Genomic DNA, 72,089 nt, shown 5'->3' with positions numbered 1-72,089 from the left:
ACAAAAAAAGAGTTACATTAATTATGAATAGAAAAAAAAACTTTACATTTGTCATTGACAATTAATTTTGCCTTTTAACGCCATCTACCGGGTTTATAATTATTTATAAGGATAAAAAACGCTAAAACGCTCTCTCTCTCAAATAGGTGAAAACAATACACGTTCACAAAATCCCATTAACATCCTTGAGCGACACCATGAACGAACATCGTGACATGGAATTTTTGAATATTAAGACATTTTTGGTGTACTAAAATTTATTGTACCAGCTACATACCACACGCCTCCACGGGCCGGTCGCACACGCTTCCATTCTACATTCTTGGTGAAATGAACACAACTGAACCGAGTGAATCTTCGATGGCTTCAACCATTCCAACTTTACTCACTTTAACTGTATCACTTTCACAAACTGATTAGAGAGGACTGTAATTGGTACTTTTTTTTTATTCATAAAAAAATACTTTTTTTTTATACAACTTAGAATGGCAAACAAGCTGACGGCCCACCTGATTGAAAGTGGTAACCGTCGCCTATAGACATGAGCAGTACCATGGACATAACAGAGTATACTGTTTCGCCCATGATACCCCGCATGCGTTGCCATTCCTGAGGACTCAGGTGTTATTCCTCTGTACCCTGTAAATTCACGCCATATCCCACCCTTCAAACCGTAACACAGCCATGCAAACACAACTGCTTCACGGTAGAAACACGAATGGGACAGAGATACTCAAGCAATCGACTTTTGTACAAAGTCTCCCTCTGGTAAAAGACTTATTGTTGAAAGGGCTGTACCTTCATATAGCCAATCAAAATAATTGATGCTCCAAAAGAGACTGAAGTAATAATTTGTCAAAGATACTCTTCTATTTGAAGTAAGAGAAGGTACACCATGTGGAATACCAAGGCGGAATACAACCAAAAATTTACTTTAACTTTTGAACTATTCTGTCCCTTTCTTTTAAACTAAATTCCTATTTTGAATGGCAGATTTGTAGATATAAAGAACACAACTGTGAAAACCGCATCTAATTTAGTGGAGTAATTTTTGCATGATGCCGAAACAAACATACAGACAGAAAGACAGATATTTCTATATAAAAATTATTTTTGCATCTATTTACATTTGTCATTTATTTAACCTTATTGAGACACCTCGTATTTTTTTTAATATCTCCCATGTGTGGGGAAAGAGATTGTTAGTCAAGGAGACTGAAAATCCCATTGCTAGCCATATACCCAACCAGGTCGACCTCCTAGCGATTCCCCCTGGAAACTATCATGGTAAATTAAAGGAATATTCAAAAAATCACAATCACATTTCGATAATGCAAAGCCGTCGGCGCTAACCAAGTTTACCTTTAATATTTGGACTTCAACGTCGGAAAGCTTATTTTATGCGGCTTAATAATCAGCATTGTTTTTTTATAATCCAAGCTTCGAGTCCAAGGAATAAGCGGATTAATGCCATAATAAATACCTTGACACTTACATACATATAAATTATACAATGTAGATGAAATGTTTTTTTTATACAAATTTTGTGATAGTAGATAGATTTTTTTTTTGATGGCTGTAAATGGTATGGTAACCGCCTGCGCTAACGGGATACGCTGGCGGAGCACCAGTGAAGGGTGATAGATGAGAATGAAAACAGGTCAGTTAGCCCACCATGATGAACTCATCAGGAATTAACCATGATAGTTTCCAGGAAGAACCGCGAGGAGGTCGACTTGGTTGGGTATATTGCTAGCAATGGGATTCTCAGTCTCCATTACTAACAATCCCTTTCCCCCTACCCAATAGATAGATATCAGATTATATGGACTATCCCTGGTTTTATTTGTTTCGGATAATCGAGATTCAACTATAATAAGATGCGCCTCACTCCCATAACTTATGGCAGAGCGTAAGACAAAAGAAGTCAGAGATCAAGCGTCACCCGGAGGCGTCCGACTCCACAACACATACGATTATAATTGGCAAACCTTACACCTCATAAAACAAACGAAAGTCAACTTTATTACAACAACGTAAATATTATAAAAAAAGCACACGCAACGGGTCAATTGTACGCCGACAAAAGATTTATAAGCGAAAATTACTTGCAAAAATATGTATGCTTCAAGTATTAGTCCTAAGGCGTTTATTAATATAATTGAATTATTATAAAAAGGTGTAGTGCAAACGGAATGCGTTTACGCATCTCCTGACTTTTAGGTAACTTTCTGTAAGTCGTTCGCTTGGACACCTCTGTCCCATTCGTGTTTCAACCGTGCAGCAGTTGTGTTTGCATGGCTGTGTTTCGGTTTAAAGGATCGGATATGGCAGTGAATTTACAGGGTACAGAGGAATAACACCTGAGTCCTCAGGAATAGCAACGCATGGGGGGTATCATGGGCGAAACAGTATACTCTGTTACGTTCATGGCACTGCTCATGTCTATAGGTGACGGTTACCACTTTCCATTGGGGTGGGCCGTTAGCTTCTTTGCCATTGTAAGTTACATAATAAAAAAAATTCTATGTATTTATAAATGAAAGTAACAATATGTGGCGAAGGAGTCGAATGTAGGGAAAGTGCGATTTTTTTTAATTCCATTATTCGCGTAGTAGTAACATAGCAAAACATAGTAAAAACAGTCACCGATTTGAGATTTTGGTTGAGCTTTCTTTATATTTGGCAAAAAAATAAATATCTCACCTGGCAACCCTGCATAATAGTTAAATGGCTTGTTGGCTTTCCAATCCAAATTTAATCTGTATACATATTTTAGGAAACTTAATTTAAAAATAATGTTAATGGTTAACCATTATCAAGTTGCTATGTAGCAACAAACATCAACGTAAATTGAAGTCGCCCATTCATTGTATATTCCCATTCAATACCTACTACTGGCCATCTCGAATTCAAATCACTTGTAATCTGATAGCTTGATAATGTTAGAATTTAAATGGTATCAAATTGTTGACACTGTGAATTCTATTATTGAATGGTATAAAGCTTAGACTACATAGATAGAGCATCGTGTGTCGTGTACAATAAAAGCACTTTATTCGCGGTGTATACGTTCCGTAAATATACCGCGAATACAGAAACTTTGAATATAGAAAGCTGAACCACTTATACAGCGGCAATAGCATTTGACAACATACTTTAGGCATAGTTGTAATAAGGTCTGTTTTACTTTTTTATTAGTCCATTTGCCGACACGTTTACAAAGGATACCTAATCCTTTTTAATAATATGTAATTTTTATATTATTATATGTATTACATCTCCCATATCTAGAACTAACAAAATTTTTTATCGTACTTCCTACCAAATTGTTTATAATTACTCCTCTCCATCCAAAGGTTGCCTGGAAGAGATCGCTCTTAGCAATAAGGTCGCCCATTGTTTTCTCAGTGTGATTATTTCTTGTAATTATTTATATTTATAATAAGTTTACTATTGTAATCTTTTGGAGGAAACAATAAAGAGTATCTATCTATCTATCTATCTACCGATTAGATCTGCGAATACAGAAATCTTTACTCGCGAATACAGGAATTGGATCGCAATTTTTTAATCTGCGATTAGTGCGTAAGGTGTAAAGGAAACGTGAATAAAGAGCTTTAACTGTGTTTTGATGAATGTCTTTTTTGTCATCCAAAATTGAACAAAAATAAACAAAATATATATTATTGTTTTTTTTTTTATTTTATTACATATAAACTTAAGTTTGTCTAGTTCTTCATGTCTGAAAATTGTCACAATATTGTACACCGCTCTATTTGCTGACATTGATGCTCCTTTCCACTTTGCGTGTTGCTGGAAAAGAACTCTTTTGAAGTTAACCACGCCTTTGTACATTTATTTACCTCTGTCATATTTTTTATGTATTATTAGTGTTTACAATAAAGTATAAATAAAAATAATATAAAATAATTTTAATTACTTCCTTGTCAATCAGTAATATTGTCAATAATAATATATTAATTACATATAAAATATTTCAATAATTTTATATTTTAAATTACTCTTCTCCATCCAATGGTTGCATGGAAGAGATCGCTCTTAGGCATAAAGTCGCCCATTGTTTTATCAGTGTAATATTTTCTTGTAATTGTTTGTATTTATAATAAATTTGCTCTTGTAACCTTATGAAGGAAATAGTATAGGGTATCTATCTACTATACGACCAGAATCCAAATTTCAGAAAAACGCATCTCTCACTTTGTTTACATAACTAATGTTCGGGTATTACATATTTACATGCTAAGATAAATATTTACATCGTTTGACAAACCCATAAATCACCACTTCGAATTATTCAAATCGGTATTCACCTTATTTCTATGCTTTCACTAAAACATTTAACACTTTAAAAACGATTGGGTAAAACGGCCGCTCACAGCATATATACGATCTGTTTTATCTACTGATCACCAGACAAGGTCATAGAAAATCATTCGACTTCCAATTACCGACGAAACGAATGGCCCAGTGATGGGAAAGTTTGTCAGTGTAACGCTTTAGAAGCAACTCAAATAGGTGTTTAGTACTTGTAGTATTAAATTTCCGTTTGAAATTTACAAACAATTGTATAGAAAAGAAATCTTTAATGATAAATATTAGACATTCAATAAAATTTGTCTAATTGGCTTATTATTATGCATATTCTTTATTGCACTTAAACAATACATGCGACGATTAGTTCAACAACTTGTTAGCAAGGGAGGGCTTATCTCTGGAAGAGATCTCTTCCAGCCAACCCAGTGTAGTTAGTGAGAAAATAATTTAATTTGGGTAATCCAGTGCAGGAAAGGTACCGGTGAAAATAATGTAAATACAACAAACACAAATTGTGAATAAATAAATACATAGATAAATAAATAAATATGTAAATAAGTAAATAGATAAATATATATACATATGTATAGGTGCATAGAATATTATTATTGGTATTATATTTTTATTATTACAAATTATTATTAAACAATAATTTGACATTAATTTTATATTGTATATACCTTGTATATAGTCCGTGTATATTATGTCCATGGTACTGCTCATGTCTATAGGCGACGGTTACCACTTTATATCAGGTGGGCTGTCAGCTTGTTTGCCATTCTAAATTGTATAAAAAAATATAGTAGATATACACGGTATACCATATAGTAGAATGTGGAATAAAGAATTTGTAAAAAGTATTTTTGCCAAATATACATTATGTACCGATATTCGTTCAATAAATGATTTGAATTTTAATAATGAAATTGACTTGTCTACAAGCTCTTTTAAATCGCCACTTTTCAAGGACCAAGCATTTGAAAGTAGAACATACTGTATTTTCGGTTGATTGCATTCATTAACAATATTGTCCCTGTGGTCGCGTAGTTTCGGCAGAGAATTGGCCACCCCCTTTCTTTCTCGTGAGTGTCGCAAAAGAAAACTAAGTGAGGGCGGGGGATGGGCAACAGCATCCCTCTTAAAACATCTCCAAAGCCTAACTGCAGTTGCCAATCCGCCTGCCAAGCCTGGCAACTACTGGCAAAATTCAAGGGGGAGGGATGCTGATGGTGTTCCCTATATTCGCTCATGGTAGGTTAATTACATGCCGTATGCATTTTATAAAAAAAAAGGGAAGAGAAGGGTAGAGTTATCTCGAAATGGGATCAGAGAGTCAACTGTATAGTACCGCTATTGGGTTCCGTACCAAAAAAAGTGGATAGGAAACCTTATGGTAGACTTTGTCCATCCGTCCGTGTGGCACAACGCTATATCTCAGTAACTAGTGCATTACTGGTAACTAGTGCTTAGTACGCGCGCACACAATGCATAATTTATGATTGTCTACGCACCATTATCTGTATTGATACTACTTAAGGACCCCATCAGTTAGCTTTCTATAGGGGAAAGACGCTAAAAACCGGCCTATTGATGTTGGCTTGTTAGTAAACACGCACGGCCGTAATTGTTCGCTGTTTGTTCCTTTGCCTTATTTTGTTTGTAATGTTGATGGCGACTGTTAGAGATTTTTTTTTCAAAAATCGAATTTGTTATCACAGTGACACAGTAGTGAGTTGATATTTTTTTAGAAATGGTTTTTTTTATACAATTTAGAATGGCAAACAAGCTGACGGCCCACCTGATGAAAAGTGGTAACCGTCGCCTATAGACATGAGCGGTACCATGGACATAACAGAGTATACTGTTTCGCCCATGATACCCCCCATGCGTTGCCATTCCTGAGGACTCAGGTGTTATTCCTCTATACCCTGTAAATTCGCGTATACGCGCATAATACTTCTGGTATTGCAGGCGTTCATAGACTCTGATTATCGCTTACCATCAGATTGGTCGTATCCTTGTTTGCCACCGCAGTGGTATAAAAAAATATTGTATTATATTACCAAAAGGTGATCTGAGTCGAATACATCTCCTGTCTGAATATATCACAAAATAACAAATTAAATGTTTACAGGTTTTTGTATTTTATTCACGAAAAATTATTAATTCACTCTTGCGCCACCTACCCACTTCTATCTGTTCTCCTTTAACCAAAGGTTGTCTGTAAGAGATTGCCCTAGCGATAAGACCGCCTTTTGTACCTTTATGTGTATATTTCAATCTGTATTTATGTTAATGTATTTCACTTGTATTTATTCACTTGTCATTGTATATTTTTATTTATGGTGCAATAAAGAGTTAAATAAATAAATAAATGAAAAATCTATTAAATATAAAATTCTAGCAAATATTAACTTTAGTACCTACCTACTGGTCCTCCACGAATAGGAACACGTTTGTTCTTACAAACGTATTTCTATTCATGGTAAATGTTGCTATGGAAGGTCGACCTATGTATAACACGCGACGCCATGGCGTACCGCGCGTTCTTTTATTGTTATTTACATCGTTTTGCATATTTCAAATATGACAGAACGCCATTTGAAATTTCACTAATCGTAAAGTATTTGAAGATGTTTGGATATTTCTTACTCAAGTCGTTTTTTTTTATTCAATGATAATGGAATGGTAACCCCGCCTGCGCTAATAGTATACGTTGGCGGAGCACCAGTGAGGAATGTGTGGGTGATGAATGAAAAGGGAGGTCCGTTTCTTTTAGTAAATGAAAATGTAAAACTGTAGCCCCACCTGCGGAAAGGGAAGAAATTGTTAGTAATGCGAACTACCAGTCTCTAGGCTAGCAATATAAAAGAAAACCACAGAATGTTCTTATTTATCATCCCTCACTGGTGCCCCGCCATCGTATACCGTTAGCACGGGCGGGGTTATCATTCCATTATCATCATATCATTCCACAAGAATTAACCATGATGGTTTCCAGGGGAACCGTGTGAAGGTCGATCAATGCAAAAAAGTATTCATAGCTGTAAACTATGACCATAAATCCGAAATGTTCAATGGCCCTTATTTTCCTGAAATGCAACAAGCCCAATTCTGTGTAACAAACCATAATAAATCTCGGACCACAAATAATAAGGCGAGGGTCACCTTTTATAATATCTAATAATGATTAATGATAGACTGTCATATCTGTCTGTTTACTTTATAGATAATCTGGTAGTATTGTTTTATTGTTACCCTATTCCCTTTGGCCGCAACAGAATATCAGTGCTTTGCTCTTTTGAGGGCGAAGCAATAAACTGAGTTGTGGCCATTTTGTATTGTTATGGTATACGCTCAAAAAGAAAAATTGTACTTCGCTTTCTATCTATCTATCCTATTTAAAAGCTGCGCTTTTTTCGATGGAGCTCTTGTCACTCACTACGATTTTCAGCGAGTCTTTGTACCTTGTTGTTGTTTATAGATTTGTATGAAAGATAAAGGGAACATTTGGTTTTATTTTCTTCGTTAGTATGCGATAATAGGGTGGGCAGCTAGTTTTTAAGAAATTTTGGTCATTTTCATGAAGCGTTCCTACGGAAACTACCAGTAGCTACCAGAGGGAGACTTTGTACAAAAGTCGATTGCTTGGGTACCTCTGTCCCATTAGTGTTTCAACCGTGAAGCAGCTGTTTCGGTTTGAAGGGTGGGATATGTCGGATACAGAGGAATAACACCTGAATCTTCAGGAATGGCAACGCATGGGGGGTATCATGACCGAAACAGTATACTCTGTTATGTCCATGGTACTGCTCATGTGTATAGGCGACGGTTATCACTTTCCATCAGGTGGGCCGTCAGCTTGTTGGACATTCTAAGTTGTATAAAAAAAAATCTCGCTTTTTTTATGCATGCATTTTTATGCAAATAAATTCTCTATCTATCTATCTATTTAATAGGTGCGGTGTTATAGTTTATGAATGGCCAGCGATAAGCCAATTAAGCACCGCTCATTGCACATAAGCTGTATTGTATTCGCTTCGTAAACGGTAAGAGAACGCACAATCACGCGTAATCGGCCGGTCACAGTGGAATCACTAAGTGTACACCTGCTTGCTTCCTACCGCATTATGGTACCCTGGTAACTGGACTAAAATATTGTACCGGTATTTCTAATTTTATGGCAACTGCATTAGATACACTAGGCCGCCCCGCCCTGCTGTACATCGTTCTTTTTTTATCTTTTAAATAATCTATGGTCCCCTTTATGGCATTTCTTATCTATTGCTATTCCTGAGTCCAGTAATCAGGAATGTTATGTTTCGATATACTGTAATTATTAATGATAGGATCTCAAAAACATCACCGAAAACCTAACTGCGATTGCCAGGGGGGAAAGGGATTGTTAGTAATGGAGCCAGATAGCCCCATTACTAGTAATATACCCTGTCAGGTCAACCTCCACGGGGTTCCATCTGGAAACCATCGTGGTTAATTCTAGTTGAATTGATCAGGATGGGCTAACTGATCTTCTTTCATCCTCATCGGTCATCTATCACTGGTGCCCCGCCAGTGTATACCGATAGCGCAGACGGGGTTACCATACCATTATCAGCCATTAAAAAAAATCTACGATTGCCAACCCGCCTACCAAGTGTGACAATTAAGGGGAAGATAGGACTTCCGCAGTTCAGCAGTGGCAGTTAATGGCTGACATAATGAACATATATCTAGATAGAACATTGAATGCATTAGACTAAGCGAAATACAAGGTAATTAACGTTTTTTTTTTTTTATGGGTGATAATGGTATGGTAACCCCGCCTGCGCTAACGGGATACGCTGGCGGAGCACCAGTGAAGGGTGATCGATGAGAATGAAAACAGGCCAGTTAGCACATCATGATGAATTCATCAGGAATTAACCATGATAGTTTCCAGGGAGAACCGCGAGGAGATCGACCTGGTTGGGTATATTGCTAGCAATAGGATTCTCAGTCTCCATTACTAACAATCCCTTTCCCCCCCCAGGTAATTAACGTTACAAACAACAGCGACGCCACCTATGTAGGTAGGTATCAATGGAGACAGTTCTAAATCGCCAGTGGCACACCGTCTAGACGCCCCGTACGTGATAACAATCCCATAGCGTGTTGTGTGTGGTCAGTGACATATTGTTTCATAATTTACATGTTTACAACATATTTTACATTGTTTCGAGGTGAATACTTAATTTTTTTTTTATTAATAACTAGCAATCCGCCCAGGCTTCGCACGGTTTTTTTTTTAAATATAATTAAATGAAGTTTCACAAAAAAAAATCAATTCTGGCAAAATCACTTTTTTTCATTTAAAACCTAAACTACAAAATGGATTTCGATAAATTTCCTACGGGGCCAATCTGTAAATATGTGCTTTTAAATAAAAAAAGAATTTCTCAAATCGGTTGACAACAGAAGGAGTTCTGAGATTACAAACATTAAAAAAAATACAATCAAATGAAGACTTCCCTCTTTGAGAAGACAAATAGAAATACAACCCATATTACTAGCTGATAATGTAACTTTCTATATGTGAAAGGATTTATAAAATCGGTTATGTATTTTTTGTGTTCATTCATTACAAATGTGCATAATACAAATATTTCCTCTTTTTTTTTATACAACTTAGAATGGCAAACAAGCTGACGGCCCATCTGATGGAAAGCGGTAACCGCCGCCTATAGACATGTGCGGTACCATGGACATAACAGAGTATACAGTTTCGCCCATGATACCCCCCATGCGTTGCCATTCCTGAGGACTCAGGTGTTATTCTCTGTACCCTGTAAATTCACGCCATATCCCACCATTCAAACCGAAACACAGCCATGCAAACACAAGTGCCCAAACAGTCGACTTTTGTACAAAGACTCCCTCTTTTTAGTAACACCATCAGGTGAACCGCATGTTCGTTTTCTACTTGTGTTATAAAAAGAAATTTGTATGTGGCAACCCTGTCTTTTTGACAGGTGCGATAGCCGCGAAAAAGTTGTTGTCATACACAAGGATTTTTTTTTTCATGGGTGAAAATGGTATGGTAACCCCGCCTGCGCTAACGGGATACGCTGGCGGAGCACCAGTGAAGGGTGATAGATGAGAATGAAAACAGGCCAGTTAGCCCATCATGATGAACTCATCAGGAATTAACCATGATAGTTTCCAGGGAGAACCGCGAGCAGGTCGACCTGGTTGGGTATACTCGTATTACTAACAATGGGATTCTCAGTCTCCGTTACTAACAATCCCTTTACCCCCATACGCAAGGACTGGTAACGACCAGTTTTTATTATCTGCTTTTTTTTTTACTATTGAAAGGGTCCCGCGATTGATCACTTTCTCACCTATCGGAAATGGAAATCCTATGGAAATCGATGATGTGGTCTAAGATGGAGCTCACGGGCCCAAGAATTGGATTGGTATCTGGTACCTTTTTGTAAACCCTGCATGTATAACTTAGGAGCCTGTACAAGTATAATACAAAGGTATATTATAATAACACCATTTTTTTTTCTTTTATTAGGTGATAAATGGTAACCCCGCCTGCGCCATCGGTGCACCAGTCAAAGATGAAAGGTGAGAATGAAAGCAAGCCAGTTTTTTTTTTTTTTTTAATGGATGATAATGGAATGGTGACCCCACCCGCGCTATCGGTATACACAGGCGGATCACCAGTGAAGGATGATAGGTGAGGAGATGAAGTAGGTCAGTTAGCCCATCGTGACGAATTCAACAAGAATTGTTCACGATGGTTTCCAGGGGGAACCACGTGGAGGTCGACCTAATAAGGCATATTGCTAGCAACGGGGCTGTCAAACTCCATTACTAACAATCCCTTTCCCCCCAAGCAAGCCAGTTAGCCCATCATGACGAATTCTACTATGCAGACGGAGTTACCATTCCATTGTCATTCATTAAAAAAAAGTTCGGAAGCTAGCAGACCCGAGTAGAAACGAGGCAACGGACATTTTGGAGCACAACCTAGAACACCCAGATCTGAGACAAATCAAAAAAGACTTTCTCCTAAATTGACCCGAACGTGAATCAATCTCCGGACCTCATTACCGCTACGCAATTGCGGTTGTTTTGTCCCTTATACGTCACGAATTGAAATAAAAATTATCTCTCAAGATAAATATGCAAACGACACATATTTAATAAGATTTCAACAAAAACGGTCGGATGACTTCGGAAATTACCGTGAACGAAAATCGTGACACGGGATTTTGGAAGATTACTTGTGATCCGGCACGGGGGGGGGGGGGGGGGGGGGGGGTTGCTAGTAGTTGCCATTCTTGACAGGCGGGTTGGCAACTGCAGTTCGGCTTTTAGAGATATTTTAAGAGAGACGCTGCTGCTCATCCCTCAACGAGGAAGGAGGAAAGAGTGCCAAAACTAGACAAATTAAGACTAATATAAAATACTAATTTGTCTTTTTAATAAATCGAGGCGGATATCTAATTAACAATGTGCTTGGTTACAACTATAACGATTACTAATATGATACCTAAAATTCTTTGCAACCATTAGCCCATTTTCAATAACCTACTAGAAAACTGATAACTGTGCCGGTAGATGTCACATCGCTGTAGACATGTATTATATCAACGGACGCATTATGGTAAACAGTGTCGTTGAAATATCAATAGCATTGTCTAAAGATAGTTTGTCATTCTGTCGATTCATTCAATAGCCGTGATGAAACGCGATGCACAGTGGTCAAACAAACATTGACGATTATGAGAATTGATTTTTCATTTGAATCGATTGAGTTAGTCGTTATTTCCGTTTGATAATTTAAATCGATTTCATTATGCCTACCCCTATTGAAGAGTTTTGCCAATAGTTGCCATACTTGGTAGGCAGGTAAACAACCGCAGTTAGTCTTTGGTGATGTTTTAAGATGGATGCTACTACCCATCTCTCGACCAGTGAGTTATCTTAGTCGTCTAGGAGCCTAGCCTAAAGAAGGTAGCCTATTTTATGCCGAAACCACATGGTTAATATTTTATGTCAAGAAGTTCCTAAGGACACATTATAGATTGGCGTGTATATTTGTATTTTTCTAGTTCGGAAACTATTCAAGACTCATCGAAACTGGTCTAGTAATTTCAATATAAATAAATATAAATATATCCAGTTTTTTGTCTTTTACAATGTTACCTTATAATTTATATCAATATTTCAACAGAAACATTGTAAATATGGTAATTATAACACTGTGAATGAATATTCATTTAATTTGTGTTGATACTTTTAGATGGTTACATAGAATCATTTTTAATTTTCTTCAAAATAAATGCCGACTCTTAAATAACATAATAATATACTCGGTTTGTACACTGAGTACTCTCTGTGAAGCTAATAACGGTAAAATTAAAAGAAATTCATCACTGTCAATGACATCAGTGAATCATTGCCTAACCCAAAAACACTTTTTAAAATTAAGAAAAAAAAGATACCCAATATAAGAACTTTTTTGCATTACAATGCCAGTCGCGCCATTTTCCCCGTGTCACCTCGTATGTCAACAATGACATGCAGACGTGTATTTTTTTAAATGCACACGGCGTGACGCGCCCCGGGTGGAAAAAATCGCACGTCCAGACATTTGCATACAGCGCCGTGAGAATCATGAACGGACAGGCCTAAATGTGTGATTTCTGAACGCTAACGTGCATTCGAAATGGACATGAAAATATTTTTAAAATAGATACATACATACCTTCCATAAAAGACTTGAGCAATTGAGGAAGAATCCTTGAAGTCCATTTTTGTCTATTACAATAAAAAAACAGGATTATATTGCGTGATGCGTGATGCGGACTCTATGGCAATACTATAGATAACTATTATAGATACCAGAGTAAGACTTTGTACAAAAGTCGATTGCTTGGATACCTTTATCCTATTCGTGTTTCAACCGTGAAGCAGCTGTGTTTGCATGGCTGTATTTCGGTTTGAAGGGTGGGATATGACGTGAATTTACTGGGTACAGAGGAATAACACCTGAGTCCTCAGGAATGGCAATACATGGGGGGTATCATGGGCGAAACAGTATACTCTGTACTGCTCATGTCTACAGGCGACGGTTACCACTTTCCATCAGGTGGACCGTCAGCTTGTTTGCCATTCTAAGTTGTATAAAAAAAACACTCTTAACTTTTTATCACGCAAAATTGTATGAAAAAGTTGGCATGCTTTTCTCAAAGCATTCCTATGGAGACTATCTATCTATATAATCTAAGCTACATCCATTCTCTTTTGCTCTAAATTCCCTAACAGAATGACTCATCACTTAAAATAAAGACATACAAAAAACCGTCTAACATGTATAGGTATCATTAAATTACTAAGTTATTGTCTTATAAATAGTAATTCTAAAATTTTTTAATCAATTCGGTACGATATACATTCAAAGTACGTAACCGCAAAGAGGTACTCCACGCCTAATGAGCACGGACAAGTACATAATAAGGCCATGTTTAGTCTAATCACGGATTTAGTTGCGCCAAAGGAGACCACCGTGATACAAATATTAGCATTTTAATTTTCGTAATAGATTAGTACTGTAAGTAATTTAAAAGGATTTTTTTTGTTTGTTCTCTTGTACGTTTCCACTCGTAGGTGCGGCATTTAAAAATATTTAAATATAATTTTAAAAAATTTAATTCGGAACCATAGCTTATGTTTCGATTGACACCAGGCCCGAGTGACTTTGAATGTAAAAAAAATATTTAATCTATGCTGGTTGCATAGATTTCATACTCGTACTATTTCATTTCATTTCATTGAATTAATTTAAAAATTTACGCTATAAACTAGTTGTGTTACTTATCGATGTAGATTTTTTTTTTTTTTGATAATGGAATGGTAACTCCAACTACATTATCGGGGTACACTAGATGTTAAGGCACCAGTGAAAATTTATAGATAAATAGCAGTTCAATTACCGGATTAGCCCATCGTGATGAAGTCCACAAGTATCCAGTATGGTTTCCAGGGGGAATAGCGTGAAGATCAACCTGGTATATACATATATTGCTAGTAATGAAACTGTTTGATCCCCATCTTTATTAACGACCCTTTCCCCCCATGTCGGTATGTTATGATTATTATTGTTATTACACGTCAAATAAATATGTTATTACAAGTCAACTAAATGGATTATTAACGATGGAGAAGAGAAATAAAAAACAACCTTTTTCAGTTCTGTCATTGACACACAAGAAGTTTTTTTTTTTTTTTTTTTTATAATACCATAAACAAAGTTAGGGTTGCTATATAAAGTTCACAATAAACTATACTTCAACACTACCCCTCAAACCAAACTTTGTTTCAAACATAAAAAAAAATACCATAAGCACAAACAGCACAATACAAAAAATAAACTTATAATTTCTGATACAGTGAAATATCTTTCATAAAATTACTTATTTTTACAGAACTCAGAGGCTTGGTGAACATATCAGCCACCATACACTGAGTAGACAAATACTTAATCTCTATTTTGTTACTCTCAACTGCTTCTCTAATAAAATGAAATTTAATGTCTATGTGCTTAGTCCTATTACTATTTACCTTGTTAGCAGCTATCTTATGACATGACTGGTTGTCATTATACAAAATAATAGGTTTATCTATCATCTCTACATATAGTTCTTTAATAATATTCTTTAAGAAAATAGCCTCCTTGGCACCCTGAGCCAGGGCAACATATTCCGCTTCAGTTGATGATAATGAAACACAAGTTTGCTTTTTACTTTCAAAGGCAATAAGATTATCACCAAGTTTAAACACTAATCCGGAATATGATCTCCTGTCTTCTGAATTTGCCCAATCGGCATCAACATATCCATATAAACTGAAGTTCTTTGACTTCTTATATACTAAACAATAATTAATTGTACCTTTCAGATACCTTACAATCCTTTTTACCTGTACAAAATGTTCTTTTGTATAACAATTATTATATTGAGATAATACACAAACTGCATGTAATATGTCTGGTCTGGTATTTAGAGCAATATACATCAAGCTTCCAATTAAATTTTGATATGGAATTTTTGGATCAACGGTGTCACTTTTACTCATCCTCAAACCTGGTAGAATTGGTGAATTTACAGGTTTGCAATCTTGCATTCCATACACACTTAATATATTTTCTATATACCTTTTCTGATCAACAATTAATTCTGAACCTACTCTTCTTATTCTCAAACTTAGGGCATGTTCTATGGGACCTAAATTCTTTAATTTAAATTTACTATCTAGTAGAGAAAATATATCATGCTTTTTCTTTTGATTATTACCAAATGCAAAAATGTCATCCACATAAATTGCTAAAATTAAATAAAGGTTATCTTGTTTGAGAATATAAATACATGGTTCATGAACAGACTGCTTAAAACCAATATTAATCAAAGCATTATGCAACTCTTTATTCCAACTTGAGGCGCTTCAGTCCATACATAGCTTTGTTTAGTTTGCATACCTTAGGCACATTATCATTTTTACCTTTATCAATTAACAAGCCCTTTGGCATATACATAAAAACATCTTCATTTAATGTTCCATGAAGAAAAGCAGTAACAACATCCCAATGGTCTATAAACCAATCAAACTGAATTGCCAAAGAAAAAAAGAATTCTAAGTGCACTAGAACGAACAACTGGTGAATATGTATCATGATAATCAATACCAAATCTTTGATTATACCCACGTGCAACTAACCTAGCCTTATATTTGACAATATTGTTGTCACTGTCTTTCTTTATTTTAAATACCCATTTGCTATCTATAGGGGTTACACCCTTTGGTAAATCTACAATAGACCAAGTATTATTAATATCCAATGATGAAAGTTCAGCATTAATAGCATCTTTCCAACAAGCTGGTAAATTATCAAAATCATCAAAATGTAAACATTCATCATCAGATTCCATGCACATATACACATGATAGTCTGGAAACTCCTTTATCTTTCTATTACGCAATGGATATCGTTGATTTTCACTTTCGACATTTCCATTACTGTTACCACTACACAATGGATCCACATTTATCACTGACTCACTTTCACTTTCTGATAAATTATCACAGTCTAAGAACACAGGATCACTATCACATGAATTATGTATAAAATCTTTACCTGAACTTGGAACCTGGTCACATGCTTGAGCTGGATCAGCGGTGACAGCCCTTGGGGCCATAGACGATGATGCATGTCCTCTTGTCACTTTCTGAACTTTGCTGCTGTTGACTTCATCAGCATCAGGAATTAAGGATATCACAAAATCATGATTTTTCGAAGATTCCTTCTGATGTTTAGACTGCTGCTCTGTTAAATCCTGTTTAAAAATATCAACACATACTTGTTCTGGTAGGAATTTAACATCTCTAGATAAAACTATCTTTCTGTCCTCTTTAGTTATCACGGTACTATGTGCAACAAAAGCATGTCCATTTGTAGAATCAGATTTTTGTTTATTTTTACATTTAAAACAATGTTTTTTGATATGTCCTTTTCTTTTACAATAATTACAAACTGGACCTTTATTATATATACGCTTTTCAGTCTTTGCAACTAGAGCGACTTCACTTTCAGGTTTGCTTTCATTCAATCTTTGCTCATGTAAGCGAAGACGTTCCATTAATGTGGTTACATTTCTATCCGATGCAGGGACAGATTCCCAGCATTTTTGAACTCAAGATAGTTAACAGGCAATGTATTCAGTATTCTGTTTAAAAGTAAGGACTGAGGCAAAGTACTGCCTTCATTTTTCAATTCTAAGTTTAATTGAGTATACAGTCTTTGTAACTTAGAGACATGCGTAGCTATACTGTCCTCTGGTAACTTTTTATACGTAAATAGCTCGCAGTACAAAAGATCCAGTCTTCTTTCATTTTTCTGTTCATACACAGCATGAAGAGTATCCCAACTTTTGCAGGTTAAAATGTGCTGTTTCGGCTCTCTGCCTACTGTTGAACCTATTAAATACCTTGCAATTGATTCCTTTTCATGGTATAATTTGAAAGACTTTGGTTCTTCTCCATCTTTTGGTTGTTGCGCTACACCGGTCACATGGTCCTCAACTCCATGTAGGGTTATTTGTAAGTTGATATCGAATTTCCATGAAATCCAATTACCTTCACCCTCCAACTTGTCCACTGTGATTTTATCTAATCGCACAGACATTATTGACAAGTACCTCAAGAAGTTCTGAACAAAAAACTTTCAACCGGAAAAAAAAATGGCGGCTGTGACTTGTGGAAATTGTTCTAGTTTTGTACGAATAATTACAATACCATATAAATGGAAAATCAGGCTGGGCCATAACCTGTTATGATTATTATTGTTATTACACGTCAAATAAATATGTTATTACAAGTCAACTAAATGGATTATTAACGATGGAGAAGAGAAATAAAAAACAACCTTTTTCAGTTCTGTCATTGACACACAAGAAGTTTTTTTTTTTTTTATTTTATAATACCATAAACAAAGTTAGGGTTGCTATATAAAGTTCACAATAAACTATACTTCAACACGGTATATGTTGAATAGACACAAAAAGTTAATATATTTTATTGTGCTAATACTCCTAAGCGATGAGGTGGGGGAAATGGATTATTAGTAATCCAAACTACCAATCCCGTTACTAGCAATATACCCAGTCAGGTCGACCTCCTCGTGGTACGCCCTGGAAACCATCGTGTTGCATCCCAGGTGTATTGATCACGATGAGCTAACAGACCCGACTTTTCATTTTCACCTGTCATCCCTCACTGGTGTCCTGCCAGTGTATATCATTAACGCAGGCAAGATTACTATTTCGGGATCACCCATTAAAAAAATACTCCTACGTAGTTGCATAGAATCATTTTTCAGTTAAGTTAATATAATCACAGTGCCGACTCTTAAATAACGTAATGATTACTGGATACTTAATTTGTGCCACAGAAATATACACCTAGATTGATGATTAAGTCCTGCTCTCTCATACATATAGACACACATGCAGACATGTGTATAGATTAAGGAATAACTGGACAGATCCAACAGCGCAGGTACTATCCCTAATCTATGTCTAAAATTAATAGAATCCTTAGATTATAAAGTATATAGATTGATAATGTAAAAGAAAAGAAATATTATAACATATATGTTAGAGAGATTAGTAAATATTTATATGTTTAAAAAATATTCTAGAATAATTAGAAATATTTTATAGAAGAATTGTTAGAAAGAATGTCTATTCAATCTAAATAAAGTTCTAAACATCCCCGAATCGTAATTAAAATTTATGTGAATAGTAATTATGTGATTACTTAAATTTTCGCTATTATTCCAACTTCAATTCCATACAAATTTATATCTGTCACGTGTAAGCATTTACAAAACACGTATACTAGCGTAATCACTTGCTTGTCTCGTTTTTGTGATTGCACAGAGATTTCTTGTTTTTAGTGATTGTGTTGCCAGTCTGTCAGTACATAGTACGTTATACTCCGAAATCTTTAATTATACTACGTCTATGGTTAAAACACGCTAAAGCACGTTCTTAGGGCTAAAGTCTGTACAGAAGTCATTAAAGAGAAATTTAATCAAGTAGATAATATAAAATAATAATACTACATTTTAATTGCAATTTTGTTATAAATATTACTCTCAGTGCCATCTAGTGCTGAGTAGCATTCAATTAGAAAACCAAGAGTTTAAATGGATCAATAGATGTCGCTAACACTGAACTAAATTATTTAACGTAAAGAAACTTATTAAATCTCTTATAAAATATTTTTGAAATAAATTAATTTATTATTTATTAGATCTTTATATATAAAACGGTACTTATTAAATTATTTATTATATATCATTTATAAAGTTTTGAATTTATGGTATCATTACACAATTTTTTAATAAATGATAACACCGAAGCGAGCAGTTTTAGGGTTTCCAACGAAAAAATCTTACTCTTAACTTAGGAAAAATAAAAAATTACGACATTTAAATGAATCACATACTTTAAAAATAATTTAAAATCCATGATCGATAATCATGTTTATATATTTTGTGTTCTAAATTTATTTACCTCCTCATCTCATCTCAGTAAGAAATGACGACTTTGTTTTTAGCATCGTTATGAAGAGCGCCATCAACAAAATGAAATAAGCACCATGAATGAAAGTATTAAAATATAAAAAACATATATAATAATTTTTACAACTTTTTTGACATAAAAACATATACCCAGGATAAATGATATTTAATAGTAGGCAACACCGGCTACCATAATTCCTTTTCCGAAGACTTTTTTGGCGGGAAGTTGAACTGAGCGGGCGATTTAAATTTTCTCATTTTTTATTTTCAATTTTATTTTTAAATATTTTGTATATTTGTATATTAAGTACTTTTGTAGACAGTTTGTAATATATAGCAAAGAAAATGAGTGTAAGTAGCGACGGGGGAGACCCCGTCGACATTGGAAGGAAAAGAAAAGGTCAGGCAAAGAAACGTAAATTAGCATTTAATGATTCAGGACTTTCTGATAATTATAAAATGTACACCAAACCAAATTACAAGAGACAGTTCCCAGAAAATCACAGTGTTGATTGTGTAGTATATGTAGAATCAACGGAAGACGAAAAATTAGGGAATAAAAATCCTAAGACTTTGACTAAACTATTCACAGAAAATGTAAAGGGTATCGTAGGAGTTCATCGAGTGAACGCCTATAAAATTGGCATCACGTTCAGGAAACCGGCACCAGCAAATAATTTTCTTAAAATGGACCATTTTTTGAATAAAAATAAATTTCGAGCTTTTGTACCCGCATATTTATCAGAAAAAACCGGCGTTATTCGATATGTACCGACAGATATGTCCAATGAAGATATATATAAAAATATTAGCTGTGACGCAGAAGTAATTTCTATTAAACGTTTTATGAGAAAAGTAGATGGGATCCTTACACCTTTAGGTACAGTTGCTGTCACATTTGCAGCAACAACATTGCCACAGTATGTCTACATTCAGTTGTTCAGATATCCTGTGCATACTTACATTCCACCATTAGTTCAATGTTTCAAATGTCTAAAATTTAACCATTCAGCCAAAGTTTGCCGAGCCGTACAGATGTGCTCATCGTGTGCTGGTCAGCACTCGTATAAAGAATGTGATGTTGACACGATAATGTGTATTAATTGTGGTGGCAATCATCTAGCTATTTCTAGGAATTGTCCCATTAAAAGGAAGAAAATGGAAGAGAAGAGGAACAAGTATCTCAATCTTAGTTATGCCACTGTTGTGAGTATACCTTCAAATGTTTCAGAGTCAAAAAATTTTCCAAATCTGGAAAAATCCAGTAATGTATATAGCTCTCAGTTAAATTCAAATGTAAATAAATCCGAATTAAATAAAGATGAAATTGTAAATAATGATATTATAATTAATGCTCTCGTTAAATCTCTTGTTGCTCTTGGGAACAACAATGAGAAAATGTCAATAACTCATAAGAAAATTAAAGAAATATTATTGTCTAATTTAACTTAGTTTTATGGATACATATATAAACATAGCACAATTTAACATACAAAGCTTACAGAGTAAAAAAGTTCTGTTACAAAAATATCTTACTGAACAAAATATTGATATATGCTTACTTAATGAGACATGGTTTAAAAGTAATAGTAAAATTCCTAGGTTTGCATCATATAATTTTATTTTCAAAAATTCTACAAATCCACACAACGGAATTGGTATATTAATTAAGAAAAATTTTAAATATAATATTATTAATACTACTTTCTTTGAAGCTGTTCAAAATTTATGCATCTCAATAGAAACATCTATCGGTAAATTACATATTCTGTGTGTATATTGTCCCCCTAGTGGAAAGTTTCACACCAATAAAATTAAAAAAGTACTTCTGGATACTCCTAAACCATGTCTCATTATGGGTGATTTCAACGCACATCATATTTTGTTTGGTTGTAACACAAACAATAGTAGAGGTAATATTATGTTCAGTCTTATAGATGAATTCAATTTATATGTGTTGAATGATGGTAGTCCGACTACTATTCCAGTCTCAAACAGGCAAGCATCAGCAATAGATTTAGCTTTAGTTAGTCCTTCAATGTCTCCTCTTTGTGAGTGGAAAGTCCATGATGACACGATGGGCAGTTATCATTATCCGACTCAGGTACGTGTAAATGTGAAGCCATCAATATATGAAGTTAGACCTGTGGAAGACAAATATTTATATAATAAAGCAGATTGGTCTAAGTATTACAGTTTATCTGAAATTAGTTTTTCTCACTTAGACATTTATAACAGTACTGAACCTTTACAGTTATATAATGATTTTGTATATATTTTATATAATATAAGAGATAAGACAGTTCCTAAACAAAAGTTAAAACAATCTTTCCAATTTTTGAGAAAACCAGCTCCTTGGTGGAATGACATTTGTGATGATGCTGTTCAAAAGTCTAAAGAAGCCCTGAGACAGTACAGAAATTCTCCATCAATTTCTAATTTCATAAATTACAAAAAAGTTGATGCTAAAAAGAAAAGAATTCTAAGGGAACAACGCACAGAGTCATGGCATCAGTTGTGCACCAGTTTCAATAGAACAACACCTATTTCTAGAATATGGAGTTACATCAAAAGGTTTAAAAGATTAGATAATACTTCAAATAGAAACCCAAATGATGAATGGATACCAGAGTTTTTAGACTCATTGGCAGCATCATCACATTTACAAAATGATATAACAGATATTTTGAATCTGTCTGAAGAAAATGCTAGTAACTCATTTATTAATAAACCCTTTACATTACATGAGTTCCACATTTCACTAAAAAGTCGGAAAGATACAGCTCCAGGGTTGGATGGTATAACATATTTTTTAATTAAACAATTACATCCTAATGCAAAGAAAATATTATTAGATATATATAATAAACTTTGGGAATATTCAATTATACCAGAATCTTGGAAAACCCAGTGTGTTATCCCTATTCTAAAACCCAATAAACCTGTAAATTGTGCATCATCATATAGACCTATCTCCTTATCTTCATGTTTAGGTAAACTCTTTGAAAACATGTTAAAATTTCGTTTGGACTACTATGCTGAATCACAAGATAAGTTGCCAAATATACAGTTTGGATTCAGAAAGGGCAGAAGTTGTTCTGAAAGCTTTGTATCATTAATATCTGTGTTAAAAAAAGCAAAATTAAGTCACTCTAATGTAGTATGTGTATTCTTAGATGTTAAAGGTGCTTTTGACAATGTGAATATAGAATGTTTAATTCATGTGTTGCATAACTTGGGTTTGCCAAGTAAAACATTAAAGTGGCTTTTTAGTTTTTTAAATAATAGAACTGTTTTTGTTAAATATAATAACATTTTACATGGACCAAAAAATGTTAACAAAGGGACTATGCAAGGGGCCACATTGTCTCCTTTATTGTATAGTTTGTACACATCGGAGATCCTCAACTATGTGGATAATTCAAAAGTTAATATTCTTCAGTTTGCTGATGACCTGCTTTTATATAGTGAAGATCAAAATTTAAATATGGCCATTAACAACATTAATTCTGCATTATTTCAGCTTCATAATTACTATAGCAATTTTTTAAAATTAGAAATCAGTTCAGAGAAAAGCTCAGTTTTGGTATTTAGTAGAGAGAGAGATCCATCTGTATTATCCAGAGTGAAAGTTTTATATAACAATAAAGTAATCCCAATTGTTAATCATCATAAATTTTTAGGTGTAATATTAGATGACAAATTAAAATTTGATAAACACATTAACTATATCTCCCAAAATGCAATGAAAAGTGTAAATGTTTTGAGATGTCTGGCTGGAACTTTTTGGGGTTCTGACCCTAAAACTCTAAATTTGCTATATAAAAGTATTGTTAGGAGTCATTTTGATTATAGTAGTTTGGCTTATATGAATGCTAGCACCACATTGTTGAGGAGACTCGATGTGATACAGAATATGAGTTTAAGAATAATTTGTGGAGCCATGCGCTCCACTCCTATTAATTCTATGGAGATTGAAAATTGCATACCTCCATTATCCCTCCGACGTTTACATTTGGCTCAACGTTTCTGTTTGAAGGAATTGTCTTTCAATAAAAATATGGTCCTTAATAATATTATATATCCAGTAGAATTTTCTTCTGTTGTATCCTCCAATATCTCAGCTTCCAGCATTGTTTCTAACCCCTTGCCTGAAATTCCAATCATAATGTTAAATGTTAAAAATACAGCAAATCATATTTATGTAAATGCTAAATGGCCAATGTACAAATGTCCTTACAATTCATTGCTTAACTATCTAGATATTAAATGTTATATAGACTTAGTACATAACAAATTTGATTTTCTTGAATTTTTGAATAAGAAATCACATTTCTATGTAATCTATACTGATGGTTCTAAAAGTGCAAACAGTGTTAGGGCAGCATATTATGATCCACAAAAGAAACTCACAAAATGTATTAAATTAGATAAAAATTGTAGTATCTTTACAGCTGAAAGTTATGCTATTCTAAGTGCTTTAATATTTGTAAATAACTTTGTAAATAATGTAAATATATTAATAGTTTCTGATTCCAAGAGTGTATTGGAATCTTTATGTAATTGTAATTACTCATATAAGCAAAATTATTTACTTTATGAAATTAAAGATCTGTTGCGAACATTGAGTCAGAGTAAAAACATAGAATTTGTGTGGGTACCCTCGCACAGTGGCATACTAGGGAATGAAATTGTGGATCGAGCAGCTAGTCGAGAACACGATGAGGATCACTCGGAAATGTTGAAAGTTCCGTTCACAGATTATTACCGACTACTTAAAAGTAATTTAGCAAAAATATGGAAAGACCATTGGGATATAACAACTGAAACTAAAGGTAAATGGTATGCGGAGTTACAGAGAGACTTACCAATTAAACCTTGGTATAGCAAATTTAAATACTGCGGCAGGAAGTTTATTACGATCATCAATCGTTTTCGTTTCGGGCATTGCTTAGTTCCAGTTCACCTCAACAGACTCAATATTATTAGTGACAATAAGTGTAAATACTGTTTTCAAGACAATGCAGACATAAAACACATTATATTTGACTGTCAAAATTTCAACATTCAACGGCTGATACTTGTTAGTGATATTAGTGACATTGCGAAGGAACATTCACAATGCGTTCCCCGCCGCGTTCAAGATTTATTATCCAACGAAGCTTATTTTACGTCTGTTTTTAACTTCATTACTAATACTGTAGATAAAGTCTAAGAATTTTTTATGTTATCAATATTGTTAATTGCGTTTATATAGTAATTTGTTCTACATTCCTTTTTTTTGTAAATATCATTTATGTCTGCGACTGAAGGACTTGTATCCATGGTCATGAATAAATTAAAAAAAAAAAAAAAAATAATTCCTTTTCCAATCCTCTGTCAAACTATCAAAACATGCACGTGTAGAAAATAATAAAAAATGCGTATTGAAACTTGTTATTTCTGCTCGTCCAGGATATATCCCGGTCACGGAATTCAATTTGTTAGAAATGACTGCAAGGTAACAATTTAGTTCCCCAAATAACCACAACACCATTCATATTTCACAATATTACTAAATGCAAAAAATTACTGCCCGCAGATTTTCAGATTTTGCCGTTCAAAATGCCACGCAGCGTTTAAAAAGAAGAAGAACCCGCGTAAAACTAAATGGACTAAAGCCTACCGCAAAACAGCTGGGAAGGAACTTGCTATTGACCCATCGTTTGAATTCGAAAAACGCCGTCACATACCTGTGAAATACAGTCGAGAACTATGGAACAAGACCATTGAAGCTATGAAAAAGGTGGAAGAAATAAGACAAAGGAGATCGAATAACTATATAATGCAAAGATTAAGGAAGGGGCGCGAAGTGGAGTGGCAGAGGGATGTACGTGAAGTTCAAAGAGATATATCACTTATAAGGTACTGTATTTTTTTAATGTCAAATACTTTATTGATGCCATACCTATTACAATTTACAATAATTTACAAATAGTTTACAATTTGTCATATTTATTTATTTACATAAGAGGCAACTAAGTGAATAAAGTAAGAAAGGTAACTCTAAATAAAATTCTGTACAGTCTGCATACTTGGTGTATATACCAAATTTTGATCATTTCTTCAAAAAGTCTAGGACAGAACTAATGGAGTTTATATACATCATGGTCAAATAAAACCTTTAAGAAACTTTTAGACTGTATGAAGCTGTTCAGAAAGATGAAAAAAGAAAAAAACAAAATCTTGTAGACACATGAATTCACATTCTAAATTAAAATACTTTTAATATTACTTTTTACTCACAACTTCATCTGGGTAAAATGAAATATTCATGTCCTTAGTCCCGAATACTCTATCTTTATAATAAATGTCATAATGGTTAAAGCTGTAAGAGGTAACAAATAAACAGGTTAGCTGATTAAAATTATTTTGTTTAATTCTGCTACAGTTAGTTTGTGTGTGACTGTCAATACTCAAAGCTTAACTGCTATTATTATTACCAGAAGTTCTACAACTTTCCATATTAACCATCAATCTTTGACTGTCATTGAGTAAATTAATCAAATTAATATAAATTTTCAATTAAACGACATAATTTTAATCAAGTAACCAGTGATGTGGACTTCCGCAAAATAAAGTTAACTACTTAAGCATTTAGAATGAAACCCTCTCACGCATCAAATGTGTTCTGATTTGCGCTGTCCTGAGTACCTCTCGCCGCTTATAAATATTATGTTTATATTTTTACCTTCTCGTTCGTTTATATATCATGGAGCTTAGTGGATATTTATTGTATGGTCTTTCGAATTTAGCGTATGAGCCAGTGCGCCAGTTGACCTCATTTCAAAGAAAACCCCTCACATTTAGTGGTCAAGTAAAGTAAAAATCTCTCTCATCATCATAAGTTGTACATACCTGTAAGGACCTGTACCTGTCTCCCATTTTGGTATGCAGAAAACCATGGAACCTAAATAAGCCTGTTGAACCTCATTTCTATATATATATATATATATATATATATATATATATATATATATATATATATATATATATATATATATATATATATATATATATATATATATATATATATATATATATATATATATATATATATATACATATATATATATATATATATACATACATACATACATACATATATATATATATATATATATAAAAATGAATATTACTTATAAATAAGGTAAAATTATAAAATACATTAGAATCAGAGAATTTGGTGTATGCACACCAGCATTAAGGTTGATAATAGAAAACCATTCTTCAGGTCATTTATGCTATTTAATGCTTGCAATATCCATAAGAATTTGTAGGAAAATAATGAAATACTACATTTAAACCATCCAAACAAACCATATCACCTTCTAAATTATCAGCGTAAATATAATAATATATATATATATATATATATATATATATATATTATATATATATATATATATATATATATATATATATATATATATATATATATATATATATATATTGCGTATATATGCATTCCCAAAGAGGGTTGACGTCAGGCAGGTGGCCAGTCGTAAAACTAAAAAACCAAATCTTTTTGTAATATGGATAAAATCATATTACGCCGACCACAAATGATTGGGATAAGGGTAGGAAGATGATGATTCATTTTCATAGGGCAGATATTATAATTAAATTGATGAGAAAGTTATTTTTATGAAACTAATTCTGGAAATCTTTCACTTACAGATCTCCAGCAGCCGGTCTCAAGCAACGACAGGCGGAAGAGGATAACACGATGGAAGTTGAACCCGAGACCATAGAAGTTGTAGACTCCAAGGGTCGTAAACAGATCATAGAGGCACCCGTCATGGTGCCAGCTGTCGGAGAAATGATCGAAGATGGTGGAGATGTTGAATTATAAGCTTCAAAAACTAAACGTGAAAGTTCTTATTTCTCTGTCATATTTATTTGTTGAAAATCATAACGTCCAGATTGTGTTGATGATATTTATAAAGTTATTACTTTATAATATAAAAATATCATGAAATTACTTATGGCATTATTTAACTATACTTATGAAATAGTTTTGTCCTGGAATGAAATTTATTTGCCAGAAACATTGTAGATAATATGTTGCACTTGTCAAGTTTACAAGATGCCCATTATGTTTCGCCACATCAAATGGCATGCAAATATTACCACGGTGGGGGGAATGGGATTGTTAGTAATGGAGTTTGACAGCCCCATTGCTAGCAATATACTTTATTAGGTCGACCTCCACATGTTTCCCCCTGGAAACCATCATGAACAATTCTTGTTGAATTCGTCACGATGGGCTAACTGACCTACTTCATCCCTCACTGGTGCCCCGCCGGTGTATACCGATAGCGCGGGTGGGGTGAATGTGAGAAAGACTCTGTTTTCCGCACTTAGCCTCTCATTTGGGCCGTTGTGCGCGGGTGGGGTTACCATTCCATTATCATCCATTAAAAAAAAATATTACCACGGAACTTGCATAGGTATATTTATCTAATTTTTAACTACTTATTACGTTATACTACAATACACAAAAATCACTACTGTTACCAAGTGCACACTGGGTCATGCATTATAAGTATGCAATAACCTAACTAAACGCTTCTTCTTTTCATTTAAGAGTTTCCTCTTGTCGGTGCAACTAATTCATGCATCTTCCTCCAGCCAGCTCTATCCCAGGCCAATCCTTTATCTCCCTATACGACATGACGCCTAGTGTTTCCTTTATCTGTCCCATGTAGTTAATCCTCGGTCTTCCTCTTCCTCTTTTGCCCTCTATCTTTCCTTCTATTATGCTCTTAAAAAAAATCGTCATATCGTATAAGATGGCCCAGCATTTTGCCTCTTCTATTCTTTATTATTTCAATCAATGTTCTCTTCTCGTTTACTCTTTTTAGGACTTACTCGTTCGTTAGTTTTTTATTAACGCTTAAAACTACTAAATCTAGAAAATTGAAATTTGGAACATGTTTCCTTTACAGTTTTAAATTTATTGATGCTTAATCTATATTATTGAATATTGCAAAGTCCTAAGTAATCCCACGTGCTTTTTTTTTATTGGATGAAAATGGAATAGTAACCCCGCCTGCGCTGACGGGATACGCTGGCGGAGCACCAGTGAAGGGTGATCGATGAGGATGAAAATACGTGAATGAACTCATTGCTAACAATCTCTTTCGTCCCTCATAAAGGAGGTAGAGTTTTTTTATGCAACTTAGAATGGCAAACGAGCTGACGGCCCACCTGATGGAAAGTGGTAACTGTCGCCTATACACATAAGCAGTACCACGGACATAACAGAGTATACTGTTTCGCCCATGATACCCCATACGTTGCCATTCTTGAGAACTCAGGTGTCATTCCTCTGTACCCTGTTAATTCACTGCCTTAACCCACCCTTCAAACCGAAACACAGCCATGCAAACAACTGCTTCCCGGTAGAAACAAGAATGGGGCAGAGGTTAGGCACCTCGCAGCAAACTTGAACAGTCTGGACAAAATGTAGCTACTGTACTTCTTAAAATTCAATTAAATGTATACCTAGGCTGTATAAATGTATACATTTATTTATTTAATACTTTATTGTACACATTAGTTATAAAAATATGACAGAGGTAAACAAAAGTACAAAGGCGAGCTTAACTCTGATAGAGTTTTCTTCCAGCAAACCCAAAGTGGAAAGGAGCATCAATGTCAGCGGATACAGCAGTGTACAATTTTTAAATAGCCAAAATTAAATTAATTAGATTATATTATATAGTACAAATACACACATACATATACATAAATATATACCTACATCTATGCATAAACCTACATATACATACACATATACATACAATATACCTACACATATAGATAAATAAATATATGTTCATAGAGATAGAAGATGCTCTTTAAGTCTACTCTTAAAAATATTTAGGGATTGACTCTCACGGATAGATATGGGAAGAGAATTCCACAATCTAGCAGCATGGACGGTAAAAGATCCACTATAGCGCGTAGATGAGTGTGAAGGGAGTTTGAGGATAAGAGATTTCGTCGAACGGGAGGACACGTCATGGGGAACTAGAAAATCAAAACGTTCACGAAGATAGGAGGGAAAAGTAGGGTTATATAGAACGGAATATAAAAACGACATTATATGAAAGTCTCGACGCCTTCGAATTGGCAGCCAATTCAATTTTGTTCTATAAGCGGAGACATGATCATATTTACGCAGACCATATATGAAACGTATACACAAATTCTGTAATCTCTCTAATTTGTTTAAAAGCTCTTCATTTGCATCAAGGTAGGATATGTCGGCATAATCAAGAAGAGATAACAGTAGAGCTTGTGCCAAAGTAAGCCTTGTCTTAAATGGTAAGAATTTTTGCAATCGTTTAAAAGAATGAAATGAAAAACATAGCTTTTTGCTGACCCCATTAATGTGTTCATTCCAGGATAAATTGCAATCAATTATAACACCTAGGTTTTTTGCTTTCTTAGCATATGCAATTAACTCATTTTCATAGTAAACAGGAGGCAAAGCATCATGATCAAGCATTTTATAATTACGATGACTACCTATAATGAGAGCTTGGGATTTTCGCGGGTTAACTAGAAGCCCAAAGGATCTACCCCATTCCGATATTTTAAGCAGCTGAAAATTCATATCATCAATTGCTTCAGATATGTCGCAAGGATTAAAATGAAAATATAATTGCAAATCGTCTGCGTAGAGATGGTAGGAAGAAAAAATTACATGAGTTATAGCATTGATAAATGCAGAGAAAAGAAGAGGAGATAATACGCCGCCTTGAGGGACTCCTGCAGTAACCGCACACCAATCTGAGGTATCCTCACCATGGCGAACACACTGCAGTCGACCCCGAAGATAAGAGTTAAACCAATTGATTACAGGTGGAGATATGTTAAGGGATGAAAGGATATTTAAAAGAATATCATAATCTACAGAGTTAAAGGCACTGCTAAAGTCTAGGAGAACAAGGAGTGTGAGGGAGTGGTTGTCCATAGCCCGGCGTATGTCGTCAGTGACTTTGACAAGAGCACTGACTGTACTGTGACCAGGGCGGAAACCAGATTGCAAAGGACTTAGCAGATTATTACTAGACAGATAAACGGACAATTGTTTATGAACTATTTGCTCTAATAACTTTGACAAAGCGGGTAGAATCGAGATAGGTCTAAAATTAGTTAGAGTAGATGGATTAGATGTTTTAGGGACAGGAATAATGTAGGCTTTCTTCCAAAGTTCTGGAAAAGAACATGTATCAAGAGAAAAATTTATTATACGAGGTTTGTCCGGAAAGTACGTATAAAAGTTTTTTAAAAATTTTATTTTACAATTATTCAGGTAAATCAATTTTATCCCCTTCAAAGTACTCCCCCTGTGACATAATGCACTTGTGCCAACGCCGTTTCCACTGTGAGAAGGCTCCTTGAAAGTCCTCTGGTTGTAGGTTTCTCAGCTGCCCCGTCGTAGCTTTTTTTATCTCATTTATGTCCCCCAAATGCCGCCCCCGAAGTACCAATTTGGTTTTTGGGAACAAGAAGAAGTCACACGGGGCCAAATCCGGCGAATAGGGGGGGGTGTTCGGTCACCGTAATGGAATTTTTACTCAAAAACTCACGGACAACAAGAGAGGTGTGGGCAGGGGCATTGTCGTGGTGAAGAATCCAACGCCCCTCTCGCGCCAATTCTGGACGAACTCGTGCCACACGAGCTTTGAGGCGTCTGAGCACATCGACGTAGAATTTTCCATCAACTGTCTGGCCTGGAGGGACGAATTCTTGATGGACAATCCCCCGAACATCGAAAAAAACAATCAACATTGTCTTGACATTTGAGCGGGATTTTCTTGATTTTTTTGTTCGTGGTTCCCCGGATGTCTTCCACTCTTTGCTTTCACGGCCATTCTTGCCGAGTTTCGAGAGAAACTTGATTACGACGCGCTGCTCTTCAACGGAAGCGGGCTCCATGCCGACGGGGTTTCGTTAAGAGGTAACTTCACAGATGGCGTGACAAGCCAGTTCGCACCGCACGGCGGTCAGACCAGAACTGAAGCATTGTTAGGGACATAAGGAAGGGGTCCTGCGCTTACCTGGCCTCCCCACTCCTCTTTCTCGCATTCCAGAACACTTTTATACGAACTTTCCGGACAGACCTCGTATGTGTAATAATTGATACAAGTTCATCCATAATAGGGTGCAACATTTGTGTGCCTACTCCGTCAGCACCCGTCGCTTTGGAAGAAATGGTAAGGAGGTGCCTCTTAACATCACACTCTGTAATCAAGCTGAAAGAGAAGGATTCGCACTCAGGCCTGGGCATTTTTGATAATTGATCTAAAGTAGTAAGTTTGACATTATCGTCAAGATGTGTGGGTAATTTACAGAAATGGTTATTAATATCATTAAGATTAAACGAAATAGAGGATTCATCATTAGCCTTACCAATCCCGAGTGACTTTAAGAATTTCCACATTTGATCAAGACTGCGACCATTCAAGGAGTTATATATGTAGCGACGTTTAGCATCCCTACACATTCTACTACAGCGATGTATACATTGTGTATATTAATAATGGAAATATCGATTGGACTGTTCTAGATTGAAACTTAATCCTCTTAAGTCGTCAGGGGTGGTAAACATTTTGTTGTACGGTACAGTGTTGTGTGTGAAATTGTTTTACACTGACGTCGACTTTCAAAACTATTACCCGCAACTTTGGCTGCGTGACCAGAAAATGTTAGCTAATCGAAATAAAATGGTTTTTTTTTATACAACTTAGAATGTTAAACAAGCTGACGGCCCACCTGATGGAAAGTGGTAACCGTCGCCTATAAACATAAGCAGTACCATGGACATAACAGAGTATACTGTTTCACCCATGATACCCCCCATGCGTTGCCATTCCTGAGCACTCGGGAAATGTAGCCAGTATCTTCTCCATCCAATGTAGTACATATATATATATATATATATATATATATATATATATATATATATATATATATATATATATATATATATTTTATAATAATTTAAATTAATTAATAAATTTTATAAAGGTTAAACCGCTAATGCGCTATATATGCATTGCAAGCGTCCAAAGATTACAGTGACCGTTTACCATGGAACGGACTGTACACTTGTTTGCCACTTTCGTGGAAAAACAAACTCACTTTCACATTTATAATATTAATAAGGAATATAGTGTAATATTGGCTTGATTCTAAACAATATGAGTAACATTAAAATAATATTCAAGGCTATCAGACAGACTAAGGCTGGCCCTGTATGTTTTGTAGAAGGAATATAGCAAAGTAAAAGTACGTGCTTAAGATTAATACAAATTGGCAGTCTAGATTTTTTTTTAATGGGTGATAACGAAATAGTAACCCCGCCTGCGCCATCGTTATACACTGGCGAGGCACCAGTGATAAATGATAGGTGACGATGAAAAGGCAGGTCAATTAGTCAATCGTGACGAATTCAACGGTAAATCAATCACGATGGTTTCTAGGGGAAACTGCGTGGAGGTCGACCTGATAGGGTAAATTGATACCAATGGGGAGTAGCCTTATTACTAACAATCCCTTCCCCTCCCCCCTCCCGGCTAGTGTAGAAATATTAGGAATTTGTTTCATTGCAATATACATATATAGGTATTCTTTCGTCTAACAGTAGGAAGGAAAGGTTATACACCCCAGCTTAATTGAATTACTCACTAAGTCGTAAGTGCAAACTTTACTAAACGAAGCCACGTCAGGAAAACTATTTTATTTCAACGTTATTATTGTTTTACTTAATTTATTACAGTTTATATAAAAATTACAATACACTGAACATAAGTTTTATTATTATGGCTTTGTATTCTTATATTTTTGGTGTGTTTATTGCCGTTCTATCTTATATTGTGTATCAAAAGTACATAAATATATACACCAGTGTAATAGTGAAACCACAGAAAAGATACGATTATATTATTGGTAAGTAATATTTTAATATTATAACGCCTGTGAAATTAGGTTCTGCAATCATAATTATAATTCGATAAGTATATCTTCTCTAATAAAGTTATAAGGCGTTTATTAGGGCTTTGGACATATAATTGTGTATGAAATGTTTACATTTATGATATTTATGAACTTAATACCTTAAGATTATAAATAACTATTTGATTATATGCTATTGCAAGTTGAGTCATCATATCATATCAGCCTTTAGCTGTCTACTGCTGGACATAAGTCTAACCCATAATGGCGGTTTAGCCAGTAGTTACCACGCTTGATTGGGTGGCAACCACTATTAGGTTTTAAGGTATGTTTGAAGAATGACGCTGCTGCCCATTCCTCCACCATTGAGTTCTCTTAGTCGCCTCCTACGACAGCCACGGGGAAGAGAAGGAAGGTCAAGTTGGAAAAGGAAACAGTACAGTTTTATATGATGTGATCTTATACCTTTTCCATTATTGAATAAGTTAAGAGTGTACCTAAGTAATTTTTTGCGAATATTTTTTTTTAATGGATAATAATAGAATGTTAACACTTTGCACTCGAGGCCTTTTTCACTAGCAATGTAAGCAGAGCCTAGTCCACGAAAGTACTTCCGAAAAAATTATCTTATCGCATATTGTAAATAAGGAGATTCAGTTACAAAAGACCATAGCGTCGTAGCAACGTAGTTCGATTTAAAGTTTTAAAACACTCGGGCGCCTCAGCAACGTCGCTCGAGTTGCCACTTCGAATCGGCCGGGCGCCATATCGGCGCCGCTCGAGTGCAAAAGGTTAACCCCGCTGGCATTATCGGTATAGATGCAAGTACCAGTGAGTGTTAATAGATTATTTTATTTTATTTTATTTGACTAAAAACACAAAGTTACAAAAACAAGATACAATGGGCCCCACACTAGGCGAACTTGTATCGTGGGCACCCGACAAAGATTAACAAATCACAAATGTGTTGTAATAAAAAGTACATAATGGGCGGGTATTAATATAAAAAGGAATATAAAATTAGATGAGGTTGAAATTAAGTCAGATGATCCATCTAACTTGTTCATTCGAGAGGAATTCGTCAAGTATTATCCATAATGGTCTCCATCATTAACCATCCCCTTCCTTTTCCATTTCTATCCGTTGTAGAATCTAACTGTTGTGAACGGGAAAGGGATTGGTAATAATGCGGTCTGAGAACCTCATTGTTAGCAATATACCCCATCAGGTCTACCTCCATGCTTGCTTTCATCCTCATCTATCATCACTCACTGGTTTCCCGCTAGCGTATAATGATGGCACAAGCGGAATCCATTTTTACCTATAAAAAAATATACTCACAAATTAATTTAACTGGATAATATTGTAACAGATCCTCAGACTATTTCTAAAGTGAAAGAAGTGTTGTCCTCCTCTCTCGTACTCGCTGTGCCCAACAGGGTCCATAATCGAAATGCTATCTACTAATTATATTATGGAATGCAATAAGCTATTAAATAAATAAATAAGTTCGGGCTAGATGAAGCTGTACCTAATATTCAGAGATATTATTTCACAAAATTCACAGTTGGCGCCGGCACTGCAGGATGCGTGCTCGCGTCTCGTCTCTCCGAAGACCCCACAGTGACAGTTCTACTGTTAGAAGCTGGTGACCATATGAGCTATTTCACTCAAATACCTCTCACGCCAACTGCTGCGCAGCAAGGACCCAATGACTGGTCCGTGCGGACTGTACCACAAAAATATTCGTCTTTCGGTCTTTGGAGACAGGTAAAGAGCTGCATATAAAGTTACCGATACCTCTAAAAAAGGTTCCCTTGGAAAAATTTGTTTTAGTGGTAACTAAAACTGCCTTATTTCATTCATACCATTCATATATGTGTGACTCTCTGCGGTGTGGTCCCGGCATAGAATAGACCCCCTGGCTCCCCCTGGAAACCATCGTGGTTAATTCTGGTGGAATTTGTCACGATGGGCTAACTGACCTGTCTTTTCATCTTCACCTATCGTCTCTCACTGGTACTCTGCCAGCGTATCCCAATAGTGCAGGCGGGATTACAATGCCATTATCACCTATTTAAAAATAAATTAAAAAAAACCCAGAACACCATGAATGGATGTAGTTCCTATCCACTTATTTATATTAATTCTCTGCATTTTATAGTCCCAAATAATCCCTCGTGGAAAGGGCTTGGGTGGTTCCGGACAAATAAACTTCCTACTCCACGGTTTTGGTCTACCAGAAGACTATGACCGGTGGTCTCGGCTGGGCTTCAAGGGTTGGACTTTGGAAGATTTGAAGCCGTACTTCATAAAAGCATTTGGAACAGTGAGGAGTGAGTTCGATTCTGAACATTGTTCTCTCGATGGCGTATGCCCAGGAAATGAGGTATGTTTAAATATTTTACAAAATAGTGATTGTACCTTACCTTACCTATTGGGATAGGTATTGCCAGTTTAATGACTAGAAATTTAGCCTATCAGGTCGACTTCCACGCGGTCCTCTTTGGAAACCAACGTGACTAAGACACTAGAAATTAAGCAAGGTAGTTTCCAAAGAACTCAACTCACCTTCATCTACCGTAAGTCACTGGTGCCCCGGCAGCGTAAACGGATAGCGCATGCGTAGTTACCATTCCATTTTTATCTGTTAATAACTATATACCGTTTAGCCCTACCTAACTATATAATGAATTAGTGACGAGTCTATGGCAAAGCAAAGAAATGCAAATTATTTTTTTACGCTCTAAAATTTGATCACCTTTCATTTTGACGAGTTATGAGTATATATTTATCCCTGCCGAGGTATTCCCAAGAGACTACAGCATGGGGTTCCTCAAAAGGGGAGTAAAGAGGTTTCTTCAGGGTCGGCAACGGGCGCTTAATACCTCTGGTATTGCAGGCGTTCATAGGCTACGATAACCGCTTACTATCAGGTGGGCCGTATACTTGTTTGCCACCTCAGTGATATAAAAAAAATTATCTATTAAGTCAAATATGCTGATATTGAGAATTTATGGCAAAAACGGTAGTAGTAAACAAAGAGGTATTTGAAAAATCGTCAAAAAGCTGTAGTTTATAAGATTCAGCATTTCGACGTGTTTATATGCAGGTAAGGGCATATTTAAAATTGTCCCATCATCATCATCATCACCATCATTCCAGGCACCGATAAAACTGAAGCTTATAGATGATCACACTGAACTGATGAAGACGTTTCGAGACGCCGCCATGGAATTAAAAAACAAGTACACCATATTCCGGAAGGCGACCGCTACAGTCAAGGACGGGGTTCGCCACTTAGCATACGATGCTTATTTGAAACCCGCATTGAATAGAAACAATTTACACGTCATGATAAATACTCAAGCAGTTTCCGTGAGTTTAAGAAAATTTTTTGGCTTGCCGTGTGGTCCCGGCTTAATATCGTCATAGTCGTAGAATACTGACGGATCTATATATGTAATATTCGTCAGATTCGTCAGTATTCTACGACTATGACGATATGGGCCAGCTCTTCCTTTCCCGTATCTGTTATAAGAGGCAATTAAAGGAATTTAATGATCGAGAGATGAGCAGCAGTCTCTCTCTTAAAACATCACCAAAGCTTAGCTGCGGTTGCCAACTCGCCTGCCAAGCGTGGCAACTACTGGCAAAACCCAGCAGTGGACAGTTAATGACTAATGATAAAACGATAATGCTGAGGGATGGGATAAACTCATCTGCAACGGTGGCAGACAATAGGCAAGACTCTTTATGGGTGCCCTAACTGGACATATGCCAGTACAGCATATACTATACAAAATGGGTCTATCTTCGGACACACTGTGTAGACTGTGCGGTGAGACATCGAAATTCATGGAACACATGATGTGCAACTGCGATTCGTTGGCAAGTATGCGTATGAGTCTACTGGGAACGGCTTATCCAGAGCCAGGGGACTACAGATATCTTAACCGTTCTTTGCATGGTTTTTTTTTATTGGTGAAATAAATAAAGGTGATATAGTTCATGTTCGAAATTAAAGGAAAAATGGTTAAAAAAATTAATTTGACAGCTATGTTTTGTTTTTTGCAATGGACATTAAAAAGGTATCCTGATACGATTAACTTAAAGTGAACTTGGTCTTTTATATAATTTTTGGGCATCAATGTTATGATAGAAATTTCCGCCATTATGCAAAGAAGGGTTAAAACGCGGGATATCGATAAGGTAACATACAGGCTCCATGAAATAATGGTACAAGGCAGGGGAAAGCACAAAAGATCCCGATGGGTCGACGTGCAACGTCTTAGCTGACCCCATATACGAAGATAAGACAATGGTTGATGTGATAATGATTTTGTATACGGAACTCTCTTTTTGTAAGTCTAACTTGCATTTGACCTGTTTTATTTAGATAAAAAGAAATACATTTTTAATTGCAGATCCGTTTTGAAAATAGAACGGCGTCTTCTGTTTACATTTTACAGAACCATAGACACCTAAACAATATTTTTATCAATAAAGAAGTGATATTATCAGGTGGTGCTATTAAAACCCCACAGCTGTTGATGTTATCTGGAATTGGTCCTAGTGATACGATCCACAGGTAGAGATATGTTACTGTCTTTGATATCTATCCACAGCTAGATCCTTCTTCATCCTAGCCTTCCCTAATATCTCCCATTGTAAGCGATCCTCTGCTTTTGGCTTTCATCTTCTTTTGGCTGTCACCTAAATATCATCAGTCCATCTAGAAGGAGAGCGCATTACGCTACGTCGTTCTGTACGCAGTCTCCATTCTAAGAGCTTCATTCCCCACCTACTACCACTGACTCGACATAAATGCCAGACTTATTGCACTTTATATGAATTTTTTAATCCTTAGTTCTCCGTTGCATTTCCTCATTCCAGATCTTGTTTCTTAGAGAAAATTCAAAGTTCTGAAAAACTTTCAAGGAGTTCCAATTTTTCTACTTTTAATTTGGAAATACAGGGACCCGGGCTGGTCTTCAAGAATGTGTTTAAACAACTATTACAAAACTACTACTACAAAAATAGCAGACTTTTAAGTCTGCTATTTTTCAATGACGTATTATAGACATTTTTAACAAGTGAATCCAGTCTTTTAAGTTAACATTAATTTACAGGTTTTTCTTTTAATGGGTGATATTGAAATGGTAACCCCGCCTGCGCAATCGATATACGGGGCACCAGTACGAGATGATAGATGAGGTGATGGTGTTACCATCCCATTATCACCCATTAAAAAAAAGGATGATAGGTGAGGATGAAAGCAGGTCAATTAGCCCATCGTGAAGAATTACATGAGAAGTAACTATGACGATTTCCAGAGAGAAGCACGTAGAGGTCGACCTAATAGTAACATTGCTAGCAATAAGACTATTAGACCTCGTTTACCTTTTAATTTACAGGTTAAGAATAAAACTAGTCGCAGAGAACGAACGCGTCGGTAGAAATTTGCACGATCACATGAACATGCCTGTCTATGTAAGCATCAAGAAGCCCATCAGCACAACATTATCAAAAGTGTTCTCTTTCAACACTATTTGGAACTATTTCTGGAATAAACGAGGTATTTTTTTAACTAGCTAGAGAATAACAAACAACTAAACTTTCAGATTTTCGCGCTGCATGTTTTACGATTTAAAAGAGACGGGAATTAACACGATAATTTTACCATGTGGTCCCGGTATAGAATGGGCCGCGCCTTCCTATCCCGTGGGTGTCGTAAGAGGCGATTAATGGACGGCGAGGGATGTGTAGCAGCGTCTCTCTTGATACATCTCTAAAGTCTAACTGCGGTTGCCAATCCACCTGACAAGCGAGGCAACTACTGGCAAAACCCCCCAAGGGGGAGGTTTATGTTCAGCAGTGGACAGTTAAAGCCTGATATGATGACGCTGATTCGATTAGGTTACATTGGACTTGGTCAAGAGTAGACTGATGTAGCCCTATCTAGTCTCGTTTCCGAGGCAGAAGCTTTTTCTTCTACCCGCTCATTGTCCCACATTACACAAATTTTGTCAGTATAGTGAGCACGGTTTATATTTTACGACTTCTGTACATATTATTCTGTAAATATTAGGTTATAATGAAAATGTACATGGACTTAAAATTATTGAAATGTATTTAAGTAAAATATTAAAAGGGCGAGGGATGGGCAGCAGCGTTGCTCTTAAAACATCTCTAAAAGCCTAACTACGGTTGCCAACCCGCCTGCCGAGCGTGTCTACTACGGGCAAAACTCTCAGTATGTGGAAGGAATAAAAATGAAATAATAATAATAAATAATAACCGAATTACCGAAAGCACATTCTGAAGGATGGCATTGAGGACATCTGTCGGGCATGTCGCCATCCCGGAGAGTCACTCAGACATGTGCTTTCGGGTTGTTCAGCTATATACCAACACTGAGTACTTAACAGACACAACCAGGTATGGTGTAATAATCCATCAAGAGCTAGCTTAGAAGTTCAGCCGCGAATGAGAGGTAGCCGTACTATAAGTACGAGCCCCAGCCGGTCCTTGAAAGTGACAGCGTTGGGCTTTACTGGGACCGATTCATCATCACGGACAGGACAGTTCTCGCGAACAAACCTGATATCGTGGTGATGGATCGGGCACTCTCGAGGGTGTTTTTAATGGATGTCACCATACCGCATGACGAGAACCTCGTGAAAGCTGAAACCGAGAAAAAGAAAAAAATCTCGAACTTGGCTCACGATGGATAGAAATGATAAAAAGGGTGACGTCCATGAAATCATTCCATCGTTTTGTCGGTGAACGGTCTTATCCCAACCAGTCTGGAACAACATCTCAGACGGTTAAGATTCCAATCGGCTCACTTCCGAAAGATGCAGAAAGCTTTTCTTAGATTCTGCCCGCATTGTACGCCACAATTTCTCTCAGTATAGCCCTGAACCCCGGCCATTTTCTGCAACTTTTAATATAGATATCAAGTTATAATGTAATGGTACATAGCCTTAAAATTATTTTAATGTATTTTTAAATATATTTCTGCAGGTATTTTGTCCTTTCCACCAGTAGCCGGTGTGGAGTACCAGAACGCATCAGCTCTGATGTTATTTTCAATGGGAACGGCCAGTGAGAAGTTGTTGAGGGATCTGTCTAACTATAAACATAAGGTAGACACATCATAAAAAAAAAAATATTTATTTATAAACAAATTCTTATTTTTTCTGCTACAATAATGTCTAAAAATATAACTTATTAAATTTGAACAGTCTAATTATTTACATAAATTAATTAACGTAAAGTAAACATAAACGTAAAGTAAATAACCTACCGATTCATTCTTCAATTGCTTCTATCCAAAGGTTGTCTGGAAGAGATTGCTTATTAATAAAACCGCCTTTTAATTTACAATAATCATAGCGTAGTATCACAATTTTGAAGGGGTTTCAATAGAAAACTCTTTAAAATTCTGTAATATTTAAGTAATAAAATGTTAAATAAATAAAATAAAATGACTGTGTTTCAGTTTGAAGGGTAGGATATGGCGTGAATTTACAGGGTACAGAGGAATAACACTTGAGTCCTCAGGAATGGCAACGCATGGGGGTATCATGGACGAAACAGTATACTCTGTTATGTCCATGGTACTGTTCATGTCTATAGGCGACAGTTATCACTTTCCATCAGGTGGGCCGTCAGCTTGTTTGCCGTTCTAAGTTGACTTGACTCAACTCAAGCCTATATTATCTTCGATGGAACTGCCGATTATGATAGCATTGTAAACTTTTTCACAGGTATTTCGAGATACATTTCCATTCCACAATGACACGAGAAAAGAAGGCTTCATGTTCTTAGCCACGTGTGTGCAGCCAAGAAGCAGAGGTACAGTGAGCGTGACGGACGCCAGCACGACAGTACCTCCTGCAGTAGACCCAAACTACTTGCATCAGCATTATGATGTCAAATGTATGATTAAAGGTGAATATTCCAATATATTTTTCTCAAACATGCTTGGAAATGTGAGCATCATTTTGACAATCTTCTACGAGATAAATCAAAATTGCCGTACTGGCCAGATACATGCGGGCAGCGGCCAGCAAAAGTTGTATGAAAATCCATATCTGTCGTGTTTTACGGCCAGATAAATTACTATGTAAACTCATTTCTGTACTGTAATTTAAAAATGGAATGACCTTTTATTTCGAAACATGGCTACCAAGGAGGTAACTACTCGTAATACAAGGTTTTATTTAAATTTCGAACTGGCTTGCAAATAGAAAGCTGTTTATTGAAAAGAAAAACATTATGGCGCGTGAAAAAATATTATTGTTCGTTATTCGTCATTGAACTTAAAAAGCAAAATTGTGTTGTTGATTTCCACGCATTGTTGGAGAAAAGTACTATACAAGCCTTGGCCACAACTAGGCATTGATGGACTCACGTATGTGTGCCTCGGCTACGCTTCGGCCCACATTTGCACGTTCGTCCATCAATGCCTCAGTTGCTGGCCGCTGCAATAATGTACTATAATTTCCCATAGGTTACGAGTAAAGTCCCGAATATGGTATAAATTAATTTATAAATTCCTAACATCTACCTGCTGTAAATATCAAGAACAAGTACTTAAAAAATATTTAAAGATAAAAAAATTATTTGAGATGCCAGCTGGTAGGGTACCTAGGATACTTGCTGCATTTCCACGCTGAACAGCAATGGAAATGCGTTGACCAAAGTATAGGCCAGCTTTCTGGTCACCAGAGGTTTCCACCAGCCGGTTAGTTTCCCAAAATATTTGGTGATTATACACTCAATAAATATATATTGGGGGGAAAGGGATTGTTAGCAATGGAGTTTGACAGCCCCATTGCTAGCAATGTGCCTTATTAAGTCGACCTACACGTGGTTCCCCCTGGAAACCATCGTGAACAATTCTTGTTGAATTCGTCACGATGGGCTAACTGACCTGTTTCATCCTCACCTATCATCCTTCACTGGTGCCTCGCCAGTGTATATCGATAGCGCGGGTGGGGTTACCGTTCCATTATCATCCATTAAAAAAAAAAAAACAATATATATTAACGTCATAAAATTAAAACCAATTATGTGTCAAGACTTATCTTTTTTCAGGTTTTTTTTTTTCTATTATTAATAATTTTTATTTCTTATTTAAACACATAATTTCAAACGTGTCATAAATAAGTTAACTTTGCAGCGATGCGTCGTATTGAACAAATGGTATCCACAAAAGCGTTTAAGGAAATAGAGGCAAGAGTCCATTGGCCACGAGTCGAACGGTGTCTTACATTCTGGAACTACAGTAAACAAGACCAACTAGGCAGTATACTAAGACGAAAGAGAAGGTAGATTTCAAATCCACATAGCAGAAAGAGACGGAAGTAGTCAATAACTGGACGTTGTCTAATAAAATTATATCTATTATTATTTACCAGAGGGAGACTTTGTACATAAGTCGATTGCTTGGGTACCTCTGTCCCATTCGTGTTTCAACCGTGAAGCAGTTGTGTTTGCATGGCTGTGTTTCGGTTCGAAGGGTGGGATAAGGCGTGAATTTACTGGGTACAGAGGAATAACACCTGAGTCCTCAGGAATGGCAACACATGGAGGGTATCATGGGCGAAACAGTATAATCTGTTATGTCCATGGTACTGCTCATGTCTATAGGCGACGGTTACAATTTTCCATCAGGTGGGCCGTAAGCTTGTTTGCCATTCTAAGTTGTATAAAAAAAACCCCATGACATTGGGAGGGAGGGAAGGGAAAGGGATTGTCAGTAATAGAGTCTAATTGACCCATTGCCAGCAATACAGCCTATTAGGTCGACCTCCACGCGGTTCCCCCTGGAAACCATTGTAGTTAATTCTAGTGGAATTCGTCACGATGGATTAACTGACCTGCTTTCATCCTCACCTATCATCCTTTTTTTTAATGGGTGATAATGGGATGGTAACCCCGCCTGCGCTATCGGTATACGCCGGCGGGCAACCAGTGAGAGGTGATAGGTGAGGATGAAAAGGCAGGTCAGTTCATCGTGATGAATTCAACGATAAATTAGTCACGATAGTTTCCAGGGGGAACTGCGTGGAAGTCGACCTGATAGGGTATATTGATAATAATGGGAACTAACCTCCCCATTACCATTAATCTCTTCCCCCAGTTTTGCCATATTTACTAGCCCATGTTTTTATGGAATGGTAGCCCCGCCTGCGATAACAATATACGTTGGCGGGGCATCAGTTACAGATGATAATTTATAAAAATTTACCACGGTTGTTTCCAGTGGGCTGATAGTAGGGGATAGAGGTATGGTAACCCCCCCCCCCTGCGCTAACGTGATACGCTGGCGGAACACCAGTGAAGGGTGATAGATGAGAATGAAAACAAGCCAGTTAGCCCATCATGATGAATTTATCAGGAATTAACCATTATAGTTTCCAGGGAGAATCGCGAGGAGGTCGACCTATTAGGGTATATTGCTAGCAATGGAGCTATAAAGTCTCATTACTAACAATCCCTTTCCCTCTTACTAGTCCATGATTCCACATGGTTGATAGTTTTTATAATGATAAGAAAAAAGTAATCCGATAGATGGCGGTAGGGAGGCTTTAATTGCTAGATTGACTAGTTTGTAATAAATTCCAGATTTAAAATCACATCAGAAAAATCGAATCATCAAGCATCACTAACTACTAGAGAGTTAAAAACTAAAGAGATAAACACGCTCAGTCCACCCGACCAATACCTGGAGTGCATCATCAGGGAGGTAGCGGTGACAGGACACCACGTGGCCGGCACGTGCGCTGGCGGTGCTGTGGTGGATGAGCAATTGAGGTTTGCATATTATCAATTGACTTCAAAAAGAACTATGTAATTTTTTTTGTATTTGTTAATTCATAACTCTGTCGTTTATGAAGCGTTTTTATATATATATATATATATATATGTATATATATATATATATATATATATTGTTTTATATAAATTGAAACTTATTTTCCCATAACTGAAGTATTTATATTTCTGAAAAACAATCTTAAATTATTATCTGAAAGGAATACACTTTCAGATGGATCCAATAGGAAATATGTATATCAAAATTATTTCACTAGTTTTTAAATCAGCAACTGGTTTTAACAGATTGAAGTCAGTATTTTTTTAACAGAATCTTAAATCATTAATATTAATAAGGTTTAATTAATATTTTGTATTTCAGAGTTAAATCGGTAAAGGGTGTTCGTGTTATGGACGCGAGCATTTTACCATCTCCAATATCCTTGTATCCCAATTCTGTGCTCATTGCAATGGCTGAGAGAGCAGTGGACCTCATACAAAATACAAATACGCATTAACAGTTGAAGTTCTTTATCTTTGACCTTGACTTCACCATCAGTTCAACTCTGAAGACGTTCATAATGTTCGTTATTGTGACTGGAAAACAATAAAAACTATGCATGTATGTAACCGTAAATCGTATTTATTTATATATATATTACCACAAACAAAAGTCATTTGCTTGGGCACCTCTGTCTTATTCGTGTTTCTACCGTGAAACAGTTGTGTTTGCATGGCTGTGTTTCCATTTGAAGGGTGAGATATGGTGATAATTTACAGAGTACAGAGGAATAACACCTGAGTCCTTAGGAATGGCAACGTATGGGGTGGATCATTAGCGAAACAGTATACTCTGTTATGTCCAAGATACTGCTCATGTCTATAGGCGACGGTTACCACTTTCCATCAGGTGGGCAGTCAGCATGTTTGCCATTCTAAAAAAAATAAAGTACAGATATTTTTTTTAAATAATTTTATTTGTTCCTGAAATGGATGAGTTACATTATTGTTTTGTGACAACCCTATTTGAGTGAGGGGCAATGGAGTACATTATGTCGGCATGGGTACACTCGCAAAGAAAAATACACGAGTGTCACTTCTAGCCAGGTCAAACGTTGTTTTGGGAACTCATCGTTATTTGCATACGTATCTTTATACTTTTCCTTGGTCTGCGTTAGCTTTAAATTATTTCTATATGTAATGACACTATTAGATATTGTTCTAATGTGTTAGTATTAAAGAAAACAGCCTCCAACTGTCCCTCGCTTCTAAGCAGTAGGATTGGAAAATTCTTTGGCGGTAACTCAGCGTTATAAAAACCGTATGGCCCCTGTAATGTAAACATATTTGAAATGATTGTTTGTTGACAACTAAAACAATAGATTTGACATAGCTTTCATGAAAGGTTCTCAAGTCGGTTATTTTTTTTTATTTCTCTTACCTCATAGCTCTATCTGTTATCCCTTTTTTGCATACTGTAGCATAGCCACATAAAAGGATTAGATAATTAAATATTGTTCCTGGTGGAACCTTTTATTTCATTTATAAAAATACACGGCTTTAAAGAATTAGTCGGCATATAGCTGCTCGACTGTACAGCAACAAAAACCAAACAAACATAGAGTAGTAATTAAAATATAGAATCTGACCGGTGTTGACACTTAGCAACTGTCACATGACAGTTGCGTTCAGAATTTAATGATTATGTGCCAGTATTGTAATGGAAATTTCCATCATAACATTGAATGCCTAAAACTAATATAAAAGACGAAGTTCACTTTAAGTTAATTGTGTCTGGATAATTTTTTAATGTCCATTACAAAAAAAAACATAACTGTAAAATTTATTGTTTTAACCATTTTTCCTTTAATTTTAAACAAGAATTATATGACTTTGATTATATGACTTTGATTTTAACAATAAAAAAATTATGCAAAGAAGGGTTAAATAGACCGATTGTGTTAATTATTTTATCTGAAAGGATATACTTTCGGATTGATATCATAGAAATGTTATCAAATTCAGTTCAGTAGTTTAGCATTACATTTTTTTCGTGGAACACATTTTTAAATTATACCCAATTAATTTTTAGCAGAGAGAGACTTTGTACAAAAGTCGTTTGCTTGGACACCTCTGTTTCATTCGTGTTTTTACCGTGAAGTAGTTATGTTTGCATGGCCGTGTTTCGGTTTGAAGGGTGGGATATGGCGTGAATTTACAGGGTACAGAAGAATTACACATGAGCCCTCAGGAATGGCAACGCATGGGGGGTATCATGTGCGAAACAGTGTACTGTTATGTCTATGGTACTGCTCATGTCTATATGAGAAACCTGTGCTATTGATAATTATAATGAGGTGCCAACTCTTTTACATTGACAGACCTCTGCTACTAGGAATTTTTAAACCTCGTTAACTGCTATTTGATTTCTTAGATTTTTCAATGCTAACCTCTTATAACTGTGGCGGGGGGGGGGGGGGGGGGAATTGTTAGTAATGGGGTCTAAGTGACCCATTGCTACCAATACACCTAATATATATTTAATTTTTTACTGGGTATTATTTAGTTTGTTTTTAGCTGTACGGTTATTACCCTTGTACATTCTACAGTTTTCTTTCAGCTTCTTAAAAGTTGATTATAAGAGATCCCTTTATGGGATAAGTTCACCATTGTATATTTTATTATTTTGATGATGATGATGATACACCCTATCAGGTTGACCTGGAAACCATCGTGGTTAAATCTAGTGGAATTCATCATGATAGGCTAACTAACCTGCCTTCATCGTCACCTATCATCCATTACTGGTACCCCGCCAGCGTATATCGATAGTGCAGGTGGGGTTACCATTTCATTATCACCTATTTAAAAAAAAATACCTCTAAACTGAGACTTTGTACTCAACAACCCATATAAATAAGACAAAATCAGGTTTGGATAAATTATGACACGTTTGTTTACAAACGTGCGTTATTGTGCAATAAAGAATAAATAAATCTCTATATGAACATTTATTTATCTGTATGTGTAGGTATATTATATGTATGTGTGTGTGTGTGTGTGTGTGTGTGTATGTATAGGTATATGCATAGATGTAGGTATATGTATATGTGTATTTATACGATTAAATATAATGTAATTAATTTAATTTTGTCTGTTTAAAAATTGTCACAATATTGTACACCGCTCTACCCGCTGACATTGATGCTCCTTTCCACTTTGGGTCTACTGGAAGAGAACTCCAATACAGTTAAGCTCCGCCTTTGTACATTTGATTACCTCTGTCACATTTTATAAATAACTGGTGTGTACAATAAACAATTAAATAAAATATTTTTTTTATTTTATTTTATACAAAAATCCGCAGCTCTTAAAAACACAACGTACATGCTAAGTCTCTTATGAATACAGCCAATAACGGATTTTATTTATACAAACGAAAATTTTGATTCCAAAGCGAGGCAGACAAGTTAGAGTGGGTGTATGCAAGTAATGTAAGTGCATGTATGAAAGGAACCATGTATAATAACGAGTGTCCATAAAGTTAGCTTAATTGATATATAAAATAAATAAATACATTTCAACTTCTCTTTCTTGTGGGTGTCGTAAGAGGCGACTCAAGGAACTTGATGGTCGAGAGATAGGTAGCAGCGTCGATCTTAAAATATTACTAAAACCTAACTGCGCTTGCCAACTCGCCTACCAAGTGTGGCAACTACTAGTAAAACCCTCCTTATGGGGAAAGCTATGTTCAGCAGTGGACAGTTAAAAATTGATATCATCATTACTTAGGGGGTAAGGGATTGTTAGTAATGGAGACTGAGAATCCCGTTGCTAGCAATATACCCAGCCAGGTCGATCTCCTCGCGGTTCCCTCTGGAAACTATCATGGTTAATTCCTGATGAATTCATCATGATGGGCTAACTGGCCTGTTTTCATTCTCATCTATCACCCTTCACTGGTGCTCCGCCAGCGTATCCCGTTAGCGCAGGTGGGGTTACCATACCATTTTCACCCATAAATAAAAAATTACCTATTTAATAAAGAAATGATTTAAATTTCACCAGTATACTCACCGGAGGGAAGGGACAGGCTACTTTGAAGTCCGCATAAGTGCTTACATAGTCAATTATCCAAGCGAACTTCGCTGCATCACATAATTTTACCGATATATAAAAATCACTAGCCGACTGTTTGTCCTTGTATATCAATTTTATCTGAAACAGGATTGTATCACGTATTCATATAAAAAATTTGAAGTACAGACCAGTTATTGCCGTGGGATCTATATCGTCTATGCCATGGGTGCCATAAAAGGCAAGTAAGAAATTTATTGGTTGAAGAATGCAGCAGCGTCCCTCTTAAAACATCACCAAATCCTGTCAAGCATGACAACTATTGGCAACCTCCCCCCCCCCCCCCCATTTCCACCTGTATGGGGGAGACCTATATCCAGCAGTGAACAGTTAAAGGCTAAATATAATAACAATAGGCTACTTATATTGCTTATAGTTTTATATTATCTACCATTTTATATTCACTTGCTCACTGTGTCTCGTAATTTTTAATAACCTATTACTGTATTTCTAAATGCAATAAGTTGAATGGTCGAAGGATGGGCATCAGCGCCCATTTTAAAACATCTCACCAAACTTTTAGCCAGAGGGAGACTTTGTACAAAAGTCGATTGCGATCTGTCCCATTCGTGTTTCAACCGTAAAGCAGTTGTGTTTGCATGGCTGTGTTTCGGTTTGAAGTGGGATATGGCGTGAATTTACTGGGCACGGAGGAATAACAGTCAGTTACCACTTTCCATCAGGTGGGCCGTCAGCTTGTTTGCCATTCTAAGTTGTATAAAAAAAACGCCTAACTGCGATTGCCAACCCGCCTGCCAAGTGTGGCGTCTCCTGGCAAAACCTTCCGGATAGGGGATTGTTTTTTTATCATTATTTCAACCGTTAACTGTCCGCTACTGGATATAAACCTTCCTCATAAGGGGAGTTTTACCAGTAATTGCCACGCTTGGCAGGTGGGTTAGCAATCGCAATCAGGCCTTAGTGATGTTTTAAGTGGGATGCTGCCGTCTATCCCTTACGCTTCCTTAGTCGCACCTTCAACTCGATTCTAAAATAAAAACTGTAAATTAACCCTTGTTTGCATGATTTTTTATTGGTGAAATAAACCAAGGTGATATAATTCAAGATCAAAATTAAAGGAAAAATGGTTATAAAATAAATTTGACAGCTATGTTTTGTTTTTTTTTTTTTGCAATGGACATTGAAAAGGTATCCAGACACGATCAACTTAAAGTGAACTTGTTCTTTTATATAATTTTTGGGCATTCAATGTTATGATGGAAATTTCCACCACTATGCAAAGAAGGGTTAAGCTACGGTTCCCAGATAAACATTTTTTTTTTTCTTACGACACTCACGGGATAGGGAAGGGTGGCCTATTCTATGCCGGGACCACATGGCTTAGTACGTACCGTGACATTGTTTTGCCATGTGTGCAACGTAGTGATTGTAATATTAGTTCTATATGGCTCCCGGCGTTTGGCCCGGCCGGTGAAGGCTTGAGCGTGGCTTACGTACTTCTTGTTGTAATATTGGATTAACGCACGTTCGTGCTTCACTTGGACCTGTAACATTTAATTGGTGTAATATAGAGGGTCTTATTTCTTAGCGTATAATATTTACCAGAGGGAGACATTGTACAAAAGTCGTTTGCATGGCACTTCTGTCTCATTCGTGTTTCTACCGTGAAGCAGTTGTGTTTGCATGGCTGTATTTCTGTTTGAAGGGTAGGATATGGCAGTGAATTTATAGGGTACAGAGGAATAACACCTGAGTACTCAGGAATGTCAACGTATGGGGGGTATCATGGACGAAACAGTATACTTTGTTATGTCCATGGTACTGCTCATGTCTATATGTCGACGGTTACCACTTCCCATCAGGTGGGCTGTTAGCTTGTTTACCACTCTCAGATATATATATATATATATATATATATATATATATATATATATATATATACTTTATTGCACTTGTAAGTACATATAATATAATGCATTTATAAATGTTGTGAGCAAGGATGGACTTATCTCTGACAGAGATCTCTTCCAGAATCAATACACATTTTTTTTTTCTAAACAATTTTTTTATTAATTTTAAATTATTTATATGCATTTATATTAACTATGTTTCGATTATTGGAATAAAATAACATGATACGAAGTTAAGTCTGCTAAGTGTACATATAATCACACTATGCATTAATGTTTTAAATAAATAAAAATAAAATACAGAAGTGTAACAACTTATTCCTCAGAAATGTCAATGCATTAACGTATTACCCTACTGCGGTCGTCACAGTGCGTTCTATGATGCCCATGGTGTAGTCGATAGGCGACAGTTACCACTTTCCATCACATTTGCTATCAGATGGTTTGCCATATCAAGTTATATAAAAACTATACTTACACAATAATAACAGCCAAAAGAAAAAATATTAATGAAACTTAAATAAATAAAGAAATTCGTCATATTCTCGTAAAAAAAAAAAATTACATAAAATATCTAATATTAAGTTTTTCTGACTGTAAACAGAAAACTACTGATCACATAATAGGTGCAGATTTTTATCATTCTCATTAATCTGGTTTTAGGGTTCCGTAGACAATTGTACTTTGTAATTGTAATTGTTGTCAATGTTTATAAAAAAACCATAGCAAAATTTATATGGGACTAACGCGGCAGCAACCTTGATCTAATAAAAAAAAACTATAAACTCATTCTTCTTCCTTTTATTCTAAATCCTTCACTGTTCAGGCAGTTCGCCTATGGAACTCACTACCTGCCTTTATTCGGTGCGCTCAAACCCTCATTAGCTAGCAATAGGTTACTAGAGGTTTTGAAACCTCTGTCCTCCTAACTACCACTCCATTTAGTTTTCCTGTATTCTTCTTCCGTCATATTCTCCTATGTAATCCCTTTGTAATAAAACACAGATTGTTTACAATATTGGAGTCCGTCATTATTATTTTTCTCCCACCTTAGTTTAAAAAAAAAAGGTACTGACAAAATGGAGACGTGTGCGCGGACACTTACTCTTTTAAAATAAATGTAATTTGTATATTTTAAACTGTATGTGCCCTGAAGAACCTGTAAGAATTTGTGTGTGCGTGCATATAGGAGTTGAGGAAGAACTGCCGATCACCTACAGCAGAAAAACTCACGAAGCCAATGCCAGGTGAGTCCTCCTCGACAGACAGAATCTTTCCCTTATAAAACGCTTCCACTACGGTGTTTTACCTTAAACATAATATATAGAACAGCCCCCCTGTTGGAAAGGGATTGTTAGTAATGGATACTAAGAATCCCATTGCTAGCAATATACCCAGCCAGGTCGACCTCCTCGCGGTTCTCCTGGAAACTATCATGGTTAATTCCTAATGAATTCATCATGATGGGCTAACTGGCCTGTTTTCATTCTCATCTATCACCCTTCACTGGTGCTCCGCCAGCGTATCCCGTTAGCGCAGGCGGGGTCACTATTCCATTTTCACCCAGCAAAAAAAAAATATATAAAACAAGCTTAATACCGTATGCCATTCTCTACCAACTAAATACTTACCATTAGGTAAAGGTAAACATAAAGCGTTCAAGGGCATTGATGGTGAACATACATTAAACAATATAAATAAACATATATGTATAAAATGATTAATTTGTAAATAATAACCTTATATGTACAGAACCCTATTAATACAAACGTAATACGCTCTTAGATCGTTATTATTTAAAATTTATTGATGAAATTTAACAGTAACAGGAAATTTATAACGATTTAAGGTTATTATGTTTTTATCGTAACTTTGTTGTATGTAGGTACATATCATTTCAAAATAACATTTATGTTTGTAGACAATTATAATACGTTAAACTATTTAAATCAAGTTTTAATACGTTATATATATATATATATATATATATATATATATATATATATATATATATATATATATATATATATATATATATATATATATATATATATTCTTTATTGCACTTGTAAATTACATATAAAATAAATGCATTTATAAATGCTGTGAGCAAGGGTGGACTTATCTCTGACAGAGATCTCTTCCAGTCAACCCAATACAATGAGAAAGCATGTCGTTAGCGGGCAGCTGAAGCTTTACAGCATTTTAGAATGATGTAGATCATGATATCAGGTGTTAAATGTCCACTACTAAGCATAGGCCTCCCCCATAGGCAAAAACAATAGGCAAAACCATAAGGGGTTCCTTATGGTTTTGCCCATAGTTACCACGCTTGGCAAGCGAGTTCGCGACCGCAGTAAAACTTTGATGCTGTTTTAAGAAGGACGCTACTTACACACACATCCCTAGATCATTAAGTTCCCTTAGTCGCTTTTTACAAAACTTATGGGAAAGGAAGGGGTGGCCCATTCTATGCCGGCTAACAGCTTAGTAAAGTGTCCTTTAGAAAAAGTTAACAGATCTTTTATGGGAATGTGCATTAAATGTTATAAAATACCGGAGAACATTTTGGATCTATCTTTTAATAAATTTAAAACTGTTATTAAAAAAAAAAACTAATTGAGCAAAGCCTACAATATTTTTATAAATTTATTTTTACATACATAAATATACATAATGTTAACAGAGATTTAAACGAGTAACTGTTGGGTTTCTTGCGAGCAGTTTTCAACAGATAAAAATATTCCAAACCAGCGATAAATTCTCGAAAAGCGAATAATCTAACACGATGGAAGACCGAAGAAGGGAGTAGGGCTATTAAGCAGCAGTAATAGGATAAATAGAGGAAGAGTTTGTACAAAAGTCGTTTGCTTGGGTACCTCTGTCCCATTCATATTTCTGCCGTAAAGCAGTTGTGTTTGCATGGCTGTGTTTCGGTTTGAAGGGTGGGATATGGCGTAAATTTACAGGGCACAGAGGAATAACACCTGAGTCCTCAGGAATGGCAACGCATGGGGGGTATCATGAGCGAAACAGTATACTCTGTTGTGTTCATGGTACTGCCCATGTCTATAGGCGACGGTTACCACTTTCCATCAGGTGGGCCGTCAGCTTGTTTGCCTTTCTAAGTTGTATAAAAAAAAATACGAATAAAGAATGATGGTGTTTAAAATGATGACTCATTAAAATTGTAAATGTAATCAACTTGAAATGTTTGTCCATGCTAAAGTTACAGTCCTACTGGTGGTCTACCATGAAACGAAATTCCGAATTTTCGGGCTCAATTTCGTGTTTTTGTTCATACTAAAATCGACACAGTAAATGGAGCTTAACATTTCGTTCATCATAAATCCTATCCTAATAGTCCAGAGGAACGATGTTTCAATATTTTTAATAATTTTAAATGGCATGTATTATGTAATTTTAACATCAAATTTATGTTTAATTTTAACATGAAATATTTTCCGAAATTTCAAAAAATATTTCATGGTAGGCCTGCTGGTCTGCCCGCTCTCCATTTATGTCTGTGGATAAATAAACCATCTATGTATGTAGCCTCTTTAACTGAACTGCAAAGTGAATCACACAATCGACTTTTACAATGCAACACACGCACAGCGTCATGCAAGTAAAATGTATTAATAAAACTGCCACAAGTTACCACGAGTTCTCATTTTCTTTTTTGATACAGTTTTATATGGAATTTATATTAAACGGTTTCTTAACATTTGGAACACTTAAAAGGTTAGAGACATTTACCTGTAAGAAGAAATAGAAATTCATTCAAAATAAAAATCAATTTCAATTTTGAAACAATAATATGCCGCCATCATGGAAGTAAGAAATAAAGCCCTACTTGCAGAAAACAAGAGCAATAATTAAAAAGAAAGCGACTTACTCAATTAATATATCGGATACGTATACAATAGGATAAACATCAGGTTTGGGGGGAAGGGATTGTTAGTAATGCACACTACCAGTCCTATTGCTAGCAATATGCCATAGTAGGTCGACCTCGACGTGGCCCCTCCAGGAAACCATCTTGCTGAATTCCACGTGTATTCATTACGGTGGACTATTTGCCCTGCCTGCCTAAGAACAGTCCTGAACCACTTGCATCCATTGACTTCCTGCAATGCATTTGAGGTCGTCACTCCATCTAGTAAGGGTTCATTCTACACTGCATTTACCTGCACGGAGTCGCCACTCAAGAACTTTCTTCCTCTTCATTGGATGGTTCTTCTTGATTGTCAGTTCGTCAAGTTGTGTCAGTCCATTAGCACTTCATCTTGTTTATCCTTCGGGCTATGTCGTTAACTTTGGTTCTTTTGCGGGTATCCTCATTTCAAATTCTGTCACTCAAAGAAATTTCGAGTATAGCCCTCTCCATAGCCAAATACGTATTACTTGGGTTGGAGAACGAAATATTCTAGTTTTATTCAGGTCAATCAATAAATCTTGGACATTTTTCCTTCTATCCACATGTACGCTATTGAACATTAAAGCGTCAATTACACGAGTATCAATAGTATAAACAAAACCTTTTTTACTTATAATAAAAACAATATCAACCTACTCGTTGTACAAGTCTTTGTTTTTCCTTAGTGTCTCCTCAGACTTGATTTCAAGATGTTGTTTTGTATTGAATAAATACAAAATGTATTGTCATACTAATGCGCGATTGGATGGGAAAGTGGTAATTGTGACTGGAGGGAGTGGAGGAATTGGCTACGAGGCAGCCAAAGTCTTAGCTGGACACGGTGCGAGAGTCATCATTGCAAGTAGAAATGAAACTAAAATGAAAGAAGCAAAGAAACGTATCGTCGAAGCTACAAGTAATAATAACGTAGATTACAGAGTTTTGGACTTATCGTCGTTGAAATCAGTGAGAAAATTTGCCAACGAAACATTATATTTAGAAGAAAGAATCGATGTACTAATAAACAATGCCGGCGCTGTAGGCTTGCCTGATCGATTGACAGAAGATGGCTTAAATCTTACAATGCAAGTGAATTACTTTGGGGCATTTCTACTTACGTACTTACTGCTGCCTATGTTGAAGATGTCAGCATCAAGCAGAATTATTATTGGAACCGCTTCCGCAATGTATGTTGGAGCGATTGATTTCGATCACTGGAATGACGTCGGGAAATACGACATAGTGACATCGTTAGCGAATTCTAAGTTGGCCGATGCATTACTCATGGTCGAATTAGATGAACGTATCAGAGAAACAGGAGTTACTGTGAACGGATTTGACCCTTTTGTCGTTCGAGATACAGACATCTTTGGAAATATGGATGGTGTTCTGGCAGGTCTGTCACGCTTCATCATCAGTATTGTAGGTAGAACTAGAGAAGAAGCAGGTATTGAAATAGCATATTTGGCAACCAGTCCGCAAGTGCAGGATGTGAGTGGAAAAAATTATAAATTTTGTCATATATCACTCCTTCCTTGGTTTGTATTTGATAAAGAACTCCGAAAAAGATTGTGGGACAAATCAAAAACACTGGTGAAAATTACGCCTGAAGAAGATTGGGAAAGTAAACCATAAGTGCATTTATATATTTACTATCTAAAAAAATCTAACAAAATTTTGTAGAATTAGGTGTTATTTTGCAGAAATCAATATCATCATTATATATTGGTTATTATTATAAATTCTTAGAAAACACATCTAGCAATATCCATATAATGCCTTACCAATATTATAAATGTGAAAGTGAGGTTACTTCCTTGTTACTTCTTAGCGCCTTAACGGTTTAGTCAATTATGAACTTGGTTTTGCACGTTCTATACAGGTTTGGAAAAGGACATAAGTTTTTTTTTTTATCCCGATCAAAGAACATATGTTCTGTACCGAAATATCCAGGTCACGGAAACCAGTTCAAGGTCACGGAGACTAGTTCGTATTATTGCACATGAAGATTTTCCCTCATTCTTTTCTACTGGATATACTTTTGTGTTTCTACCGGTTAGAGACCATATCTTGCGGGACGAAATACAAATAAATTTACCAACTCTTACGTGAACCGTACTATAACAATATAGCTTTCCCCTGACGTGTTTCCTTTGATCTATAATTTCGAATCCTTCAGATGTAACATAAAAAAGCACTTACTAAGCCAGCATAGTGCGGTCAACCGTCGAAAGCTCTTCCACCACCAACCATCGAACCCTCTTTACGGCTGATTGTATTTATGGACCATGTTGCTTCTGTATTCGCTCAGGATCATACTATAAAAAAAGTCGCATGTAAACTATTGTATTAATTTTTTTATAACACCTTATTTTTATTTATTAATGTATAAGATTGGTATTCAGTTCGCTGCATGGGAAAAACGCGGAACTAGAAACCGGTCAGACGAGTACATGAACGGATGACGCTCTTGGATTATTCTCCATAAAATTGAAACCACAATACAATAATCTACATTTATTACACATAGGTAATTAAAAAGTATATATTGCTTCACAAAATCGGAGCGACATCTATTGTGAATGCACCGAAAAACGACTAGACTTTTTGTAGATACCTTAAAACTAATGTGCATAAATTAACTTACCTTATTACTAAAAGCAATGAGCTCACTTTATTGTAACGCAAAATTTTGTGTACCGTAAATAATAAAAAAAGAAAAGTGTAAGATTATTTTATTTAATTAATCATAGTTTAGTAACAGTGGTCCCAATTAGAAGGGAATAACCCTTATAGAGTGTACATTGATATTACCTTAAATAGGCTGATATTTGAAATTTTCTTCAATCGGCAAAAGTCAACAGCGCTTACAGACATCAGTTCTGATTGGTTACAATGTCGTTATTAAATGTGTTCAACAAATGTGAAACTAACGTCCAGTCGGATGGGAAAGTGGCCATGATTACTGGCGGTACATCAGGACTGGGCCTCGAAGCGGCCAAATATTTAGCTAGCCGTGGTACCAAAGTAATAATAACAGGTCGAAGAAAAGATAAATTGGACAACGCAATTGAAGTGATCAGCAAATTTTCTCGAAACAGCAATGTAGTCGGCAGGCTGGTGGATTATGGTAATTTAACATCAGTACGAGATTTGGCAACAGAAACCATTGCAATGGAGCCAAAATTGGACATATTAATCAACAATGTTGGAGCTATAGGCGTAGAAGATAAATTAACACCGGACAATCTTAACGCGATGATGCAAGTGAACTATTTTGGTGCATTCTTATTAACTTATCTTTTATTTCCTCTTCTAAAATTATCAGCTCCCAGTAGAGTAATCAATGTATCATCTCTAGCTTCAATATTAGGACACGTAAATCCAGATTATATGAACAATGTGAATGTATATTCAAATTTTGGACTGTACTCAAACGCGAAATTAGCTAATATCCTTTTTGCTGTAGAAATGAGCAAAAGAACAGAAGGAAGTGGAGTGAGTGTTTACAGTTTAGACCCAGGTTTGATAAAAACGGACTTCTTCAGATACCTAGATAATGTAATATTAAAAAAGTTCCTGAACTCCCTTTTGCATATATTTGGCCAAACGATCTCGGAAGCTGCAAAAGCTCCTGTCTATTTAGCATTAGATCCAAACGTAAAAAATTATAGTGGTAAAAATTTTAGATCTTGTTCTGAATTCGGTACTGAGTGGTATGCAAGAGATCAAGCGTTGAACCGAAAATTATGGGAAAAATCTAAGGAACTTTTAAAAATATCTCCCGATGAAGAATGGGACGGTCCTAAAGAAACATAAGCAATACAAGTAAGCAATGTAAATGCATAAATTTATAATAGTCATTGCATCCTATCAAATTTCTAATTTATTTATTTATATTTGTCATTTAATGAATTATTTAATTATTTATTTAATCAACTAAGTGTGCTTTACAATTTCCCAATATACTTACCTAGGAGAGTATAGGTACTAGAATAAATATTGCAATAAAGATAAAATGCAAACAATAAATAATAAATGAGCATGAAGCAATATTTTTTACTAGTTTGATGTAAATAAATAAATAATTATATTATTTAACTACCTTAAGTTATTTATTGTTTAAAAAATCCATTCAATAGTCCTAATTATTTTTAAGACATTTGTTTTTTACATAAAAGAAGAAAATGTACAATATTGTTTTATTATCAGGCTTTTCAAATTAAAGGCACTTTATTTCTTTCAATCTAAATTATGTACTCGTAAGGAAGATCATATATTTCAGAGTTAGTTTACTAACTAGTTTAAACCAGTATTTTTACATGACCACTATTGTGAACAGCCGTAACTACTTAAAAAATATCTTCGGTTATCCCCTAAGAGATTTTTGAGATGAAGTGAGAATTTTTTTATACTACTGAGGTGGCAAATAAGCATACGGCCCACCTGATGGTAAGTGGTTACTGTAGCCTATGAACACCTACAATACCAGGTGTAGATGCTGCTGTAGGAATAACAGTATATTCTGTCACTAGCTGTTTCCCGCGGCGCTGCCCGCTTGAATCAGTATATAAAATATACTATAAGTTAAAATATGATGTTCTCATATAACCTATCTTCATAAAATTTAAGCCAATTCAACTGATCGGTTATTTTATAGCATTTTATATGTGATTCTTTATATTGATATAATTTTTTTTATTTATGAACCGATTGGAATTAAACAAACACTAAATGTTAAGCGGAGCAAACCGCAACGCATGAGTGAAAACCGCATTCAAATCGGTTAAGCCGTTTCTGAGATTACAGACAAACAGACAAATTTCTAAAAATCATTGTTTTGGGTCCTATTGCGTTCATAAAGCCTAATATAAAAAAATATAGTTTTTTTTTCATATCTTCCATGTACAGATAGCGACCAGTTACAATTTTATTATATACTAGTGGCCCGTCCCGGCTTCGCACGGGTGGACATATTTACGACATTTTAAAAAGTGGTTATTGTGACATAACGATAATAGTTGGACATATAGTGTCGCGAAGTTTTTTGTAGTCATTGATATTTTCTTCAATATTGTAGAACATAATTTTGTACTACCGCCTGATATTTTATAAAAAAAAAATTTTTACATCTTGAGTTACGTTACTAAAGTTTTAATAAGGATCCTTAATGTTTCCTAGCAATAAATATATTACTCAGCCTATGTTACTCAGGGTGAATGTAACTCTGTAATGGTGAAAGAATTTTTGAAATCGGCAAAGTAGTTTTTGAGTTTATTCATTACAAACATACATACACACACACAAAAATACAAATCTTTCGCCCTTTATAATATTAGTGTAGATATTGATTAATCGATATATGGTATAACGGTGGTGTATGTCTACCATTTTTAATCTGTAGTGTAGAATAACAACAAATAGATACTTTGTAATATTATGTCATTTGTGTAGATAGTAATCGCTTCCGTGTCATTTGCAAGTACCGAGCTGTGTCTCAAGTTGAAGGTAAATCAACGATTGATCATTGTTATAAATATACTATATTACCTTGGATTATTAGAATTCTATAGTAAGATATAAATGCCATATCTATAAATTATTATCACCAGAGGGAGACTTTGTACAAAAGTCGATTGCTTGGGTACCTCTGTCCCATTCGTGTTTCAACCGTGAAGCAGTTGTGTTTGTATGTGTTTCGGTTTGAAGGGTGGGATACGGCGTGAATTTACAGGGTACAGAGGAATAACACCTGAGTCTTCAGGAATGGCAACGCATAGGGGTATCATGAGCGACACAGCATACTCTGTTATGTCCATGCTACTGCTCATGTGTATAGGCGACGGTTACCACTTTCCATCAGGTGGGCCGTCAGCTTGTTTGCCATTCTAAGTTGTATAAAAAAAAATTATCTACGTTAATAAACAAAATCAAGATAGGTAAGAAAAAATTGAAACAAGCCCTTATATATGTAGAATGCTACCTGATAATAGTCGGCTAATAATCGTCGAAGTCGAAAGATTGTTAGTACAATTTTTTTTTATACTACTATGGTGATAAACAAGCATATGGCCTGTCTGATGGTTAACAAGATGCATAGCTTTTCTTCATCTTGATAGTTTCTTTCTATCATCATCATCTTCCTACCCTTATCCCAATCATTTGGGGTCGGCGTAATATGATTTTATCCATATTACAAAAAGATTTGGTTTTTAGTTTTACGACCGGCCACCTGCCTGACGTCAACCCTCTTTGATAGTTTATTTGTATAATTCATGTGTATTTTTGAGTTAATACTCTAATTTTTAATAAATAAATAAATAATTATTCCTTCGCTCAATACCTCTCGGACCAATTCCGATCTTTTTAATTGAAACAGGGATATATTTAAAAACTATCTCTGCTTCCACAACCTCAATAAGAAACAGCCAATTGTACCCACGGTGAACAATAAAAATATAAAACGAGTTTCCTATCTATTCCTTCCAAATTGCAATCTTAGGATTTACAAGAGATTTTTTTGTAAAAACCACCTGAGATAGCTGGAACATGCAATGGATTTAATTTATCTAACCCAGTTTAAGTTGTCCCTTTTCATATATTTCAAACGAAATTGTGTTACTGCTAGCATTTAATAGATAGATAGATAGATAGACACTTTATTTGAGCCATTTATGACACACGTAAATTAACAATTGAGTTCATACAATCACATTAATTACACTTTTTTTTTAAATACAAAACAAAAGATAAAATACGAAAATATGTTTTCACCATGTGGGTCGCAGTGACTCAAATAGGCTACAGCTCGGTGACAGTTTTGCTTAAAAGCAAAGCACTGATTTTCAGCTGCAGCCTGAAGTTAGGCTACATAGATACGTGCAACGAACTCCAGGGTGTAATATAATATAATATAAGCTAATAAAAAATAAATAAAAAAATATATTGATAAACTTCGATTTGTTTCATTTTGGATTCCCTGTCGATATTTTTCCAAAACACTACAGCATGGAGTTCTTAAAAAAAGCAGTAAAAAGGTTTCTTCAGATTCGGCAAGACGCGTAATGCCCCTGATATTGCAGGCGTTCATAAGCTACGATAACTGTTTACCATCAGGTGGGCCGTGTGCTTAATTGTCATTTCAGTGGTACAAAAAAAATGTAAAAAGCTTTGCTCCGTAATTTACGTCTACTACCGACTATTGTGATGGTCCCCCCCTTTGCACCCCTTATAATAACTACCCTCTGAACTAAGCTACACATGGAAAACCTACAAAGCCTAAGAAAAGCCTACGAAGGCTTTACCTAATGAAATCTATGAAAATATAATGAAAATCTACCCTAAAGAAAGGCCTAACACCCTCAATATAGCCCATACCTATATTACCTTATACACCCTAAACATCTTATGAATCTTAAAAAACCTTACAATAAACACATAATATTGAACAGATCTTTAGTAGAACACTTGATCATCTGGCCAGATAAATAAATGTGTGATCGTCTAGTAATGTAGGACCCGTTGTGTGTGTAATAACCAAAAGGTTCTTTAATTGGTATATGATAGGAGTTAAATAATGAAGATGATTGATAAATATTTAAGGATTAAAAATAATTAATGAATTATACTCATAATTCATGTAACAAGGAAGTTATGTTAATTTAATAGTAAATTACAGAATAACTGTAATAATAAAAAAATGGGGGAGCGGTCGGGCCCCTCACACGCCCGGACCAGTGGAAGACTTTCCAACTATCTATAACTCTTCCTCCAAAAAGGTAGGGAAGGGTATTACTATTTATTAATGCACTCTGATGGTAATAAGGGAATGAGTATTCTCAGTTCCAAACCAAACATAAATACATTTACTTCAACATTACAGTGGCTCCACCAGCCCCACGATGCTTCCAGTATAAATTGGTGTTTGCCAGAGGCAAAAGGATCGGAACTGAAATCCCAGGATCACTCCGACACGAGAGCTTACTCATGGGCGATGACCCTTTCAGTCCTATATGGCGACATAGAGATCACCCACTAACAGTACGAAACTGTTTCCCAGCGTCACCCTGTTACGAGCTTACTCAATGGGGGTTTCCCTTCGGCTCCACAAGAGATCAGACCAAGAAGCGAGATCACCCAGACACCAGAACTTACTTTGTTGGGACATAACCCTTCGGCCCTATAATGTGACATTAGAGATCACCTGTGAAGACAGTCCGATAGAGATGAAGATTTGTGTGATAGGGGATACCTTCCACACCCTGGAATTGGCCAAGCCATATAATGTTGATAATTGCTATATCATAACATAGTATTGTCAATTTAATATTATTTACTTAATACCAAGAATACTCAAGGTTCAAGTTAAATCTGTTGATTAGGCCGGAGCCTAAGAATGAGTAGTCCAACCCATAGGTCGAGAGCTACTAAAAGTAATGAGTGCTATTGAATGAACTATAAGTCCAGTCAATTATATATAATATTATTGTTGATTAACCACATTGTGAATTAACCAATTATTTATTCAGAGAGATATATCTAAAGGAACTATAAGTCCTTTAAAAGACACTGATTAATCACAAGTTAACAACGTCTCGTGAAATAACCAGTTGGGTTTTCTATAAGTTTGAGGACACTAAGTCCAACAAGCTATTATTGTGTTGAGAGTAATAGAGATCTTTTGTAATATTTGTAGAGGTTTGATTAATCACATTGTGAAATAATCAGATTAAATAATTATGTAGCTTTATAGAAAGGACTATAAGTCCTAATTGGTTGTTGTCATAAGTACTGATAAATTACACATAAAGTGCCAGGTCAATTATTATATATAGGTATATAGGAAGGACAATAAGTCCTATTTGTGTATGTTGTAGTAGTAGAGGCAATATATTGTATAATTATAATGTAAAAGACATAGATTAAATATATATTTGTATAGAAAGGACAGTAAGTCCCATACAATTATTGTAGCCGTACTATAGTTATACTATATCTACTTCCTTTTAGTGTCTTAGTAAACCTATTTACTAAGAGGATTTCTCAGATAAACAAGTGTTTTAGTGTTTAAATCATCATGATTAAATCCCTAAGAAATTAGGTCTTTAAATAATTATCATATCATTTAAGTGAAATTTCTCATATAAATAATTCCAATATTTCCCCTACAGTTATTATAAAATAACAGAAAATTATATAAAATTTTCTATAGACTTAGATATAGAATCATAACGTGTATAATCTCCTTTTGTTTGACATCTGTCACATTAATGACGTATTGAATGACGTATTGATGTATTGAATTGAATTTTGATTATCTATCACAACTGTCAACGTAACAAATACTAGCAAGTTTGTTTATTTGTATTTGTTTAATATAATTAAATATAAAATCATCATATATCAACCGTAATATATAACTAAATTATCAGTGACATAAATAATCATGGTTTACACCAGAAATAATTAATAGTATCCAGTAATGCTGCAGTTTTATATTCATATCAGTAGCCAAGCTTACTTTCAAATTCAAGAATGAACAGAAGATTAGAAGTTTAACATTCTTATTGCAATTGTACTTGCAATAATATATACATACAGTACTAATTATCAAGAACATTCCTCAAATACATGTGTGGTGAAGATTTTCCCAATATGCTATCTATTTGATTTCTAACCTCTAATGTAAATTTATTAAAGAAGTGAATAATCAGTGTTAGTGTTTGCTTTATTAATATTTAAAGTAATTGTCCTAACTTGATATTAATAGGTTCATATCTCCTTGGATACAGCCCAACATATACAACTAACTCGATAATGAAATGTATAAAATACTAATATTATATTTTACTACTTGTATATCTCCATTCTATTCCCATAAAATATTCAAAATATGTATATTAAATATAAATCCAATAAAGATTCACTAATATTAACCTGAACTTGTCTAGTCAATATAGCATGAACAAACAACACACATACAACTTTATCGCCATGACAACTTTCTTCCTAAATATGAGTAAAATACATAACTCATACTTGTCATTTAGTACTAATTTTATACTGTACATGAGGTACAGTTACCTAGTTAATAGTAATTATAGTCAGAGAATCCTTTGATAATTTTATTACCACTAGGAATTAAATCCACACCTATAATATCAGCATAATTAAATATTATTAGAAACCAGTAATACACACAGAATTGTTATTATCAGCTTGTTTACTACAATAAAATCAATATTAAAGTTTATAATAAATCAAGACGAAATATCTACTTAAACAATACAGGCTTATTTACCATAACCATCCCACCGTTACATGAATTTATCTACTAACACAATAATGTATTAAAAGTAATACATTCACATAAAATCACCTGCAACATCTAAGCTGTTTCTCTGTACATCTGGTGTAAAACAAATTCCCACATGTAATCATGGGTAATTAAAAGTATACAAAAGAATCATTAGTACAGTCGACCGAGCAATGGTATGAAAACACTTTACCATGAGACGTTAAGCATAAGCAGGTGTTCCAAATCAACACTGTAATAGTGTAATAAATACAACTATTCCATCATCATCATCGTCTCAACCATCACCAATCCACGACTGAACACAGGCAATTCCCCATAGACTGCCACTAGGAACGGCCCCAAACTCCTGCACCCACCGAGTCCCCATAATACACATAAAACAGTCACTCCAACCAATGAAGGCAGCCCTCACCACACTTGCATATACAGAGTCGCCACTCAATAACATCTCTGTCTCATCAATGGTTGTTTCCCCAGCAATGAGACCAGACCACAGCCACCTCAGTCTATTTATCCTCAATAAATAAATAATTTATAGTAACTAGATATGAATTTAGTTAGTATTATAATAGTTTAATAGTTGATTCAATAAGTATTTGCCAAAACTGGACAATTAGAATATTGAGTCAAATCGAGGAATTTCTATCAAATAGCCATATAATTGAATTTTGTATATGAGTAGAATAACGTAAGTATGTATTATTATTACGTAAATTATATTGATGTAGATCTTTGTTCAAATGTGATTGCATTTAACGATATACGCATTACCTAAAGGTATATGGACTCGATTAAATACGTATTTTAATAGTTGTTGGGAAAAATATTAAGTATAAACTTTGCCTGTGATCACAGTCAAAAATCTAACTACGTAGTAATAAATGGAACAAGCTCACCGGATTCTCCAGTCTTCCATTGACTCTTTTCATACTCTTAATCGATAGTGATACATTAAGATCTTAAACCCCTTCATAGATCCAGTCACTCCTAGCTCTATATCCCAGTTATCTTTTTTATTTTATTGCGCAGTTCCTAAAACACGACTCCCGCGCCATTTTTTTTTTTTCTTTCATTGCGCAATTCCTAAAAAGCGACTCCCGCGCGCCCGCCGATCTGCCGGCTCTCCTCTCTTTTTTCTTTTTTTTTTTTCTCACCTAGTAACGTCATAGATTATGTCACCGAAGGGTAGATATTTCAATAATCAGATTTAGCCTATTATTCGAACTGTACTTTTCTTCAAATTCAATTTAATTATATGTTAACGTATTTTGGTATTTTCTATTAATTTTATTATCGAATTTATAAAACTTTAAAGGCTCTCATAAACCTTATTAAACTGTGTTGTATGCATCCTTTTTACACTTGATGATAAAAGGTAAACTATAATTTGGTTATATATAAAATATAATATATTTTTGTTTAATTTATTTAATTTTCTTGTGACATCTACTACACTTTGGAAACACATCAAAAGGAGTTTCCCTTCTGTGTCAATATTTCATATATGGTAACGTCTTCTCTGTACGCTATTGTGAACCTTGACTTTAAAGTTTGTTTATATTAAATAGCTCAGCTTTCGCAGCGGTCACCCATAGGAACCCCTGTTTCTTTTCTATGTACTTATGGTATTAAACCTATTGTACTATAGGCGAACCGTCACATCCGGCCCCCTAATTATCAAGGAGTTTAGCGGATTGATAATTACAACAAGATAAGTTTATTGTTACAATTTTTTTTTTCCAACCCTAAAAATGTACTTCACATATGTGTATATAATTTAACTTTACAGAGCTTAAGATCATCATTTAAATTTTTCATTGATTCATCGATACTAGCCTAACACTCTGACATTCTTAAGACTCAAAACAATAAAAGTATTAAAAAGATCTTTAAACCCGAAGTTATGTGTTGTTGAATGTTATGTGTATGAATAGCCTTAAAATTTCTACTCAATATATTAATAATTAAGCATAATATTTATTTATGAATAGACTTGTAAATAATTATTTATAATTAATCTGCATACGCTGTAATGATAGAGTGAATCCATTAAATTTTATAATTAAAATTTTTATACTCGTTCATTATATGTAATAAATTCAATGCATGTAATTACAATGTCATAAACAGCATAAATGAATACAATCCTAAATGTGTGTAAAGGAGTCTATAAAACCTAAATGCTTGAAAAGCCTAAGTATGTGATGAGTCTAAATGTATAAAACCTGAATATATGAAGAGCTTCAAGTAAAGAACCTAATAGATACTCTATTTGTATCAGTAAATTTAGATAAAGTATCTATCTAAAAGATACGAGTTAAAACATCTAAATGGAAGTTCATAATTAAAAGCTTAAATGTATGAGTATAACATATCAACAAGCGAAAGAGCCTAAGTAAAAACCTAAAGCGAAATGAAGTGAAATAATTTAAGCATTAAAATGTAATAAATGCAAAAAGGAATCCTAAAATAATTGTCTAAGTGTAAATAAATGATTAGATAAAATTCCAAGTTAATTAAATATTAAAATAAAGATGTTCAAATAAATTTGTTAAAATAAATTTAAACAATACGAATAAAACTTTATAAAGCGTCTAAGTAACCACAAATACATATTTCATCTAAGAAATAACCTAGTGTTCATTGAATAAAAAAATAATAGTCCCTAACAAAATTCAAATAAATTTAATTTTTATTTATTAATTTTAATCATAGAAGTAAAGCTTATATAAATAATAATTTATCACCACTGGCCCCCCTGTCTGACAAATTTTGCACGGCCCCCCAATTTTAAGACTCCTATAAATATGTTGCATAAAATAATACAAACGACCCCCATAGTTTAAAACTCTTATCTGTCTGACAAATTTTGCACGGCCCCCCAATTTTAAGACTCCTATAAATATGTTACATAAAATAATACAAACGGCCCCCATAGTTTAAAACTCTTATTATAAGAAATTCTTTTAATATACTTACATTACCAATGACTATTTCTCAATACTCTCAGAAATAACATGATCAATAAGTTTTATAATAAAATATTATGTAACCCCATTAGATAGGTAGATAAATACCTCCCATCGCTTCCACCAAAAGATCACAACAGACAACCCAATATAAATATAAACAATTACATTAGATACATCAGTTAATTTATTTTGTATAATAAATTATTATTTCAAAAGATACAAATATTTTGTGTTATGTGCAACTATAAAGGACTAAATAAACTAAGTGTGCGCAACATCTAAATATGTAGAATGCTTAGACATGTAGAGAATGCACGCGTATAAACAGCCTACAAAATCCCCCTTTGATATAAATATAAAGTTTTTTTTTTTTTTTTTATAAATGTCTAATTCGAAATAAGTGAATAATCAAATAGAATCTGAAATATAATTGTAAAATGCAATAAATAAATTATGTGAAGAACCCTAAATAATATATTTATAATAGCATCCTAATTAATTGTTGGAATTAAATTTAACAATATGAAAACATTTAATAAAATTTTCATATTTAGATAATTAAATAAGGTAACTAAAGGCCCTAACTAACCCTAATGATATTTTATGAAACGTCTAACTCTCAATTTGAAATCCCTATAAAACATTGTATAAGCTATTTAAACATCCTAAATTAAAATTAAATCATAATTATTTAATTTTTTTTTATATATATAATCAATGTCACTGCATCATAAAAATTTATGAAATAAAAGTCAATTAGTTATTTCCTCAGAAATAAATAATGTCATTAATTCATCTTAAATTATTTCTTTGATAATAAAATGAAATTAATCAATTTTTTTGTATAAGTTATTATAGCATAATTATTGTCTATAAAATTAATATAATGTTAAATTAATAGTTCAGTAAGTATTGAGAATTAATGAAGCAAAAGAATAATAAATGTGTCCTGTAGCATAAAATTAGATCAATGTGAACTGAATATAACCTAGTAAGCTATCCTCACTACTATTGTTATGTACCTATTAGTGTAGTTCTTAATATAATTTATTCAATTGATATAGAGTAAATGAGAAAAAAAAAACCAAATTATGTAATTTGTTGTACAATTGACTTCAATAGGTAACGATTGAATGAATTTGATAAATTAAATCCTAATAACATAAAATAACAGTAAAATAGGCTATTTACCTATAGACATTGAGATCATGAAATTAGGTCCAAATCCTAGATCTATATTAAATATAAGAATAAATGAATGGACTCCCGTATACCTAACCTACATATATAATTAAAATAATTCAGAGTAAAAGAATTATTAATATGGGCTTATTTACCATAAGGTAAACACTATAAAGCTCTGATTTTATAATAATTATGACAGTATAATTATTTAGTCATAATCTTCAAAGTTGGAGTTGAATTATATTATCAGCAGATATTACTGTTTAACTTTAAAACTCTTTCATATTTCATTAACTAATCCCTGAAGTCACAAGCTCCAATTGTGACCAAGTGTTCATATTGATCTGATATGTAAATAGCCATGAACCAATTATATCCTGGTCACGGCACCAATTGTGATGGTCCCCCCCTTTGCACCCCTTATAATAACTACCCTCTGAACTAAGCTACACATGGAAAACCTACAAAGCCTAAGAAAAGCCTACGAAGGCTTTACCTAATGAAATCTATGAAAATATAATGAAAATCTACCCTAAAGAAAGGCCTAACACCCTCAATATAGCCCATACCTATATTACCTTATACACCCTAAACATCTTATGAATCTTAAAAAACCTTACAATAAACACATAATATTGAACAGATCTTTAGTAGAACACTTGATCATCTGGCCAGATAAATAAATGTGTGATCGTCTAGTAATGTAGGACCTGTTGTGTGTGTAATAACCAAAAGGTTCTTTAATTGGTATATGATAGGAGTTAAATAATGAAGATGATTGATAAATATTTAAGGATTAAAAATAATTAATGAATTATACTCATAATTCATGTAACAAGGAAGTTATGTTAATTTAATAGTAAATTACAGAATAACTGTAATAATAAAAAAATGGGGAGCGGTCGGGCCCCTCACACGCCCGGACCAGTGGAAGACTTTCCAACTATCTATAACTCTTCCTCCAAAAAGGTAGGGAAGGGTATTACTATTTATTAATGCACTCTGATGGTAATAAGGGAATGAGTATTCTCAGTTCCAAACCAAACATAAATACATTTACTTCAACATTACAGTGGCTCCACCAGCCCCACGATGCTTCCAGTATAAATTGGTGTTTGCCAGAGGCAAAAGGATCGGAACTGAAATCCCAGGATCACTCCGACACGAGAGCTTACTCATGGGCGATGACCCTTTCAGTCCTATATGGCGACATAGAGATCACCCACTAACAGTACGAAACTGTTTCCCAGCGTCACCCTGTTACGAGCTTACTCAATGGGGGTTTCCCTTCGGCTCCACAAAAGATCAGACCAAGAAGCGAGATCACCCAGACACCAGAACTTACTTTGTTGGGACATAACCCTTCGGCCCTATAATGTGACATTAGAGATCACCTGTGAAGACAGTCCGATAGAGATGAAGATTTGTGTGATAGGGGATACCTTCCACACCCTGGAATTGGCCAAGCCATATAATGTTGATAATTGCTATATCATAACATAGTATTGTCAATTTAATATTATTTACTTAATACCAAGAATACTCAAGGTTCAAGTTAAATCTGTTGATTAGGCCGGAGCCTAAGAATGAGTAGTCCAACCCATAGGTCGAGAGCTACTAAAAGTAATGAGTGCTATTGAATGAACTATAAGTCCAGTCAATTATATATAATATTATTGTTGATTAACCACATTGTGAATTAACCAATTATTTATTCAGAGAGATATATCTAAAGGAACTATAAGTCCTTTAAAAGACACTGATTAATCACAAGTTAACAACGTCTCGTGAAATAACCAGTTGGGTTTTCTATAAGTTTGAGGACACTAAGTCCAACAAGCTATTATTGTGTTGAGAGTAATAGAGATCTTTTGTAATATTTGTAGAGGTTTGATTAATCACATTGTGAAATAATCAGATTAAATAATTATGTAGCTTTATAGAAAGGACTATAAGTCCTAATTGGTTGTTGTCATAAGTACTGATAAATTACACATAAAGTGCCAGGTCAATTATTATATATAGGTATATAGGAAGGACAATAAGTCCTATTTGTGTATGTTGTAGTAGTAGAGGCAATATATTGTATAATTATAATGTAAAAGACATAGATTAAATATATATTTGTATAGAAAGGACAGTAAGTCCCATACAATTATTGTAGCCGTACTATAGTTATACTATATCTACTTCCTTTTAGTGTCTTAGTAAACCTATTTACTAAGAGGATTTCTCAGATAAACAAGTGTTTTAGTGTTTAAATCATCATGATTAAATCCCTAAGAAATTAGGTCTTTAAATAATTATCATATCATTTAAGTGAAATTTCTCATATAAATAATTCCAATATTTCCCCTACAGTTATTATAAAATAACAGAAAATTATATAAAATTTTCTATAGACTTAGATATAGAATCATAACGTGTATAATCTCCTTTTGTTTGACATCTGTCACATTAATGACGTATTGAATGACGTATTGATGTATTGAATTGAATTTTGATTATCTATCACAACTGTCAACGTAACAAATACTAGCAAGTTTGTTTATTTGTATTTGTTTAATATAATTAAATATAAAATCATCATATATCAACCGTAATATATAACTAAATTATCAGTGACATAAATAATCATGGTTTACACCAGAAATAATTAATAGTATCCAGTAATGCTGCAGTTTTATATTCATATCAGTAGCCAAGCTTACTTTCAAATTCAAGAATGAACAGAAGATTAGAAGTTTAACATTCTTATTGCAATTGTACTTGCAATAATATATACATACAGTACTAATTATCAAGAACATTCCTCAAATACATGTGTGGTGAAGATTTTCCCAATATGCTATCTATTTGATTTCTAACCTCTAATGTAAATTTATTAAAGAAGTGAATAATCAGTGTTAGTGTTTGCTTTATTAATATTTAAAGTAATTGTCCTAACTTGATATTAATAGGTTCATATCTCCTTGGATACAGCCCAACATATACAACTAACTCGATAATGAAATGTATAAAATACTAATATTATATTTTACTACTTGTATATCTCCATTCTATTCCCATAAAATATTCAAAATATGTATATTAAATATAAATCCAATAAAGATTCACTAATATTAACCTGAACTTGTCTAGTCAATATAGCATGAACAAACAACACACATACAACTTTATCGCCATGACAACTTTCTTCCTAAATATGAGTAAAATACATAACTCATACTTGTCATTTAGTACTAATTTTATACTGTACATGAGGTACAGTTACCTAGTTAATAGTAATTATAGTCAGAGAATCCTTTGATAATTTTATTACCACTAGGAATTAAATCCACACCTATAACATCAGCATAATTAAATATTA

The 72,089-nt window shown here is 34.8% G+C and overlaps 5 protein-coding genes and 2 long non-coding RNA genes across 9 annotated transcripts; 4 read left to right on the top strand and 3 right to left on the bottom strand.

Moving 5' to 3' along the window:
* Positions 1-20,801: 20,801 nt before the first annotated feature.
* On the bottom strand, positions 20,802-24,696 carry LOC128200055 (uncharacterized). The gene is made up of 3 exons (XR_008252512.1): positions 24,343-24,696; positions 23,464-23,625; positions 20,802-21,618 (listed from the first exon to the last, which is right to left on the bottom strand). It is a non-coding gene; the product is annotated as an uncharacterized LOC128200055 (long non-coding RNA).
* Positions 24,697-24,816: 120 nt separating this feature from the next.
* LOC113510675 (probable ribosome biogenesis protein RLP24) lies at positions 24,817-27,497 on the top strand. Its single transcript, XM_026894173.3, has 3 exons — positions 24,817-24,974; positions 25,056-25,378; positions 27,194-27,497. The coding sequence occupies exons 1-3, from the start codon at positions 24,894-24,896 to the stop codon at positions 27,366-27,368; spliced, it is 579 nt and encodes a 192-aa protein (XP_026749974.2). The 5' UTR covers positions 24,817-24,893; the 3' UTR covers positions 27,369-27,497.
* Positions 27,498-33,210: 5,713 nt separating this feature from the next.
* LOC113510857 (neither inactivation nor afterpotential protein G) lies at positions 33,211-44,835 on the top strand. 3 transcript variants are annotated; one of them, XM_052892064.1, is made up of 11 exons: positions 33,213-33,481; positions 35,055-35,257; positions 35,652-35,876; positions 36,653-36,865; positions 37,915-38,078; positions 38,905-39,065; positions 40,517-40,638; positions 41,263-41,446; positions 42,681-42,828; positions 44,129-44,317; positions 44,700-44,835. In XM_052892064.1, exons 1-11 carry the CDS (start codon positions 33,355-33,357, stop codon positions 44,833-44,835), a joined length of 1,872 nt encoding a protein of 623 aa, XP_052748024.1. In that variant the 5' UTR covers positions 33,213-33,354. The 3 variants fall into 3 exon arrangements, with proteins under 3 accessions (XP_052748025.1, XP_052748024.1, XP_052748027.1); XM_052892067.1 differs by lacking the exon at positions 33,213-33,481 and adding an exon at positions 34,178-34,318; XM_052892065.1 differs by lacking the exon at positions 36,653-36,865 and having other exon boundaries at positions 33,211-33,481.
* Positions 44,780-50,996, bottom strand: LOC116412684 (uncharacterized). Its single transcript, XM_052892068.1, has 4 exons — positions 50,804-50,996; positions 49,807-49,959; positions 48,395-48,535; positions 44,780-44,914 (listed from the first exon to the last, which is right to left on the bottom strand). Exons 1-4 carry the CDS (start codon positions 50,864-50,866, stop codon positions 44,906-44,908), a joined length of 366 nt encoding a protein of 121 aa, XP_052748028.1. The 5' UTR covers positions 50,867-50,996; the 3' UTR covers positions 44,780-44,905.
* On the bottom strand, positions 45,312-46,089 carry LOC128200056 (uncharacterized). Its single transcript, XR_008252514.1, has 2 exons — positions 45,759-46,089; positions 45,312-45,647 (listed from the first exon to the last, which is right to left on the bottom strand). It is a non-coding gene; the product is annotated as an uncharacterized LOC128200056 (long non-coding RNA).
* A 3,919-nt stretch (positions 50,997-54,915) lies between the features above and the next one.
* LOC113510680 (retinol dehydrogenase 13-like) lies at positions 54,916-55,879 on the top strand. The gene has a single exon (XM_026894178.3). It carries the CDS (start codon positions 54,983-54,985, stop codon positions 55,877-55,879), a length of 897 nt encoding a protein of 298 aa, XP_026749979.2. The 5' UTR covers positions 54,916-54,982.
* A 1,252-nt stretch (positions 55,880-57,131) lies between these two features.
* On the top strand, positions 57,132-59,171 carry LOC113510858 (retinol dehydrogenase 11-like). Its single transcript, XM_026894393.3, has one exon. It carries the CDS (start codon positions 57,140-57,142, stop codon positions 58,061-58,063), a length of 924 nt encoding a protein of 307 aa, XP_026750194.2. The 5' UTR covers positions 57,132-57,139; the 3' UTR covers positions 58,064-59,171.
* The last annotated feature ends 12,918 nt before the right edge of the window (positions 59,172-72,089 follow it).

The sequence above is a fragment of the Galleria mellonella genome, unplaced genomic scaffold (genome assembly GCF_026898425.1).
Source record: "Galleria mellonella isolate WM207_F2 unplaced genomic scaffold, CSIRO_AGI_GalMel_v1 utg149, whole genome shotgun sequence".
Taxonomy (NCBI): Eukaryota; Metazoa; Arthropoda; class Insecta; order Lepidoptera; family Pyralidae; genus Galleria; species Galleria mellonella.
This window is presented reverse-complemented; position numbering and strand designations above follow the sequence as displayed.

Bases quoted from the DNA above. Each gene is read 5' to 3' on its own strand.
- LOC113510675 (XM_026894173.3), top strand. From the start codon at position 24,894: ATGCGTATTGAAACTTGTTATTTCTGCTCGTCCAGGATATATCCCGGT. The intron at 24,975-25,055 runs GTAACAATTTAG...TACTGCCCGCAG, and splicing joins TTGTTAGAAATGACTGCAAG to ATTTTCAGATTTTGCCGTTC. The intron at 25,379-27,193 runs GTACTGTATTTT...TTTCACTTACAG, and splicing joins AGAGATATATCACTTATAAG to ATCTCCAGCAGCCGGTCTCA.
- LOC113510680 (XM_026894178.3), top strand. From the start codon at position 54,983: ATGTATTGTCATACTAATGCGCGATTGGATGGGAAAGTGGTAATTGTG.
- LOC116412684 (XM_052892068.1), bottom strand. From the start codon at position 50,866: ATGACGAATTTCTTTATTTATTTAAGTTTCATTAATATTTTTTCTTTT. The intron at 49,960-50,803 runs GTAAGTATAGTT...TAAATGTTACAG, and splicing joins CTTTTGGCTGTTATTATTGT to GTCCAAGTGAAGCACGAACG. The intron at 48,536-49,806 runs GTACGTACTAAG...ATCCTGTTTCAG, and splicing joins CATGGCAAAACAATGTCACG to ATAAAATTGATATACAAGGA.
- LOC113510858 (XM_026894393.3), top strand. From the start codon at position 57,140: ATGTCGTTATTAAATGTGTTCAACAAATGTGAAACTAACGTCCAGTCG.
- LOC113510857 (XM_052892064.1), top strand. From the start codon at position 33,355: ATGGCTTTGTATTCTTATATTTTTGGTGTGTTTATTGCCGTTCTATCT. The intron at 38,079-38,904 runs GTAGAGATATGT...TTTAATTTACAG, and splicing joins CCTAGTGATACGATCCACAG to GTTAAGAATAAAACTAGTCG. The intron at 44,318-44,699 runs GTTTGCATATTA...TTTGTATTTCAG, and splicing joins GTGGTGGATGAGCAATTGAG to AGTTAAATCGGTAAAGGGTG.